Source organism: Mytilus galloprovincialis, chromosome 7, assembly GCF_965363235.1.
Source record: "Mytilus galloprovincialis chromosome 7, xbMytGall1.hap1.1, whole genome shotgun sequence".
Taxonomy (NCBI): Eukaryota; Metazoa; Mollusca; class Bivalvia; order Mytilida; family Mytilidae; genus Mytilus; species Mytilus galloprovincialis.
The window spans coordinates 60,551,177-60,612,124 of record NC_134844.1 but is presented as its reverse complement, the minus strand read 5'-3'; the positions used below and the strand labels follow the sequence as shown (position 1 = coordinate 60,612,124).

The 60,948-nt window shown below is 32.7% G+C and overlaps 3 protein-coding genes across 3 annotated transcripts; 2 read left to right on the top strand and 1 right to left on the bottom strand.

Annotated features, from left to right (window-relative positions):
* Window positions 1-308: 308 nt before the first annotated feature.
* LOC143083406 (uncharacterized) lies at window positions 309-18,817 on the top strand. The gene is made up of 4 exons (XM_076259658.1): window positions 309-392; window positions 8,698-9,328; window positions 11,238-11,456; window positions 12,757-18,817. Exons 2-4 carry the CDS (start codon window positions 9,103-9,105, stop codon window positions 18,573-18,575), a joined length of 6,264 nt encoding a protein of 2,087 aa, XP_076115773.1. The 5' UTR covers window positions 309-392; window positions 8,698-9,102; the 3' UTR covers window positions 18,576-18,817.
* Window positions 18,818-32,096: 13,279 nt separating this feature from the next.
* LOC143083405 (uncharacterized) lies at window positions 32,097-37,638 on the top strand. Its single transcript, XM_076259657.1, has one exon. The coding sequence runs from the start codon at window positions 32,585-32,587 to the stop codon at window positions 36,611-36,613; it is 4,029 nt and encodes a 1,342-aa protein (XP_076115772.1). The 5' UTR covers window positions 32,097-32,584; the 3' UTR covers window positions 36,614-37,638.
* Window positions 37,639-43,110: 5,472 nt separating this feature from the next.
* On the bottom strand, window positions 43,111-46,873 carry LOC143084234 (uncharacterized). Its single transcript, XM_076260641.1, has 2 exons — window positions 43,888-46,873; window positions 43,111-43,134 (listed from the first exon to the last, which is right to left on the bottom strand). Exons 1-2 carry the CDS (start codon window positions 46,612-46,614, stop codon window positions 43,111-43,113), a joined length of 2,751 nt encoding a protein of 916 aa, XP_076116756.1. The 5' UTR covers window positions 46,615-46,873.
* Window positions 46,874-60,948: the final 14,075 nt, after the last annotated feature.

Sequence of the window (60,948 nt, the reverse complement as noted above, 5' to 3'; positions counted from 1 at the left end):
TCGTGATATGCTGGTCGTATTTCATTTATTTTCAGTAGAAAAAATATTACAGATTGTGTTTATGTTAATAAAAGAAAAATATTTGTTCAGGGATGAAAATGTGTCAGTTATCAGTGCCAGTCCTAGAGTCAGAATTTGACCCGAAGCGATAGAAATCCCGGTCGATCAGAGCCTCTAACAAATTAATTCAATATTAAAAGATCATAAAATAAACTGAAAAATTACCAGGACATTACCGTCTTTGACTTTGTATTTATAATGTATTCTATATCAACCAATGAATTTTCTCGACATAAAATATCAAAAAGGCAAAAATTAGGACGTGGAAAGTGTACACGTCAATCATGAATTATGAAGATATCATGTTTCACAGGTTTTTAACTACAGCACTTGTAAGTTTATCGAATTTCCCAAATGAATTGGAAGTGCCACGCATGATACATGACACGACCATGAAACCACTTCGGTGCATGTGTACTAATTTTAGATATAGGTTCATATCATATTATTACAAATGGACAAAAAGGGCTGTATCTGTTATTGAACAAAACCAAAGAAACAAATGTCTGTATAGATGCATGTTTTAAAAAAAAAAACCGGACATGTGTTATTTTGACACAATTAATGGCTGGTGGAAATTATTCTCACTCTGTCAGAATTCCCACAATACATTACTCAGTATGTGTCGTAATTTCTGCTTCTTGCTAGGTTTTGATATAGTTACATGTATAAAGCCAGCAAATACGAATATCTCATAAAATTAGTAAATACACAGGGTAATAAATAAATACGGACGTCAAATCTGTTGTCTGTTCTCTCTCATCATTGGTAATCATACTTATCATGCTTATACAATTTAACAAGGGTACCCAAATAGCACATTCCTGAACTTAAAGTCTAATAGATTAGAGAACGGTAACAGGATTATGGGAAACATGCCAGAGAGAACAACCTGTCCAAAGAGCAGAAATAAGCCTAATGCCACTTATAGGTCTTCAATGCATTATTGAGAAAAGTTCACACATGACAGTAGGGTTCAGCTGGGTACTGCTATTTTGCATGTTGCATGTTGCATGTTGCCTGTTGAATGTTGACTTAAAGGATAAAGTTAATTCTTTATTTACTTTAAACAATACAGTTTATCAGTATAATATGCATAAACAGTGTTCCAGCTAGGATTTGAAAATAGAGGGGCGCGTTTTTAAAAAGGGCACTTTAGCGCGTTCTCACTGAAAAAAAAATCAAATACTTAATATTACCACATAAAGACATATTTCTTGATGCATGGTGGGTCTAAGATGAATTTGCAACGCGATGCGCTGCGTTGTTTTGTAGAATTATTTTTATTACACTTGTGAAATGAATTGTGCATGTCAGTTTAAAAACTTCACATAAATCTGCAATACAGTCAGGAACAATACTTAACATTTTCTCTGAAGGCCAGCCTGGATTCAAAAGTTTTTACAAGGGCCCTGTAGAATTTTTTTAGGCCTTACCAGGTTTGTTTTTACTGCAGGCAGTATAACCATGTATTTTCAGACTGGTGAACTTTATATATATTTGTAATATTATTGAGAAAAAAAAACAAAAAAAACAGCCCCCCTTTCCATACCCCTAGATGTAAATTATTTTAATAAAAAAAGTATTATCAGTTTCACCCCAAGAAATTATTATAATTTTTCATGAATAAATCTTAGAAGTTGTAATCAAAATGATTTCCAAAATGAAATTCCTACTGTCTATAAATAACAATGAAATGTAACTGTTTCCTGTTAATAAGGGGTTTCCCGAATTTTCCCGCCAAAAAGCACATGGCTTTGAACAATTGTAAACAAAGCATTCAATTTGTGATCATGGATTACAGTTTTAATTAATTTAATTTGGATATAGATATTCAACTTAAGGTACAGTCAAGCAATGTTTTTACTTTCTTCTGGATTAAAACTAGTTTGAAAGATCAGTTTCAAAAATAAAAACATCAAAACAAAAACGATCTGAATTGTTAATATTCAGTGACCCATAAATTTTTTGAACTCTGCTATGGAGGTCAAAGTTACATCATGTTTCATGCATTTTGCGTGTTGACCTATTGGAATGATTCTTTTTAAATGACATAATAAATAACAAATACAATAGAAATGAACACCGTTCACATTTATTTTATAAATTATATTTTGCATCGTCAGGTGTTAAAATAATCAATTTATTTAACTTCGATGTTTGGTGCTTCAGGGTAAAGGGATTAGACAGGGTCGTAAATTTCACCTGATCAAGTAATTGACTCTAATCAAATAGGTGATTATAATCAGGTAACAAGTGTCAACAATTTTAATCTGTTGCCTTAATGAAGTGTGTGTATAAAGAACTCAACAAAATGGCGACGATATGAGGAAAAAAGATCGTTTTTTAAACTTTTTTTCAAAAGGGCACAGAGGGGCGCAGGGGCGCAAAATTTCGGGGGCGGGGCGCGGCGCCCCTCCATTTCATGCTAGCTGGAACACTGATAAATATACAGTTTACAAGTTGTATAACGTTAACATACACATAAATAACAAACGTCAGAAATATCAGTCACATATTATACAGTTTGTGAGTTTCAATAAAATTGAGAAAGGAAATGGGGAATGTGTCAAAGCGACAACAGCCCGACCATAGAGCAGTCCACAGCCAAAGACCACCAATGGGCATGATGGGTCTTTAATGTAGCGAGAAACTCCCGCATCAAGAGGCGTCCTTCAGCTGGCCCCTTAAAATATACTAGTTCAGTGATAATGGACGTCATACTAAACTCCGCATTATACACAAGAAACTAAAATTTAGAATCATACAAAACTAACAAAGGCCAGAGGCTTGGGACAGGCGCAAAATTTTGGCGGGGTTAAACATGTTTGTGAGATCTCAACCCTCCCCCTCAAACTACATATAATAAACATAGGTCTAAAATATTATTCCTGCACTTAAATGCATAGAGTAAGTACTTTCCTAAATTACAGAGTTCCTTAGTGTTTTCAACAGAAAGCCATTGTACTAATTTATAAGTTGACGGTCCTTTAATATTTCTTGATAAACTTGTTACGTATATCATTATAATTTGTACATTGTAAAATAAAATGAAATTCACCCTCTACTACACAAGTACATTTTATCACACATTATACACATTCAATTATTTCTACTTATTCCATAAAAACGACCCGTTTCAATGCATAGATTATGTGAGGACAGGCGAATTCTCGTTATCCACTTACAAGCTATTACAGGAATACATTTTTGTAAATAAAATTGTAATTCTACATTTGACACAATATACTTATATATATTCTACTCTTGTTTAGCTTGATCATATATCCGTAGTTTGGTTGATAGTAAAAAAGGAACTATCCAAACAAAGTACCCATTGGTTGTCCCAATAATAATTCATACCAAGATCATAAAAAATTGTTTTAATACAAGTTGCCCAATTTTTGCATTTATTGCTATTTGCTACTAGTTCTTTGGAACATGACTTTATAATACAACTTTCACTACCGTGAATTTAAGTTCATAATTTGAGCATCCTAAAATTTCGCTCATATAACAATGGAAATCTTCCTAATTCATAATATACCATTACATTAGAAGTGGACTTCTTGACACCTAGTAATGTTTAACAATAGTCCAAATAAACTTTTTCTACATTTTGGTGCTCTATGAACACCCCAAACTTCACAACTATACATTAAAATACTACATACATAAGTGTCAAATAAACTTATAGAAGTTAATTACAGTGTTCAGGTATAAGGATGATGCCTTTTCATCATAACATAGCTTTCCTGCCTTGTTCAGCAGTGGTTTTGAGTAATATAAAATTTACAATTATAATGAAATAACACACCAGATAACAAAAAGGAACTACAATATCTAATGGTTTACCATTAAAAATCCATGTCTCAGTAAGACTAATTTTCCCACCTTTACGAAAAACTACCTTAAATGACATTTTTTTTGTACATTAAGGAAGTCTTTTCTGTCGTTTTTGTTTGTTGTTGTTTGATTGCTGTTTCAATGACATCATTCAAAATTATATAACAATACCTTCATTTTAAAGGGTGTTTAATTAATTTTTATGAGAACAAATTTAGGTATTTTAAGTTTTTACCAGTGTCTGTAAATTTAACTTTTTTTATGTTGAAGTACATGAAGTAACAGAATCTAAAAAATAAAGGCTAAACATTTTAAATATTCATTTGTTAAATGTACACGAGGTTCAATGTTTAGGTTTATATTATAACTAAATGTGTACGAGTCAAATTTATTCTGCACTATATTATGCTTGGTAACATAAAATGGACCATACATGAATCTATCTGTTGACATAGTGTATACTTCAATTCATTTGAAATTTATAATTAATCTATCAACAAAAGTCATCAAAACTTGGATTCTGGAGACTGATCTAAGTATTAATTAGATATATGGGATTATTTGATAGAATTTTATGACCTGTTAATTATTTTCAATGTCAGAGATTTTCTCTCAACATAGAGATTTTTATATTCGGCTAACATAAATAAACAACTTATCAAGCTAAAGGTGAAATGATCAATTGTTGTATGGGGTCATACAACAATTGATCATTTCACCTTTAGCTTGATAAGTTGTTTATTTATTTTATTTAATTAAGGAATGCCCATGTGAAATGGTTTATTTTAAAAAGAAGAAAAGCGAAAGGAAGACAAACTTAAGCTCAATGACAGTATTTTAAACTATAATTAAAAGACAGATATTGATAAAAGTGCAGACTCCATGATGTATGTCATAGATATAAGGGTGAAAATACGATGACTGATAAAACAAAATTGACTGATAAAACAAAATTACAAAAAGTATTTGTATATCTAAATTAAAAATTCATCCAATTTTACAAAAACTGTAAAAGAAATAATGGAACATCATGCAACACGCAACATGCAACAAGAACGGATTGGAAAAAGCGCAAAAAAACCTCCAAAACTTAAAAAGATGAAAAAGTATGCAAAAAGTGCACTACACATTTATGACGTAATTAATCTAATGACGTGATTCGTTAACGCATCCATCGGATTATGGCTAATCCTTATCCGTGGTTAATCCTCCAGTTTATTCGTTTGAGTGAGGGATCACAAATAATTTAACCAGAATGTAGGACATATAAAAGAATACTGCAAAGAAATTTCAAAACCATTGCCTTTTTCATGCTGATTTTCACAATTCATTCGACAAAGAAGTTTGTCTTGATATCATACAGGTATGCCAATGTTCCATTAAAACGACATCAGAGAATTTTAATGCATGGACAAAATTTCGATAATTTCTTTTCTTTGTTGCTGCGTTTAATTTTTCTAGGCTTTATACGGCATACTTTTATAGAAATTTCAAAGGCAAAACTGTGAGTTAGTTAAACATGAATAATAAATCAATCATTATGGCATGTATGGGTTGTATACATAAGATACAAGGAAAAATATTTAATACTGTATTTATCGTGTGCAAATGCAATGTCCTGTATAGCGTAAATAAATATTCTTGCCGGATTGTGCCGGCCAAATTAGCATTCCAGGTCAACATGACACTTTGAATTCATACATGTAACATGTTTCCTAGTAAAATACATGTTCTTTGGTCATCGGTGCATGTCTGTACTAATTTATTATTTGTCCCTTCTTCCAAAATAAAAGATAGCAAAACCGCAAACAACCTGAAAACTTTGTGAATTATAAATTCTAAATTACAATCACAGTGACTTATTATTGTACGTTTGTCAAGAATTAATGAACACATTATTTTTCATATTAAGATACGACAGAAATTTCCTATTAATTAAAAAAACTCTAACAATGTTAGATCAGGTCTTCATTTAATACAATTAATTAACTGATGGCATTTCCGAAGATCATATAAGAACAAAACAACATTTTAGAAAATTAGCAGGTCGAAAAGAAGAGATTGATCTGTATGTTCTGTACAAAATGTCCCTGGTGGCAGGAAAAGGCCGAAAATGTATATGCATGTTTGCTCTCTGTCGTAAAGTTGTTCATATATATCATGTAATAAATATAAGAAACGCAGCAGACGATGTAACACAGACGAATACAATATCTTCCTTGAGAAATGTTTAAGTTATATGAATCAAGCTCATATAATGAAGTTGTTCACAAAGAATAATCACAAACTTTCTTTAATTTATAAGTAGTGACAAAATAATTTTAATACATCTCTTTTCATATTACCGAATTTTGACCCGGGAGAATATGATTTAAAGACAGGTTTGCCTTCTCCGGGTAGGCCATTTCTTGTATCAGTTTAAGAGAGGGCAACTGAAAGAAGTAAAGTCAAACTTACAATCGGTGAAATTATTTTGCCATGTTTCATGGACACATAAAATAGTTACCCCTACTCTAGGCCCATAAAAAAAGATTTTATTTTACCTCATTAAGCTGCTCTTACTAGAACCGGGACCAGAATATCTTATAACACGTAACTTGTCTAAATATTATAACTTCGCGATCAAAAATCGGTAAAATATGTAAGAAAATGGCCTTTTATTAAAACAGGTTATCAATCTCGCCATTTTTAGTTAACATCTTTTTTGGCGCTATTATATGTACTTGTACTATGCGTTATCGAAAAGACAATAAAAAAAAAATTTATTTGGCAGCGAAAGGGTTAAGCAATAATGTTGGTTATTTTGTCAAAATGGATGCTCCACACTAAACCTTGAAACATGCTTATGAATCAAATTAAAAACATACAAGGCTAACAAAGGCTAAGTCTTCCATACTTGGGACAGGCACAAATATGGGATAGGGTTAAACATGTTTTGTGAGATCTCAACCCTCCCCCTTCATACCCGTAGCCAGGGGGGTTCAGGGGGTACGGACTAACTCCCCCCCTTGAAAACGAATATTGAAGCACTGTTAAAGTCAACGCTCTGGTCGAAATTGTGACTGTCAAAGTCATGTTTGTGAGTCCAAATACCCCCTCTTGGAAATTCCTGGCTACGGGCCTGCCCTTTACCTCTAGCAAATGCGGAAATAACAACCACACAGCAATATGAACAGAAAAATTCAGTTTAAAATAATTCAGTCTTATTTCAGTCAGGGATATAACTCTATAGGGCTATTACAGAAAAATAACATACATTTGTTACTGTTGACTAAAAAATCAAAGAACTGTGATAACATATGTACATGTATGTTACATGTTTCAAAGGGACAATATACATCATTAGTTTCTAGTAAAAATGTATACAATGTATCTTGATATCTATATCACTAACGGAAAGCTTCATACTAAAATTTATGATAAAAGAGATGATTTTTCATTTCATATTGTCATGATCGTTAATTATCCATTTTTAGATGGTGACGTTCCCTTGTCACCATCTTATGGTGTTTATATACATGTATCATGTATATCTCAACTTGTACGATTCTCTGGTGTATGTAACAATGTTTTAGATTTTAACGAGAGAAATTTATGTATTACTGAAAAATTATTACACCAGGGTTTTTAATATCACAAACTAGTCAAAACATTTACTAAATTTTATCATCGGTATAAGGACATCATTCGTAAATATACATGTAGCTCAACATGCAGACTTCTTATACGTTCAGGTATTTCACATCCAATTTTTTATGGAAATATTCTATATTCGCTGCATTTTTGGGCCTGTCCCAAGTCAGGAGCCTCTGGCCTTCCTTAGTCTTGTATTATTTTTAATTTTAGTTTCTTGTGTACAATTTGGAGTTTAGTATGGCGTTCATTATCACTGAACTAGTATATATTTGTTTAGGGGCCAGCTAAAGGACGCCTCCTGGTGTTGGAATTTCTCGCTACATTGAAGACCTGTTGGTGACCTTCTGCTGTTGTCTATTCTATGGTCGGGTTGTTGTCTCTTTGACACATTCCCCATTTCCATTCTCAATTTTAAGTTCAATTGATAAATACTATATTATCTTTATGTATACTTAACTACAGAAAGATAATAGTTCATAGTTTGTCAATTCTGCATAGTACATGTACACATATTGCAGAAAAAAATATGCCTGTATTAACTAAAGGGTGTTATCACAGCTACTCAAAAGCATTTGCTCGGACACAGATCATGCTTAATTACAATGTATTCTTATTTATTGTAAGAAATAATGAAATGAATGACAAGAGCATGTAATGATGTTCTGCGCAAGTTTCCCAGTAATTCCCAAGTGTCTCATATAATAAGTTACATTCCTTAAATAACTAAGCCTTGTTATTACAGCTAAATCTATCTCTTCAAAGCCTTGTCTCATTGATTTACCATGATTAATCAAAAATGTATTTATCTAATTAAAAAATTTGTTATCAAGGCTATGCATTTAGTTTCTGCGCAATGTCTCAAGGGTTCCATAGAGCCTACTATAGATTAAAATATTTTACAAATAACAAACATATGTTACTACTGATTTAGAAAATTTAATGAAAAAAGAGTAGACAACTCATGAAAGTATGTACAGTAATAACACATGCAAGTTATTTTCTGTAATAACCCTATAGAGTTATATCCCTGACTGTAGTTTGATGTTATAACAATAAATAAAACTAAGCAAAATGACAACATGGACAATGATCCACACAAATTCAAATAATAAACCAATAATATGAGTTACAATTACAAATGTACATGTATTTCAGATTAGAAAAGGAGAGAAGCTCTTGAGAAGAACTGAAAATCTAATCCAATATCCAGACTGATGTAAATCTAAACAGGAAAGCATAGTTATTTCAGTGCAATATATATATATATATATATATATCCAACAGTTTCTATGATTTATTGATGTCTTGACAATAAAGCTATCTGAACATGCTGAAGGAGATATCTGTGCCTTAGTAAATAATGAACATAAACAATTAAATTCTGTATCAGGAAAATGAAAAAAAACATATCCTGATCAAAAGCATTGACTAACGAAGTATGTTGACATTCACAGACAGGTTGTCATTATTTTTAAGCAAAAACCAAATAATCCAATTTCATATATATGAAAGTAAACATTTCCTAGTTGTATCCTAACCAGATGTTGAAAAATAAATCTTATGATGGAATTGAGTCTCCAAGAAGATGTTGTAGAGAACAACGACAATAGATCATTTGATGAGATTAAGGTTGAAGGTGAAATTTTGACATGGGACACCCTCTGGTTTGAAGTTTGTAGTTCTGGGGAGCAAAATGAAGATAACAAGGAGACTGTAAATACTTGCCATGAAACAGTCAGCTCTGAAACTACCAGCTCTGATCAAGTTGTGCATAGTACACAGATAAGTATGTTTACTTTTAGGGTAAAAGTTTAATGAACTGTCAATTCAGAAATTATTGTGAGGTTTTTATTGATGTGAATAATACAATTACTAGAGTATCCCAATTAATATGAAATCACATTCTGATAAAGATCTGGTAAACAATTGTCTGTACGTAGCTTTTTTTTTCTAAAATAACAATACATAAATTTAATTAATATAAAATAATCATGATAATTGAATGTCTGAATTTACATTATTATTTTAGCAAAATTATTTACAATATGTTTTTTAATGACATATCTTACACTGCAATATAACTTTACAAGAATAAGGTGACAACAGATTTCAATGCAACAAATGCATGCATGATGCAGACATTCAATGATATTAGCCTGAGGTTAACATGCTCTTTTCAACAATGAGAAAGTCTGCACCCATACTGGCCATAGCAAGGTTCAAATGTCTTGACATAAGATATATAAGTAACTTAATTCAATTAATAGTATTATACATGTATGTACCAAAAACCTTAAAATCAAACGTGACACACAGCAAACTAACAACAAACACTGAATTACGGTCTTCAACTTTGTACTTTATTTGGCCATTTTAACTTTTTTGGATTCGAGCATTACTGATGAGTCTTTTGTAGACGAAACGCGCGTCTGGCGTATATAGAAAATTTAGTCCTAATATCTATGATGAGTTTATTTACAGGAATTATGTTCATTTAGTGAATGAACGTAATTCCTGTAATTCAGTAAATGTTAACTATGGAGTTGAATGAAGGTGAATGTGAGTGTTTCACTTTGTAATATATATCATTGTATATCTCCTCAATCATATTTATAAGACATTTAACTGATAAATATCGTTGAATTGATTTTAGTTGAATTTATATTTGATGGAATCATACTATATTCACCTACATGTACTGGGATTATCTATAACCTCATCATGCTCATAACCAGGATGAAAGTGTTTAAAAAACCATACTTCGGTCTAGATGGACATACTTCGGTCTAGATGGACACACTGAGCAGGTTGTAAGTGCATTAGATACCCATGTTCATATGTGCAAAGTTTGAAATCTGAAGAAAGAAATATTTTCCTTCCTTGAAACATTAGTCTGACTCTGCCTGAGCCAAACATGTTTTGTTCTCATTACTAAATGCTAAGTGGAAGAAGTGAATAACAGTGGTCATGTCTTTAGTTTGACCTCTGGTTTCTCAACCAACCTTTATTTGAATTATTTCCAACATTAAAAGCTAGTACCCTGTTGTGTCAACTTGAACATTAGAATAACACGAATAGACCTTCTTAGTATAATTAACTTATCTATTACCAGCCCAGTAGTCAACACTTCGGTGTTGACATGAATATCAATAATGTGGTCATTTTTATAGATTTCCTGTTTACAAAACTTTGAATTTTTTCGAAAAACTGAGGATTTTCTTATCATGCTTATCCCAGGCATAGATTTATACCTTAGCCGTATTTGGCACAACTTTTTAAAATTTTGGATCCTCAGTGCTCTTCAACTTTGTACTTGTTTGGCTTTAGAAATATTTTGATATGAGCGTCACTGATGAGTCTTGTGTAGACGAAACGCGCGTATGGCGTACTTAATTTAAATCCTGGTACCTTTGATAACTATACACAAATTGCAGAAAAAATTACTTGCATCTTGTGTTCGAAATTTAAAGTCTGTTATCTATGGTGAGTTTATTTGTTATTGAAAACAGTCCATAAACAATCAATTAAAGTGTGAACAGAGAAGAGAGAATTAAGCAGCATACTCCAACTGCTATTTTACTGATTGAGTAGCATAATAAGTGTTTTTTTTTATCCTCAGAAATATGGAGATGAAAGAAGCTGAAGTAATCATTCAGTTTCTTTAACAACATTAAATATCCAATTCTCATTTTCAGAAAATGAAGATGCAAGTGACAGTGTCCTAAAAAATATATATGCGGATCACAACATTGGAATTAAAAGCAATGAAGTCTTTACAGTGCCAACCAAAAGTGTCATTTCTGAAATATCAGATGCTACTATAGAGGTCAAAAGAAGAACTTGTACTGTCAGAGATGAAGCAACAGAGTCACAACTTACAAACAAAGGCTGTGCTACTTCTAAAGACTTTTCAGGTAGAACCAGAAATGAATATGATAATGAATTTAACCAGTTAATTTCATATAAATAATTTCAATGTATCATTTATGAAAACATTAAGGGCTAGCAAAATATCATTTTACATGTAGCTATCCAAGGGTTACAATCCTGTCCCACACTCTCCACCCTTGCCATTTTAAGCCAATATGTAATTACAGTGCTGTTCCATCTAATCAATGGAAGACAAATGTCATGCCCTTGACGACTACATCATGCTTAACCAATGGAAGCACTTGAATTTAATTCAACGTGAAGGTGTACAAATGGATGTGTCTAGTGTTTACAACTCTTGTGAAACATGAACTAAAAATATACTTTGACATTCCAATATTTGCACAAGAAACATATCCAGGGACTTCAATTAGTTGATCAAGAACATTCAAATTGCCTTTACATATTGTCCTATTTTTGTAGGTAAAGAGTCTTTGCACATTCAGCATGTGACAATAAATTATTTGTATTTTCTATATATATATAAATGTGATCATCACTGACACAATGATACATATATAAATGTGATCATCACTGACACAATGATACATATCTAAATGTGATCATCACTGACACAATGATACATATCTAAATGTGATCATCACTGACACAATGATACATATATAAATGTGATCATCACTGACACAATGATACATATATAAATGTGATCATCACTGACACAATGATACATATATAAATGTGATCATCACTGACACAATGATACATATCTAAATGTGATCATCACTGACACAATGATACATATATAAATGTGATCATCACTGACACAATGATACATATATAAATGTGATCATCACTGACACAATTAATGATACAGTTTGGATCATAATCTTGTGTATCTAAAATTCTATCTTAATCGTTCAAAGTTGGAGAGGAGGATATTGGATTGTAGTACTTGGCTAGCAACAATGGCAAAATGCAACTGACCGTGCTATTAAAGTGATATGTACAATTGAACAGGGGCATGTAGAGAAAATGTTTGATAGTGAAGTATGGAACACAAGCACTATTAGTATAGAAAATAACTTAAATTATTCAAACATATGAAAAAAGTAAAGTACAATGTCACACCACAGAGCAGGACCCCAATAAGAAGCCAATTTGAAGTTGCTCAAAGCTATGAACTTAGGAGTGAGCAATAAGCAGCAATCACAAACTGTTATTTTACTGATTGAGTAGTAAAGTGAGAAATATAGGGTTAAGAAATTCAAAAGAACTAAGTAAGTCTCAAAATACTTACATGTAATGTTCTGTTTTTTTTTTCAGAAAGTGATGATACAACTGCCAGTGACCTGAACATATGTAACGATCAACACATTGATAGTAAAGGCAATGATGTTTGTGCACTCACCACCAAAAGTGCATCTTCTGAAAAACCAGAACAACCAAAAGATGATGATATTGCAGAGGTTCAAAGGAGAACTATAAGTGTCAGAGATGATGCAGCATGGTTACCGCATAGTATCAAAGGTTGTTCTACTAATCAAAACACATCAAGGAGAACATGTAAACAAACTGTTAATACAGAAAACCAGATAATTCCAAATAAAGAAAGTAAGAAAAACATTAAGGTCAGTGTATTAGATAAGGAAGCACAAAGTAAAACTTCTCAGGCAAGCATCAAGTACATACAAAATGTAAATAAACACAATATTAAATCATTACGTAAGAGTGAAAGGAGAAATGTAGAGAAAATGTTTGATAGTACAGAATGGGACACAAGTACTTTTCGTATGAAAAAAACAACTCAAACTATTGAAAAACCAACAGTTACAACTGAGATTCAACATCTTAAAGAAAGAAATAAAGAACAGCAAAAAGATACCAGTCAGAATGGGCCTTGTAATGAATTGCCTGACTCTCAATCCGGAATAACAGACAAAGATGTTCATGATTTATTAGGTGAGATTGAAATAAATATTCCATATCAGTTGACTGAAGATCAGTTCAATAAAATAAAGTCTACAACAAGTAATAGTGAACATTTAGAAGATGCTCAAATACAGAAAACATTCAGATTGAGTAATGATCAGTGCAATGATTTAAACTTTGTTACAACAAATAACAATGCAAGTGGCCAATCAGATGTCCATGTTGATTTGGAAAACTTTAGATCAAGCCTATTAAATAGTGGATCTAATAGTCAGCAAGTTGAGACATCATATGATTATAATGATCGAAGTTGTCAGTCTGCTAGATCTCTATATGGTAGAAATGATAGTGCAAATGTAACCCCACAAATCAAAGAGAGATATGTTGTTGATCTAAAATACACACAATATGGTAGGACAGCTAGTGCAACATGTGCAAAGACGATTGATATAAACCAACAAATCAAAAAATGTAATGATGTTCTAAAAGACACTCAATTTGGTAGAACAGATAGTGCAAAAACTATTAATGTTAACCCTCAAATCAAAGAATGCTATGTTGTTCTAGAAGACATTAGAAAGGGAAATGAATCAACAGAGAACACAGCAAACATTCAATCAACTGCATTAACAAAGACAATAGTAGTCAATGCTTGTAATGATTTTAATAGAGATGAGGAAAGTCATGAAAGTCTGAATAGCTTAAGAGCAAATGACAAAGAAGCGAAATATAACAAAGTTAGCAAAGTCATGAAATCTTTCAATTCCAGAACTGAAGTAAAAATCCAGAAGCAGAAAGGAAACATTTGCAAAGGACAACAATTAAATAAACTAGAAAATCAAAAGTTCCGTTTCCCATGGGAAAAAAAATTCAAACATACATGTAATGTATGTAACAAAAAGTTCAAGAAGTCACACTCTTTAAGAAATCACACCAAAAAATTTCACGAAATTCCAAAAACACAAAGACCGAAAACAACACATTGGTGCTTCCCATGTGGTAAAGAGTTTGACCTTAAGAGTAGGCTAAAAAGTCATCAGAAAATGCATTCAGATGTAAGACCTTATTCATGTAATGTTTGTTGCAAAAAGTTCAAGAAATCACAACATTTAAAAGAGCACATGCCAATCCACACTAGAGTCGGAACAAATTTACAAAAGCTGGAAAATACTCATTGGTGCTTCCCTTGTGGCAAAGAGTATAAACGTATGAGTAGGCTAAAAAATCATCAGAAAATGCATTCAGATGAAAGGCCTTATTCCTGCTGCATATGTTCTAAAAAATACAAGAGGATGTCTCATTTAAGAAGGCACAGACGAATTCACACAGGGGAAACACCATATACATGTGAATTCTGTGATAAAAAATTCAAATATCAAAGTTCTTTGTATCTTCATATGCCAATTCACAAAAATATCGCAGAGAGAAAACCTTTTCTTTGTTCTTTTTGTGGAAAATATTTTAGTGCAATGTCTAATTTTCAAATTCACAAGTTGTCACATCAAACAGAAAGAAGACAGACAAGAAAAGGTTGTCAAGAGTCTGGTAAAAATGTAGATGCAATCAGGATGAATGATCAGTCTATTGACAACCAGATTGAATTTAGTGACACAAATGTTTTAGACGAAAATTTTAAATGCTCAGAGTGTAATGCTATGTTTGAAGATAAGAACACTTTAAAACTTCATGAGGAGACACATGTGCCTGTAACATGTTTAAAGACTTTAAATTGTGTTTTTTGTGCTGAAGAATTTATTCTTGAAAGACATTTGATAAAGCATTTATATATCCATATAAGAGAGAACTATTATCACAACAATTCCAGAACTGAAGTCAAAATCCAGAAGCAGAAAGGAAACATTTGCAAAGGACAACAATTAATGAAACTAGAAAATCAAAAGTTCCGTTTCTCATTTGAAAAAGAATTCAAATATTCATGTGATGTATGTTACAAAAAGTTCACCAAGTCACAGGCTTTAAGAAATCACACCAAAAAATTTCACGAAATTCCAAAAACACAAAGACCGAAAACAACACATTGGTGCTTCCCATGTGGCAAAGAGTTTGAACTTAAAAGTAGTCTAAAAAAGCATCAGAGAAAACATACCGATGAAAGGCCTTATTCATGTAATATATGTTGCAAATCGTTCAAGTGTCCACAAAGTTTAGATTGGCACAACATAATACACAGTTCAAATACAACTTTAATAAAAAAGCAGAAAACTTCACATTGGTGCTTCCCTTGTGGCAAAGAGTTTAAACGTATGAGTAGGCTTAAAAGTCATCAGAAAATGCATTCAGATGTAAGACCTTATTCGTGTAATGTTTGTTGCAAAAAGTTCAAGAAATCACAACATTTACAACAGCACATGCCAATCCACACTAGAGTCAGAACAAAAGTACAAAAGCCGAAAAATACTCATTGGTGCTTCCCTTGTGGCAAAGAGTATAAACGTATGAGTAGGCTTAAAAATCACCAGAAAATGCATTCAGATGAAAGACCTTATTCCTGCTGCCTATGTTCTAAAAAATTCAAGAGGATATCACATTTAAGAATGCACAGACGAATTCACACAGGGGAAACACCATATACATGTGAATTATGTGATAAAAAATTCAAATATCAAAGCTCTTTGTATCTTCATATGCCAATTCACAAAAATATCACAGAGAGAGAACCTTTTCTTTGTTCTTTTTGTGGAAAATATTTTAGTGCAACGTCGAATTTTCAAATTCACGAGTTGTCACATCTAACAGAAAGAAGACAGACAAGAAAAGGTTGTCAAGAGTCTGGTAAAAATGTAGATGCAATCAGGATGAATGATCAGTCTATTGACAACAAGATTGAATTTAGTGACACAAATGTTTTAGACGAAAATTTTAAATGCTCAGAGTGTGATGCTATGTTTGAAGATAAGAACACTTTAAAACTTCATGGGGAGACACATGTGCGTGTAACATGTTTAAAGACTTTAAACTGTGTTTTTTGTGCTGAAGAATTTATTCTTGAAAAACATTTGATAAAGCATTTATATATCCATATAAGAGAGAACTATTATCACAACAATGCTTCAAAAAAAGACGAACAAAAGAGAAACATTTATAAGAAAAGAGATAGTGAACATAACAATGGTGGCATTAAAATGTTTGAGGTTAACAGTAATAAGGAATATTCACTGAATTCAAATGAGAAATATACCTGCTGCCAATGTGACGAACAATTCTGTTCTCCTGCCTTATTGAAAACACATGAGTTAACACATACCATGCCAGGACCTTCAAAATCTTATTCAAATAAATGGAAATTTAATTGTTCTGAATGTAATGCTGGCTTTAACCTCATGAGCAAATTGAAAATCCACGAGAGCAGTCATGCAGGAGTTAAAATTCATCATTGTGATCTTTGTGGACAAAATTTTCGAAATAAATCTACCCTAAAGCTCCATAATCAAATACACACTGGCGAGAATTATTTTAACTGTGACCAGTGTGACAGAATTTTTAAAAAAACAAGTAAACTGCAGGCCCATAGACAGAAAGATCATACAGGTGAAAAACCATTGAAGTGTTCTGTTTGTTTTAAAAGATTTTGTTTAAAAAGTTCACTCAATAGACACATGAAACATTCCTGTTCTCAGGCAAAAGTTTCAAATGGTATGCAGTGTAATAAAGATCTTAAGCTTGAAACTGAAAATAGTAAGAAACAGTCACCACTCAGTAGCAATGTTTGGATGAACAAAGAAACTGCGCCTAAAAAAATTGAAAGGTTTGTTTGTGAGCAATGTGGAACTGGATTTCATTACATGACTCAATATAAGCAACATAGTGTAATGCACTCTGATGTCAAACCCTTCTCTTGTGATATATGTGATAGATCATTCAGTCGAGCAAGACATTTGAAGATTCACAAGCGCATACACACTGGGGAGAAACCGTACAAATGTAAATCTTGTGATCAAACATTTTCTTCTTCAACTTTACTAATTTTCCATAGAAGGACACATACTGGGGAAAAGCCGTATTTATGTCATGTGTGTGGTTTGCAATTTGTTACAGGAAGTGGTTTGAGTGATCATCTATTGAGGCACCAGAATATCAAAGAACACAAGTGCCAAATATGTTGCAGAGAATATAAGAGTATGCGGGGTTGGAAAAAACACACAGAAACTCACAATAAACATTTTAAAGGACATGAAGGAGATAAAATTAAGTGTGAAACATGCAGAAAAGAATTTAAGAGTAAAAATGGTTTACAATCTCACAGACGTTATGTTCATTCTGGGAACAAGCCATTTTCGTGTTTGATATGTCAAAAAAGATTTGTGAAAAGTCAAAATTTAAAAAGTCACGTACGTATGCATACTGGTGAAAAGCCTTATGAATGTTCTGTATGCCAAAAAAAGTATGGTTCACAAAAGTCACAACGAGATCATCTACATGTGCACTCCGGAGAAACGCCTTACATTTGTGACACATGTGGAAAAGGATTTAGCCAATCAACAAGTTGTAAATTACACCAAAAAACACACACTTCATTTAAACAATATGTGTGTGAACAATGTGGAAAGGAATTTACTTTTAAATGTAATTACGAAAAACACATGATAACACATACAAATGAAAGGCCGTTTACCTGTAAAGTTTGTAATAAAGGGTTTACTCAAAGCAGCAGTTTGAATACACATTACAGATTACACGAGAAAGAGTTGAATTCTAAAAAGCATGAAGAGAAAGAACTTGATAAATCTCTCTCATCTGAATCCGAAAAAGGAAAGCTTGCTCATGGAAAAGTAAAAGAAATAAATCAAAGATCAACGAGTTCGATAAATTCATTGTCTTCTTCAGGAGTTGCTGCAAAAGCATCGAATTTTAAAACAGCACCAAAACAAACAACAAGATCTGAAGGACCTTATTTTCCGTGTTCTACGTGTGGAAAAGTGTTTACTCAAAAGTATAGTTTAAACTGGCATCAGCAGACACACTACGAAAAGAAACAATTTAAGTGTGATGTTTGTGGAAAGGAATTTAATTTTAAAGGCAATCTAAAAACACATATTCGTGTTCATACCAATGAAAAACCATACAAATGTCATGAGTGTGGTAAAGGTTTCAGCCAGAGTTCTAGTCTACATACACATAGTCGATCGATCGTTTACATGACAAATCAGAAACGTTACAATAAAACAATTGACAGTAGTGATTTTATTATGTAGGAACTATGCAATTAATGATTATGAATAAGAGATTGTTTTTAATAATCTTGAATACAATAGAATTCAATTCAATATTTTATTTAAGTATCAATGTAAAAATATATAGATACAAAAAGAGAGCCATTCTGTACAGAATTATAAGAAACTACATTGTATAACATTAAAAACATTATATAAAGAATTCATCTATTATATAAAACATATTGATAAGAAAAATATTTAAATTACAGTATAAAACATTTCTACGTCTATTTAAAATAAGATTACAGGTTTTGGCACAGAACAATCCATATGTAGCCTTAATAAAGTTTTGATATTTTTCACATTACATTATGGTATATAAAAATAAGTAACTAATCAAAATTAAACATTGGGAAGCATACACAGACATTATAATGATTATTGCCTTATGATAAACAGTTGTGACAGAGTGAGACTTCTGTAGTTCACCCAAAACATGTACACATTATCCATCTACAAAGGGGAATTTTTGTTTAGACTGGATTTAAAGCAAGGTAGGGCAGATTGGCATTTTCTAGTTATATTGGCTATAATCTATAGCATTATATGCATCAATAATTGCACTAGACTAAAAATTGGGATACCCAGTTTTCTGCTAAAGTGACAAAACTCGAACTCTATTGTATACTTATCTCCTGATCAACAACAAAAGGGACAGTTGATCTTTAAATTTATGTTAAAACTTACAATAGAAACGACACAACATTAAAACGTAACACACACACAGAAACGGACTAAGCATAAGACAAAATCCTATGAGAATAACAAATATAACATCAAAACCAAATACATGAATTTGGGATAGATAAATACCGTGACACGTCTTATAGTAATGTGACTTCACACTCAAAAATAAGAGAAAACAAACGACACAACGGAAACACAACGTTAAAATGTAACACACACAATAACGAAATATAATATAATAATGGCCATATTCCTGACTTGGTACAGGAGATTTTTAAAGGAAAAAATGGTGGGTTGAACCTGGTTTTGTGGCATGCCAAACCTCTCTCTTTTATGACCATCAGTGGCGAATCCAGAGGGGGGCGTACAGGGTGTACACCCCCCTTTACCCGGACTTTTTGTTTGTTTGTAAAATGATTAATCAGACTAGACTTCGTGAACTTTGCCATTTCCCGTGTACTACTATTTAATTTTTATGCGACAATTCTTGACTTATAAAGATATTTTTCGCTGGAATTTACTGATTATCAAAGTCATGTGATTCGCTATGGTGGAGTTGATCTGCAGTTCGTCGAATAAAACGTCTCTCGGTCATTTTGAAATTCAAATTACAGTAACACATTGCGTAGGCTGAGGATGACAATCATGACACCTTCAAAGCGACTCAGAATTTAGCAAGAACATATTGACTTCTATTTCATTATTCCACCAAACAGAAAGTAATGCTCTATAGACTATTACACTCTCATGAAAGAAAAGTTCCAGAGCGATATTATCTAACTACGGAAACATATTTTACTCCAAACGCCCCAGCCTTTTTTAAAATAATATAGCTGAATAATGATCCCCAGTCAGTATAAGCTCTATATAGATTTAAAGTCGTAAGTACGAACCATTTGATTTGAGGAGACAATCTTAAATATTTGAGAGAAAAAAAATTGACTCTTAAACAAAAATTCTGGACGCAAAACAAAAATCTTGTCCACTTTTTTGCTATTAGAAACGATAATTCCCAACAGAATTATTTAGCATTAAATGAACATGACACGGGAAATGGCAAAGTTCACGAAGTCTAGTCTGATTATTCATTTTACAAAAAAAAGAAGAAAAAGTCCGAGTAAAGGGGGGCGTACGCCCTCTACGCCCCCTCTGGATTCGCCACTGGTGGTCCATCTTAATAATGTCTAGTATATACCGTTGACAACACTATTTGATATATATTTTACCGAGTATTTTGTTCATTAAGATTTTGTTTTTGTGGAAAAAAATTATAATTTGGTTTTTGTCGAGCCTGCAAGTGATCCGGTGGCGGCGGCTACGACGGCGGCGGCTACGGTGGCGGCGGCGGCGTTAGCTCACTTCTTAAAAGACCTGGATGCTTCATACTTTGTATATAGATGCTTCATGTTACGAAGTTTCCGTCAGTCACATGTCCAATGTCCTTGACCTCATTTTCATGGTTCAGTGACCACTTGAAAAAAAAGTTCAGATTTTTTGTAATGTTGAATTCTCTCTTATTATAAGTAATAGGGTAACTATATTTGATATGTGCGTACCTTGCAAGGTCCTCATGTCTGTCAGACAGTTTTCACTTGACCTCAACCTCATTTCATGGATCAGTGAACAAGGTTAAGTTTTGGTGGTCAAGTCAATATCTCAGATACTATAAGCAATAGGGCTAGTATATTCGGTGTATGGAAGGACTGTAAGGTGTACATGTCCAACTGGCAGGTGTCATCTGACCTTTACCTCATTTTCATGGTTCAGTGGTTATAGTTAAATTTTTGTGTTTTGGTCTGTTTTTCTCATACTATATGCGATAGGTCTACTATATTTGTTGTATGGAATGATTGTAAGGTGTACATGTCTAGCGGGCAGATGTCATATGTGACCTTAACCTCATTTTCATGGTTCAGTGGTCAAAGTTAAGTTTTTGAGTTTTGGTCTTTTTATCTAATACTATATGCCATAGGTCAACTATATTTGGTGTATGGAAATATTTTATGATCTTTATGTCAGTCGCGCAGGTTTTATTTGACTGTGACCTCATTTTCACGGTTCATTGCACAGTGTTAAGTTTTTGTGTTTAGGTCTATTTTTCTTAAACTATAAGTAATAGGTCAACTATATATGTTGTATAGAAGCATTGTTAGCTGTACATGTCTGCAAGGCATGGTTCATCTGACCTTGACCTCATTTTCAAGGTTCATTGGTCTTTGTTTAGTTATCTTGGTTAATGTAAAGTTTATGTGACAGTTGTAAGAAAGCTTAGCTTTATACTTGGGACTATCAACATAATATCAATGATTAGTATAGAAGGCGAGACATTTCAGCGTGTGCACTCTTGTTGACGTATATCAAAAGAGGTCAATTTCAATTATTCACAAGCTTAAAAGCACTTCCTCTGAAAATATGAACAGTAATGGTATCACAAAAATGTACCTTCACTTTTATAAAGAACGAATGCTTAATCATAAAAAAAAATAGTTCACCGTACGGTTTTCAACAATGAGCAAAAAAAATAACGTATTGTCAGCAATAAAAAGTCTAGAAAATTAATGACAAATGTGAAACAATTCAAACTAGAAAACTAACAGCCTAATTTATGTACAAAAATGAACGAAAAATAATACCGTAACACAGCAACAAATGATAGCCACAGAATTACAGGCTCCTGACTTGAGAGGCACAGATGACATTGCATACAGAGGCGGGGTTAAACATGTTAGCGGGATCCCAACCCTCACCTAGCCTGGGATAGTCGTGTCACAGTACAACATATTTAGATAAGAACAAACTATAAAATCAGTTGAAAAAGACTCAACTCATCAGATATGGATACAAATAGAAATACACCAAACAAAAAGTCAGTGGACATTAAGTATCGATCTGAGAGTATTCGCGGTTACTGGTAGTTAGTTCAATGTCACTAACAACAACTAATAAAAAATAAAACTTGAATCTAAAAGTTAATTATCATAGGCGGATCCAGGGGGCCCGGGCCCCCTTTCGTGGGAAAAATTTGGTTGATTATATAGGGAATCGCTGAAGCATGACTGGAACGACCCTTTTTTTAGGTCAGTCCAAACCCCACCCACCCCGTTATGAAAAGTTCTTGATCCGCCACTGGTTATCAATCAGTTCACATCCAATTAAAATCCAATAGATATAGTGCAAACACGTCATAAACAGACAGCGAAAACATACATATAACATTATGCAAAGCCAAGATACAGGACAGATTGTAGATCATATGTATATATATATAATAACAATTATATTTAGTTTGCTTTTAATTCACTGATAATCAAAATCAATATTAATAATATCTTTATTTGCAAAACAGACAAAAAACAATTTTGGTTATGGCAAATACATTGACAAAACAAAACATGATCAAACATAATGAAAACTCGACAATATTATAAGAGATATGATAAAAACAGTTATTGTTCTCCTTTCCTCAGTTCTAATGACTCTTTAATAAAGAAACAACTGCTTTTACATCATTTGGTGTTGATAGATTTAGTAAAATCACGAGTTTATCAGTAAAATTAAGTGTATTAAAATTTACATATTTTTGTATATAATATTTTAGAAAGATTTCTCTTTTATTTTTATTTATTTTACAGTTAAAGAAAAAATGGAATTCATCGTCCAAGACATTACATATTTTACATTTTCTTTCATTTCGTGGTATTTAGGTACATGTATATCGTTTAAGAGACAATGATCGCTTATTCTAAATTTGGTTAACATTTTTCTTGTTTCTTTACTTGGGTGCGATAGGTAGTATTTCATTTGGTTATTTATATTAGATTTAAGAAATTTATATAGATATATTTTATTATTTTCGTTTAAGTTATTTATTTGATCACCAATAAGAGTTTGATAATATTTAATATAACTCTTTTTTAATTGGGGTTTTAACATTTTAGTCTGTTTTAAAGTTTTAGTTTCCTCAATAAGTTTGATGTCAATATTTATATCTTGTGACACATTTTTTGCAAAAGTATACCAAGAGTATGTTTCCTTAGTATCTAAACTTTTAGTTAATTTAAATGCTTCATTAAGAAGTGGGTTTAGATTTTCACTATTTAATCTAGATAGGTACATCATAGTTTGGGTTTTTATGAATGTTTCTAATGGTAGAAGTCCTAGTTCATTTCTAACAGCTAGATTTGTTGAGCTTCTTTTTGTCCCAAGTACTTGTTTAATAAAATGTAGCTGGTTTTTTTCTAAAATAGTTTTATCAATAAAATGAATAGCATCTGGTGTTGAGCTATTTTTGTTACCTCGGAGTTGAGCTCTATAAAATTGAATATAAGTGTCCATATAACATATTTCACTATTATATGTTAGAATAGGTTTGACCAAAGTTTCAAAAAGGTTGCAAGACACTCTCACAGGAAGTTGTCCAAAGCCTGATGAGTAAGAGTTAATAGCAAATAAAACTTTTCTTGCCTTTTTTCCAAGATCTGCCAATAAAAACATATTCAAACGCCTAATAACAGTGTTATTAAATTGGTAACCTTTTGAATTTTATTTAAAGGATCGATATTATCGTTTACATTTAATTTATTTTAAGTTTTTTTTTTTTTTTTTACTTTGGGTACTTGAAATATCGGCAGTATATTTAGTAACTTCTTGATTACTTAACGAAAACATATAATCATAGTGGCGGATCCAGGGGAAGGGTGTCGGGGATTAGAAACCCCTCTTTTTTGGCCGATCAATGCATTTAAATGGGGACTTATAATTGGAACCCCCTTTTATTCTGGATTGGGACCCCCCCCCCCCCCTTTTTAAATGGCTGGATCCGCCCCTGTACCTACAACCGGTCTATAAACTTTGTTCGATTTTATCATGAAAGTACGTCAGTTAACTGTGTATGTAGAATTTTGACCAGTGTGAGAAAGTGTGAAAATTCTAAAAAGGTTGTGGGCCAGGAAATTAAATACTACGCGGATTGACGGAAGAAAACGAGGGTATCACCGTTTTAGTTTTTATATTTAGAATCCCTTCTAAATCAACCAATGATTTTTCTCGACTCATAATATCAATGTCAAAAATTAGGACGCAGAAAGTGTGCCAATTTTAAAGTTCTCATGTTTCACAGAATTTAAAACATATCCAGGTGTAAGTTTTATAACAAGTTTTGACACAGAATTTGAAGTGTAGATCAGACTATATATAGCTATATCCCATCTTTACTATTTTAGATAATATTGGACAGAACGCCTCCTTTTCAGTAAAGCTGAGACTACTATAACAGTTAGTCCGAGATTACGGCCCCAGCATGTCTGGCAAAACAGCCGTTGGACGTCAGAGTAATCTCGGACTATATAACAGTATACTCAGAGTAAAGCTAGTGGAACTATTCCGAAATCTGATGATATCCTTTTTGTTTTCGAATTCTTTGTCAGGATAGATATTTTTTGGATTTAGCCCACATCACAAAAAAAATTATTATTTTAGGTAAAATACTGACTGGGTTTAATTTATTTTTAGCTCACCTTTCCAAAAGGAAATGTGAGCTTTTGCCATCACTTGGCGTCCGTCGTCGTCGTAAACTATTTCAAAGATCTTCTCCTCTGAAACTACTGAACCAATTCAAACCAAACTTCATCTGATTGATTCCTAGGGTATCTAGAATAAAGTTTGTGTTTTAATTCCCATTTCATCAAAAAACATGGCCGCCATGGCTAAAAATAGAACATAGGGGTAAAATGCAGTTTTTAGCTTATAACTCAAAAACCAAAGCATTTAGAGCAAATCTGACGTAGGTTAAATGGTTTATCAGGTCAAGATCTATCTGCCCTGAAAATTTTTAGATGAATCAGACAACCGATTGTTAGGTTGCTGCCTCTGAATTGGTTATTTTAAGGAAATTTTTGCTGTTTTTGGTTATTATCATGAATATTATTATAGATAGAGATAAACTGTAAACAGCAAAAATGTTCAGCAAAGTAAGATTTACAAATAAGTCAACATGACCGAAATGGTCAGTTGACCCCTTTAGGAGTTATGGCCCTTTATAGTCAATTGTTAACCATTTTCCGTAAATCTTAGTTATCTTTTACAAAAATCTTCTCCTCTGAAACTACTGGGCCAAATTTAACCAAACATGGCCAAAATCATTATTAGGGTATCTAGTTTAAAAATTGTGTCCGGTGACCCGGCTAACCAACCAAGATGGCCGCCATGGCTAAAAATAGAACATAGGGGTAAAATGCAGTTTTTAGCTTATAACTCAAAAACCAAAGCATTTAGAGCAAATCTGACACGGGGTAAAATTGTTTATCAGGTCAAGATCTATCTGCCCTGAAATTTTCAGATGAATCGGACAACCCGTTGTTGGGTTGCCGCCCCTGAATTGGTAATTTTAAGGAAATTTTGCTGTTTTTGGTTATTATCTTGAATATTATTATAGATGTAGATAAACTGTAAACAGCAATAATGTAATGCTTGGGGTATACAATGTTTTTTTATACTTTCATCATAAATTATATTATGAACACGAGACAAACGAGACATTTCAGTGTGTCCACTCTTGTTTTTGCTTTTGAAGAAGATATGACAGAATCGAAGAACCATTTATATAAATTGAAACCCAAAATAATCATTCATGGAAGATATAAGCAAAAAATTTAAGGTGAGCGATTCAGGCTCTTGAGAGCCTCTTGTTTGTTTTATTATTCATGAACATTTTAGGGAGCTACCATTTGATTTTTATGGGGGCTAGAATGAAATTTGAAAAAAAAAGCAGGACAAGAGTTTTGAGTAAAAAAAAGGCAAAAAAAAAGTCAGGACGACAATTTAGGTAAAAAAAAGTCAGGATAAACTAAAAACAAAAAGGCAGGGCCGAACAGAGTGAAAAATAAAAAGGCAAGACAGAGATTACAGCTAAAAAAAATGCAGGACAAAATTTTTTATCCTAGCACCCCCTATAAAAAGGAAATGGTAGCTCCCTTATTTTAATTCAAAACTATTCAATAGAAATTAAGCCTTAAACAGGTTGGGAAGAATCTGCCAAATGTGGAACTTTTCCGCCAATAGAGTAACAGTCACAAAACTCTCTTAAAAATGGGTCTATTTAGGGAACAACCAATTGATATTCTGGAGGGGGGCGGGGGGGGGGGGGGGGGGGGAGGAGGATTTGTTTTGGATCCGTTATTTATTTTTATGAACTAAAAGGACAGATTATTTATTTTCTGCATTGTCAAAGCTTGATTTTTCATTTTTATTAAAAGAAGGACATGAAGGGACTGATTGTTTATTTTCATAATTATATAAATAATAATATTGAAAACACAAAATTCCGGCAAAGGCTTTGGGGGCAGCTGCAGGGCCCAAGAAGCTATAGAAAAATTATGCAAAATTGTGCATTCTGCACATTTCCCAGACCCTTTCTCAGTCAGGGGACTTACTCAAATAAGTGATTTTTAAATCACTTATTTGAGTAGCAAATTTAAGGTTTTGTCACAAATTGGGATTTTGTAGTTTTTTTCAAAATTTTAAACACATATAGGTTTAAATAATACCTTTTATTTAGTAAAATTAAAAAAAATGAACTTTTTGCTTCTTTTAAGTAGCAAGGTTTATGCCTTTGATGCTATCATTTAGCTGAAAATTCTATTTTAGTTGAAAAAATGCTATAATATTGGCTTAACATAATGAACTGATACTTTCTTAAAAGATTTTTCCCAGCAGTGGGAGTATTTTTCCTGTGAAGTTCAAGGTTTCATCTTTCAGATTATGTAATAAAATTCTACTGTTCGCGATAAATATTTCACTGTTTGGGGGTGTTGAAATTAGTGGGGGTTATTAAAAGAATGATACTTAAAGAAGTGATTTTTGGGAAGGAAATTGAGGTCTGATACTTAAACAAGTGATTTTTATGTCATTATCCTAGATTCAGTACAAGGTCATCACCTGAAATGACGTGGTCATCCTAGACAACACAGATGTTGGTTCTGATAAGTTTAGAAACATAATTAGTCCCTGGATCATTAGTATTCTATATTTAAAGCTACAATAAAATTAAACCACTTCTTCTAGTGATTAATTTGTACTACTTAAATAGGTGATTATTAAAGAAAGACAACTCTAACTTCCAACCTTTATGAAATTAATGTTACTTGAATCAGTGATTTAGAAAATCACTTATTTAAGTAAGTCCCCTGACTGTTTCTTATGCCTCGTTCACACGTACCTTTAATTCGAATCGAATTTGAATCGAATGCGAATCCAATTCCCTAATCATGTTCACACACTCTTCTTTTTTAATTCGAATTGATTCGAATTGGCTAATTCGAATTAACTAATTCGCATTAGAAATACGTTTTTGTTAATCCGAATTAAAAGTTAACGTCGTTAGGACAGTAAAGCAAATTTGACGCGCATTCCAATTCGAATTAGAATTGACGTTAGGACGTTAATTAAACGTTCAAATGCGAATTAAACTAATTTGAATTAGTTAATGCGAATTGAATTTGAATTACGTGTGAACTCAACATTAATCTGAAACACAACATGAAACATGCGTTGTATTTTAATAATTTTTTTCAATGACAATATTTTGGTCTCAAAGCAAAATATATAGATTCAGTGTAAGACTTTTAGTGTTTTGGGACAACATCAAAAGATTAATATATAGGATAATTGTAATTCATATGGCTTCTGTTTGGTTTTTTTTTGTGTGTTTCGGCTTGCAGAAAATCATTTATACCAGTCCTGTCAAGTATTTTTTTTTTCAAATTAAGTAAGAAGGGGGCTTATAATCATTGATAATACCAGGCAGGCTTTAACTGCGAAAATGGACGCAGTCCGTATCAATTACATTTATTTAATTCTAGCATATTTTAATGTTCAAAAAGAAATGGAAATACTGAAATGTTTCGGCATTGATCCTTTGGGGATCCAGGAATTTCTTTTTTTTTTAATTTTGGGATTCCGGGATTTAAATTTGACCTCAACAATATTTGAAGGTCAAGTGTGTGAAAAATATGCATAAAATACAAGTCTACCATGTCTACTTTAAATTAAGAAGTTATTGCATTTTTTTGTAATGCAAATATTGCCATTGGGCGAGTTTCCCAGTAATAAGAAATTAGTTTCTAATATTTGATTCATCTATATCTGTACGCAGCTTTTCCTGAAATCACAATATTTATTCTTGAATTTAGGTCTATTTATAAAAAAATCACAATAATAAATGCACACAATAATTTCTGAATTTACATCATTACACACCTTATTACATATACATGTACATGGTATGTACATTTGTCAAACCATTATTTCTTAATATTTCTTATATTGGTTTGTAATTTTATCAAAAAGATCCTAAATATGCTTAAAAGTTTTTATACATGTCCATTTTGGCTTTTGGTACATGTGGTATCTACAATCAAAACATGCATACATATGTACATGTACATTACTGAAGTGTGGAGTCATATTCAACTGATAATTAGAATTATGGGAAATGATATAAAATAATATTGTCCAAGAAATTCAATGAAATTATTAAAAAAACATTCTTATTTTTCCTGTGTAGCCATAAAAAAAATCTGGTACAATATAGGTATTCTTCTTTAAAAATTATCACAAAACAAAAAATTACAAGAATCTTACATTTAACTGTTTAAGGATGTTGGCTACATGTTTGTAACTTGTTTTCAACTTTCAAGATATTTTAAACAACTCGACCAAAGAGCAGAAAACAGCCTAAGGCCAGCAATTGTTCTTCAACACATAGTGAAAATCCTGTACCTGACGATGTGTTGGGAAATGGATGTCACACTTAACTCAGAAACGTACAAATGAATCAAAATTTAAAAACAAACAAAGGCTAATGGTTCCGGACTTATGACGGGCACAAACATTCTACTAAGTTTAACATGTTGTGTGAGATCTAAACCGTCCCCTTGTACCTCCAGCCAATGTGGAATAAACAAACACACAGCAATACACACAGCAATAGTTTGAAAACTGTTTGAGTCCAATATGTAAAAATAGATGACAGAAGAATCTCTTTAGCAAAATGCCAATCATTGACATTGATCAACATAAATTAAATAAGTAATAATAAACCAATTAATATATGTGTTTCAATTATTTCAGATCAGAAGACAAGCAAATCTCTTGAAAAGAACTAAAAATCATTTCCAGTATTCACCATAGCATGGTGGGAATCCAAGCAGAAATGAATTGATTTCCATGCAATATATATCCAATACTCTCTGTGTCTCAGATTTAATGACGTCATTGGCAATTAAGCTACCTGAATATGCTGGAAAGATATCTGTGTCTCAGCGAATAATGAACACAAATATTTAAGGTGCTTTACCATGTTTTCCTGAAAATCAGAAATATATCACGAATGAAGGCATGCATTGACTAACAAAGTTAGAAGGACAGAGACAGACAGTGTGTCATAATTTTAAAAAGCCAAAAATTCATAATCCAATTTCATATATATATATATATATTTCATATATATATATATATATATATATATATATATATATATATATATATATATATATATATATATAAGAAAGTAGGAAATGCAGACAAACAATATTGTTAATAATTTTGCTACTTGCATCCTTGCCAGTTGTTAAAGATGGAATTGAGTCTCCAAGAAGATATTGTAGAGAACAATGATGAGATTAAAGTTGAAGGTGAAATTTTAACATGGGACACCCTCTGGTTTGAAGTTTGTAGTTCTGGGGAGCAAAATGAAGATAACAAGGAAACTGTGAAAACTTGCTCTGAAACAGCCATCTCTAATCAAGTTATCTGTAGTACAGAAATAAGTATGTTTTATCATGTTTATAGTGAATTGTAAATTAGGAAATCATTGTGAGGTTTTCATCGTTGTCAATAATGCAACTCCTTGAGTGTCGCAATAAATAGAACTTTTGAAAACATTCTGATATCTGGTAAAAATGTAGCTTTATTCTAAAATTGCAGTTATAAATACAGAAATAATAAAAGCAGTAATTTCTGAATTTACATTATTATTTAACAAAAAGTATTTAAGATATAATTTGTTTCATATTTTTATTGATTTTATATCTTACAATACAATACATCTACCGTACACATGCTAAGCAAGAATAATTTGAGGTTTGATTTCAATGAAACAATTATGAGGGGCCTGATGGGTTATTTTTGTTCTTCGTGATCGACGCATTTTAGTTATCGTGATACGTTTTTCTACAGATTTTTTTTTATATATTTTTATTGATCCGTGATCATGGAAATTTATTTTCTGTGAATCGAGATTGACAAAAAAATCAACTCGTGAATCATGATGGGACACAAATCGTCGCAAATATGTAAAACTTGGATCTTTCCTTATCAAATTGCATCAAGTAAATTAAAAAAAAAACGGGAAATTAAATAGCCAGGAAGTGGACAAGAAAGGGTAAAACGCCAAATAAAGTATCCGCGAAAATAAGTTGGTATCACACATCTAATATAATCTCCTCATATAAACACATCTACCTTACAATTATTTATCAATAAATTGACTGTAGCTTGAGTAATTTAACTGTGATTACTTAGTAACTATAACCTCATTAGAGTCAATCCCCTCACAAAATACAACACTACACTTTCCCCAATCCCTCCAAGACACCAAATCCTATCTCCATTGTTTCAAAACTCTTGATCCATAAATGGTGAAGGATAAATGGATTGTTGTTTTAACTTCCTCTTTTAAAAAAAGAGACGGAAAATACCAGAGGGACATTCAAACTAATGTGGAAAATAAAGTAAAAAAGCCACAGCTAAAAAGAAACGGACAAATGGACAAGCAAAAGTTCAAAAACACTATGTTCTATGGTCGGGTTGTTGTCTCTTTGACACATTCCCCATTTCCATTCTCAATTTTACAATGTAGAAACCTAAATCTAAGCAACACGAACCCACACAAAACTGTATATATTAGCCTTATCCGATGTGGAATATGTTAATTCCATACATATTTATTACTGATTGAGTAGTATAATGTGCAGAATTTCTTCAGAAATATGGAGACGAAAGGATCCAAAATTATTTAAATACATGTTATATCTTATTCATTTTTAGAAAATGATGAGGCAAGTGACAGCACCCTTAACATTGGAAGTAAAGGCAATGATGTCAGTGCAGTGACCACTAAAAGTGCATCTTCTCAAAAACCAGAACATGCAAATATTGATACTGTTGCAGAGGTCAAAGGAAGAACTAGTACTATTAGGGATAGATCAACAGGGTCATCACTAATAACGAAAGCTCTTGCTACTAAGCAAGACACATCAAGTAGAACAAGTAAAGAAAATTATTATACAGAAAACCAGACAAATTCAAGAAAAAAAAGTAAGGATAATATAAACATGATAAAGGTCAATGTATTAGATTAAAAAAAAAACAATCCTAGGGCAACTATCAAGCACAAGCCAAAGTTCTATGAATTAGCATGCTATCAAAGTGATATATATGATTGAACAAGAACATCTAGAGAAAATGTTTGATAGTGTTTTTCATGTGACACAAACAATTTTTGTAAAAAGAAAAAGAATCAACTTGTTCAAAAATAGTAGAGTTCAATACCATATGAGAGAAAGGATGGTCAAATTAGGGGAATGGGGAATGGTCACTAAAAGCTTTGAACTGAGAAGAGAGCAATAAGCAGCTAACGCCAAGTGTTATTTTACTGATTGAGTAGTAAGATGAGAATTTATAGGGAAAAAGAAGCCATATTAATTATTAAGTTTCTTGCATCTAATACCATGTTCTATTTCAGAAAATGATGATACATGTGCCAGTGTCCTAAATAAATATGAAGATCAAAACATTGGAAGTAAAAACAATGTCGGTGCAGTGATCACCAAAAGTGCATCCTCTGAAAAACCAGAACATGCAAATAATGAGACTACTGCAGAGGTTAAAAGAAGAACAAATAGTGTCAGGGATAAAGCAAAAGGATCACAACTTCTAAACAAAAGTTGTGCTACTTATCAAGACGCATTAGGTAGAACAAGTAAAGAAAATGATGAAACAGAAAACCAGATAATTTCAAGTAAAAAAGGAAAGGGGAATAAAAGGGTCAATATATTAAATAAGAAAGCACAATTTAAAACATCTGGGGTAAGAATCAAGTACAAGCAAAATGTAAATAAAAACGATATTAAATTGACACGTAAGAGTGAAAGGGGCAATGTAGAGAAAATGTTTAATAGTACAGAATGGGACACAAGCACTTCTCGTGTTAAGAAAAAACTCAAACTAGTGAAAAACTAACAATGATAACTGAGAGTAAAGATCTTGAAGAAAGAACTAAAGAAAACGAGAAAGACACAACTCAAAATTTGCCTTGTAATGAATTATCTGACTCTCAAACCGGAATAACAGAAAACACTGTTTATGATTTATTAGGTGAAATTGAAATAATTATACCATATCAGTTGAATGAAGATCAGTTCAATAATTTCAACTCTATTACAATAAACAACAATGAAAGTGGCCAATCAGATGATAATGTTGATTCTGAAAACTGTACATCGAGCGTTATAGATACCGAATCTAATTGTCAGCAGAGGGAGACATCCTGTGACATTAATGATGGGAGGTGTCAATCTAGTACTTCTGAATACGTTAGGAAAGATAATGCAAAAACCATTAGTTTAAACCCACAAATCAAAAAATGTAATGTTGTTCTAAAAGACATACAAAACGGTAGAACAGATAGTGAAAAAATCATTATTGAAAACCCACAAATTAAAGAATATAATGTTATTCTAAAAGATACTCAGTATGGTAGGACAGATACAGCAAAAACTATTAATTTAAACCCACACATCAAAGAATGTTATGTTGTTCTAAAAGACATTGGAAAGGAAAATGAATTAACAGAGAACACTGCAAACAATCTATTAACTGTATCAACAAATAGAAGCGAAGTTACTGCTTGTAATGATTTTAATGGAGATGAGGAAAGTCTGAACAAGTTAAGAGCAAATGACAAAGAAGCAAAATATAACAAAGTTAGCAAAGTCATGAAATCTTTCCATTCCAGAACTGAAGTTAATAACCAGAAACAGAAAGGAAACATTTGCAAAGGGCAACAATTAAACAAACTAGGAAATCAAAAGTTTCATTTCCCATGTAGAAAAGAATTGAAATATTCATGTGATGTATGTTACAAAAAGTTCACCAAGTCACAACATTTAAGAAAGCACACCAAAACTCACGAAATTCCAAAAACACAAAGGCCTAAAACAAGACATTGGTGCTTCCCATGTGGCAAAGAGTTTGAATCTAAGAGTAGTCTAAAAAAGCATCAGATAAAACATACAGATGAAAGGCCTTATACATGTAATGTATGTTGCAAATCGTTCAAGTGTTCAAGAAGTTTAAAACGGCACGCCCTAATACACAGTTCAAAAAGAACAAAAGTACAAAAGCAGAAAACTACACATTGGTGCTTCCCTTGTGGCAAAGAGTATAAACGTATGAGTAGGCTAAAAGAACATCAGAAAATACATACAGAGGAAATGCCATATTCATGTAATGTATGTTGCAAAACGTTTAAGAAATTAGATTATTTAAAATCGCACACCCGAATTCACACAAGTGTCAGATCAAATTTACAAAAGCAGAAAACTACTCATTGGTGTTTCCCATGTGGCAAAGAGTTTAAACGTATGTGTAGGCTCAGAGAGCATCAGAAAAGTCATTCAGATGAAAGACCTTTCTCCTGTTGTCTTTGTTCTAGAAAATTTAAGAAGTTGTACTATTTAAAATTGCACAGACGAATTCACACAGGCGAAACACCATATAAATGTGAATTCTGTGATAAAAAATTTAGATATGGAAGCTCTTTGTGGCTTCATAAAGAGATACATAAAGATATCACAGAGAGAAAAACTTTTCTTTGTACCTTTTGTGGAAAATCATGTTTTCAAAAGTCTAATTTTGAAATTCACCTGCTATCACATCAAACAGAGAGAAGGCAGTCAGGAAAAGAATGTCAAGATTCTGGTACAAATGTAGATGCGATCAGGATGAATGATCAGTCCATTGACAGCCAATCAGAATTTAGTGATAAAAATGTTTTAAACGAAAATTTTAAATGCTTAGAGTGTGATGCTATGTTTGAAGATAAGGACACCTTAAAACTTCATGAAGAGACCCACGTGAATTTTAAGACTTTTAATTGTGATGAATGTGCTGAAGAATTCAATTTTGAGAAACATTTGATAAAGCATTTGTATATCCATATGAGAGAGAATAATCACAACCAGGCATTTAAAAGAGATAACCAGAAGAAAAACATCAGGAACAGAGAAAAAGAACTAAGCCAAAGCGGCATTGGTATGTTAAAGACAACAGTAACCAGTGACAAGGAATATCCTTCAAAATCCCATTCACATAGGTGGAAATTTAAATGCTATCAATGTACTGCTGGCTTTAATCGCATGAGCAAATTAAAAATCCACGAGAGCAGTCATGCAGGACTTAAGATTCAACATTGTGATCTCTGTGGTCAAGGATTTCGGAATAAATCTAGTTTAAAGCACCATAATCAGATACACACTGGTGAGAATTATTTTAACTGTGACCAGTGTGATAGTAGTTTTAAGGAGAGAAGTAAACTAGAGGCCCATAAGCAGAAAGACCATACTGGTGAAAAACCATTTAGGTGTTCTGTTTGTTTTAAAAGATTTCGTGAAAAGAGTTCGCTCAATAAACACATCAAACATGTATGTTCTCAAACAAAAGTTTCAAATAGTATGAGATGTAATGAAGAAATCCAGTATGAATCCAAAAACAGTAGAGAACAGTTACCAGTCAGTACCAGTTTATGGCTCAACAAAGAAGCAATGCCTAAGAAAAAAGAACGGTTTGTTTGTTTACATTGTGGAAAGGGATTTCATTACATGGCTAGATATAAGATACATCTTTTAACACACTCAGATGTCAAGCCTTTCTCTTGTGATGTTTGCGGTAAATCATTTCGTCGAGGACATTCTTTGAAGACTCACAGGCGAATACACACTGGGGAGAAACCGTATGTGTGTTCATTTTGTGAGAAAGCATTTAATTCTTTAACTTCACTAATTTTCCATAGAAGGACACATACTGGAGAAAAACCGTATTTATGTCATGTATGTGGTTTGCAATTTTCCACAGGATCTTGCTTGAATATTCATCTGTCGCTGCATCAGGATATCAAATTACACAAGTGCCAAATATGTCACAAAGCATATCAGAGACTGCGACATTTGAAAAAACACATAGAAACTCACCAAGAAAGAGATAAACTGAAGTGTGAAACATGCAGTAAAGAGTTCTTCAAAGATACTTTGAAATCTCACATGAAAATTCATACAGGAATAAAGCCATTTTCTTGTTTGATATGTAAGAAAACATTTGTGTCAAATCAAGATTTAAATCAGCATAAACGTTCCCATACTGGTGAAAAGCCCTTTAAATGTGATTTATGCAACAAAAAATTTAGTGTACAAAAATCACTAATAGATCATTTACGTGTGCACTCTGGAGAAAAGCCATATGCTTGTGATATATGTGGAAAATGTTTCAGCCAGACAGGAAGTCGACGCACACATCTAAAGACACACGCTTTATCTAAAGAATATGTTTGTGAACAGTGTGGGAAGGAATTTACTTTTAAATGTAATTACGAAAAGCACATGATAACACACACAAGTGAGAGGCCGTTTACTTGTAAATTGTGTAGTAAAGGGTTTACTCAAAGCAGTAGTTTGAATACACATTACAGATTACACAAGAAAGAGTTCAACTCAAGGAAACATAAAGAGAAAGATCTGATTCTGAATGAATCCCGCTCAGCTGAATCGGATAAAGCAATTTCCGTTCACGGAAATGAAAAAGTTAAAGTAGTTAATCAGACTTCAATGAATTTAAAGAATACAGGAACTCCTTCAATGATGGATGGAAGGATGATGTCAACACAAAAAGATGTCACAGATGAGGAAGCGGCTCCAAAAACTTCGAAAATTAAAAAAACACAAAAACAAATAACTAAATTTAAAGCACCTAAGTATACTTGTTTTAACTGTGGAAAAATGTTTAATCAAAAGTGTAGTTTAAACGTGCATCAACAGATGCACTATGAGAAGAAACAATTTAAGTGTGATGTTTGTGGAAAGGAATTCAATTTTAAAGGCAATCTAAAAACACATCTTCGTGTCCATACCAATGAAAAACCATACAAATGTCATGAGTGTGGTAAAGGGTTCAGCCAGAGCTCTAGTCTACATACACATAGTCGGTTACATGACAAATGAGAAGTATTAACTTAAAAAAAAATAATATGAAATTCGGCTTTTATTGATATCTAGAAACTATGTAAATAGATGGATGAAAATATTTTTTTTTTATTTTTTTCATATTCAGAAACATTATTTCAAGATACAAAATAGGGAAGGACATAACGAGATTTTTATAATTGAGGGGGTCGGAGGTGTCCTGATCCCGAAATCCGGGGCTTAAAAACATAAAATCCCGAGTTCCCTAATTTAAAAAAAAAAATCCTGACATCCCGAACATCGAAAAAAGAAATCCCGGAATCCGAAAGGGTCAATCCCGAAACCCCGAGCTTAAAACACCTGATCCCGACGTCCCGAAAAAGGTTCTCCCCTCCCCCACCCCACCCCCCTCCCTTCATAATTTTTTCACATTACATTCTATAAATTAAGAAAGAGTTAACATCGAACACAGAAGTACACATACAAAAAGTTTGATATTCTATAATTATAACTCTGTGGTTATTTCTTATACCTTATAAGTTTGTGGAAAAAACTACTGAAAGATAATGTAGGATTTAGATATTTGCATTTCTTCCCTTTAATATTCATTAAAGTTATTATTGATTAGTTAAATTAAGTTTTTTTTTATTAAAAGAAATCAAAAGTGACCTTGTGAAGTCACTTAAAATAAGTCAACTCATTGTAATAACAAAACTAGTTTTGACAGCATTTCTTCTTAAGAAGATTAAAATATGAACAATAATTGTACCACACAATGTTTTATTTTCAGTAAATTTACACAGCCGGCTACGACAAAAAGATAAACTTATTGTTTCTTAAGAAAGAATTTAAAATTCTTAGGTTCAGTTTAGACGGGCTTCTATTATATACCTAGTTTGATATGGACATGTTTTACTGCAATTATATTGATTGTGTAGTTAGCAGCTGACAATTCACCCTTTAATGATAGCATGTTTTTTTTCTACAGAGAACATTTTTGTATTTATATATACTAGTATAACAATTTATATTCAGTTCAATAAAATCAGGAAGAATAAGCATTGTTTTATTGTGTTACATTGACTGTCACCTTCAAGAACAGCAAAATCTGGGATTTAGGGATTATTATTATTTGTGGGCGGCATAAATTATTTGTATTTTAAAATTTAATGTACTTTTCAGAAGGTAGAAACCTTTTACACAGATACGTTATGTTACAAAGATTCCGTCTCACATAGGTTCATTGTTCATGACCTTTTTTGTCGAGCCTTCGACTTTAGTCGAAAAAGCGAGACTAAGCGATCCTACATTCCGTCGTCGTCGGCGTCCACAAATATCCACTCTGTGGTTAAAGTTTTTGAAATTTTAATAACTTTCTTAAACTATACTGAATTTCTACCAAACTTGGACAGAAGCTTGTTTATGATCATAAGAAAGTATCCAGAAGTAAATTTTGTAAAAATAAAATTCCATTTTTTCCGTATTTTACTTATAAATGGACTTAGTTTTTCTGCGAGGAAACATTACATTCACTCTGTGGTTAGGAGTTTTTAAAATTTTAATAACTTTCATAAACTATCCTTGATTTGTACCAAACTTGGACATAAACTTGTTTATGATCATTAGATAGTATCAAGAAGAAAATTTTGTAAAAATAAATTTCCACTTTTCCGTATTTTACTTATAAATGGACTTATTTTTTTGCCAGAAACAAAACATTCACTCTGGTTTAAGTTTTTAAAATTTTTATAATATTCTTAAACTATCCTGGATTTCTACCAAACTTAGACAAAATTTTGTTTCTGATCATAAGATATTATTCAGAAGTAAATCTTGTGAAAAAATTCACTTTTTCCGTATTTTTGTCGAGCCTTCGACTTTAGTCGAAAAAGCGAGACATAGCGATCCTACATTCCGTCGTCGTCGGCGGCGTCCACAAATATTCACTATGTGGTTAAAGTTTTTGAAATTTTAATAACTTTCTTAAACTATCCTTGAATTGTACGAAACTTTGACAGAAGCTTGTTTATGATCGGGAGATAGTATCCAGAAGTAAATTTTGTAAAAATAAAATTCCATTTTTTCCGTATTTTACTTATAAATGGACTTGGTTTTTTCTGCCAGGAAACATTACATTCACTCTGTGGTTAAAGTTTTTAAAATTTTAATAACTTTCTTAAACTATCCTGGAAATGTACAAAACCTGGCTAGAAGCTTGTTTATGATCAGGAGATAGTATCCAGAAGTAAATTTTGTAAAAATAAAATTCCATTTTTTCCTTATTTTACTTATAAATGGACTTAGTTTTTCTGCCAGGAAACATTACATTCACTCTGTGGTTAAAGTTTTTTAAATTTTAATAACTTTTTTTAAACTATCCTGGAATTGTAAGAAACTTGGCCAGAAGCTTGTTTATGATCAGAAGATAGTATTCAGATGAAAATTTTGTAAAAATAAAATTCCATTTTTCACGTATTTTACTTATAAATGGACTTAGTTTTTCTTCCAGTTAACATTACATACAGTCTGCAGTTAAAGTATTTAAAACATTTTTAAGATTCTTAAACTAGCCTGGATTTTTACCAAACTTGGACAGAAGCTTCTGACAATCAAAAGATAGTATCGAGAGGAATAATTTTATTGATTTTTTTCATCATTTTTGATGAGTGTGTGATTAACAGCAAAAGTAGGCGAGACACTGGGTTCCGCGGAACCCTTACAAATTTTTTCATTGTTCAGCAACAACATTGACAACTGTTTAGTTTGTTTATGTCGTATGAAAATTTCATTGATTATGAGTAATAGTATAATTCATTTTGGTATATATATGGGATCCTCGCATTTAATTTAATTCTTTATTTATTTAAAGAGGATTGCCAACAGCTAGAGGCTACGTGTGGGTCTCCTCAATGGTCTGTACCGCAAAGCAGCATTCATTTAAATTAACCTTGCGAAAAAACAAGATGAAAACAAATATTCTGAATTACAAAGTGCATGAAATAATCGCCTACAAGAACGGCTAAATTGAAATAACAACACCATGGCAAAACAATGAAAAAAAAAAAATGTTTTCACGCAACTTCTTCAGGAAATGTGCTATCACATTAAAATGTTAAAAATATATACTTTATGTTTTAGTAATTATAAATAACTTTGAAAAATAAAGTAATATGTTATGACGAACCTTGATAAATTAAAAAAAAACACACATTTACGGAAATTTTAAACACGATTGGTTGATTGATTCTTATTTACTTTAAAGAGATGTTGCATATATATCATACATATTAAGGACAAAATAATGCAACAGTAAAACGAGTTTGCTGAATGTGCAATAGCCTAAGGGTACATGACAAATCGGACCTTTGTCTACTCGTATCCTATTTTTATACGCCCGTTTACGGGACGTATTATGGTATACCGTTGACCGTCCGGCCGTCGTCAAAATGTCGGACATTATCTCAAAAATGCTTAAACCAATATACATGAAACTTTGGTGAATTGATTATATCTATTGAAGTGGCCTCACTTTCGTTTTTGTCGAGCCTGTGACTTTTTTTCGCAGGAAGCTCGACATAATGATAGAGATCCGGCGGCGGCGCCGTTAGCTAACTTCTTAAAAGCTTTATATTTTAGAAGGTGGAATAACTGGATGCCTTATACTTTGTAAATGGATACCTCATGTTACGAAGTTTCCGTCAGTCACATGTCCAATGTCCTTGACCTCATTTTCATGGTTCAGTGACTACTTGAAAAAAAGTTAAAATTTTTTGTAATGTTAATTTTTTCTTATCACAAATAATAAGATAACAATATTTGGTATGCATGTGCATACCTTGCAAGGTCCTCATGCCCGTCAGACAGTTTTCACTTGACCTCGACCTCATTTCATGGATCAGTGAACAAGGTTAAATTCTGGTGGTCAAGTCCGTATCTCAGATACTATAAGCAATAGGTCTAGTATATTATGTGTATGGAAGGACTGTAGGATGTACATGTCCTACTTGCAGGTGTCACCTGACCTTGACCTCATTTTCATGGTTCAGTGGTTATATAGTTAAGTTTTTGTGTTTTGGTCTTTTTTTGTAATACTATATGCAACAGGTCAACTATTTTTGGAGTATGGAAATATTTTATGATCAATATGTCAGTCGCACAGGTTATACTTGACCTTGACCTCATTTTCACAGTTCAATGCTCTGTTAAGTTTTTGTGTTTGTGTCTGTTTTTCTTAAACTATAAGCAATAGGTCAACTATATTTGTTATAAGGAAGAATTGTTAGCTGTACATGCCTGCCTTGCATGGTTCATCTGACCTTGACCTCATGTTCATGGTTCATTGGTCAGTGTTTAGTTTTCTTAGTTAATGTTAAGTTTGACATGAGCTCCCTTTCGATTTTTATAAATTAAGATTTTACGTTTCCGAGTTGCAGGGTTTTATTCATAAAAAAGGGGAATTTTCCAGTTTTAGGACAATTAACTAAAAAATGCTTTCAGCAGTTCTCATGAAACTTATGCGAATTGTTTATATCTGTTGATGTAAGCTCCCTTTAGAATTTTATAAATTTTATATTTTACATTTCTGAGTTATGGGGTTTTATTCATTAAAAAGGGGATAAAAAATGCTTTCAGCAGTTCGCATGAAACTTTGGTGAATTATTTATAGCTATTGATGTAATTTCCCTATTGATTTTCATAAATTTCAAATATGACATTGAGAAGAAATTGAACTCTATTTGTTTATAGTCTGACAACAGATTAACTAGGTATTGCGCGACAGCACAGTGTATTGCATAACAGCAATACATCTTTAATTGAATATTAATTTCAATTCATATAGCCAATTTCTAGTTCTTTTGACTACATTTATTCAGAAACCTATAATATGTCTAATATTTAACTACAATCCAAATTCAGACCTGTATCAAGCCTGAATATTGTGTCCATTTTTGCGCCAACTGTTCAGGGTTGGACCTCTGTGGGCGTATCCTGCTGCGCTCAGCGAAGAAGTTCATTACACACAACTCGCACACACAATATGTAAGCATTTTAAAATGTGTGTCATTTATTAAGTTCGATAAGGATGAAGGGAAGAAAATTTCGTGTTCAACAATCTCAGTCCACAATAAAAAAGAGGATATGGTTGATTTCCCTGCAACAGCATATGAACTCAGCAAAGATACCATGATTGGAATTTTATGTTTGCGCTAATAACGCGATTCGTTTTACAAAGGCTCATCAGTGACGCTCGAATAAAAAATGTTAAAAAGGCCAAATATATAAAGTACAAGCAATCGACGAACCCCTCACCTTGAGTTATGGTATAGTACTCGAATGTACAGAGCTTAAACAGTATCATTCAAGAGCTAGCAGGGTTCGACTATTTGATTTCCATGGACGAGGGAGGAGGATTTTTTTTTGTGGATTGACTATGTATATAAACATATTCGTCTGCTGATGTTTGCAATTTTGGTATTCAGTCTTAAGTTTACTATGACAAATTGTTGTAACGTTGGTAGCCTATATATATTAACTAAGAGACAAGCCGTGTGTACTGATTAACATACTTTAATATAATGCTCAAGCTAACTAATCAACACAAATACATAAAGCAATACGACGCGACCTTATCTGCTATGTCCATCAACACAACACGTGCGTGAACTCTGAACTGTATAGATATTTATGAATGAATGAAAGTTACAATATTACATCTCTTCTTTTCTCAGATTAAAGTTCTACTTTAATTAGTTATATTACTGTCTGTGTAGTCATAAAATATTTAACTGTCTGTGTAAACAAATTAAGTGATAAGATGCGTAAAATTGTATCAATAGAAAATTAGAACTTTATAGTCTGTGATAAATGTAAATTATTCGGTACGCGTACTGTAATGTCAATATAATTAGTGGATCGTCTGATCAATCTGATAAGGCTATCATTACGAGTGTGAATAGTAAATTCCACAAAATTGCTTTGTATCATAAATTCACAAACATATAAATCAACATCAAACCTAACTGATACATCAGAAAGAGCACAGGATTATTATGCCTGTATTAAACACAGCTCTTTAACGCACATAATCATCGAGATGTTTCGGTGTTTGTTTTTCTCGTGATGATCTTCTCAATGGTGTGTTTGGTATAATGTCATCCTTAATGATTTCTTCTATTTCCTCATCAGTCATTAGCTTAGATTTCCCAACCTTTTTGAAGTGTGACGAATTTCGAGTTATATCTTTTTGTTCTTCGTTCGTTGCCGTAATCATACTACCCTTTTTATTCTTGATTGTTAATGGTTGAGGATTGTACGGGGTAGATAGTTTATCTTTCTTTTCCTGTTTAACTAGTACTGTATCTCCAACTGTAAAATTAGGTACTTTTACTGAATGTTTTTTCTCGAAGTATAATTTCATTTTACTTTTGTTCTTGTGGTCTTCTTTGCGAACTTCACTGTCGGCATGGTCATTTGTTGAAATGTTCGGCATTTTTGTATTGATTTTCCTTCCAAATAAAAGTTCTGCCGGGGACACGTTAGTTGTTGAGTGTGGTGTTGCTCTATAATTGCGAAGAAATGTGTGTATTTCTTGTCTCCAACTACGATGTTCCGTTTGAGCTGCACGAATTGCTTTTCCTATAGTTCTCATAAATCTTTCACTTTCCGCGTTAGCGCGAGGCCATAACGGAGTTATTTTGCGGTGCTTAAAACCCATGTTATCTGCAAAATTTCGGAAATCTTGTGAATTAAACGACCGAATTAAACGGCGGTCCGTTGTCTGTTTTCAGTTCTTTCGGTATTCCAAAAATTGAGAAAGTTTTGTCTAATAGCGGTATGACGGATTTTGCGGTTAAACTGGTTAAGGTTTCTATTACAGGATACCTTGAGTATTCATCTATTATTACCATAACGTAATATCCATTCGGAAATGGTCCACAAAAGTCCATGCTGAGATTCTCCCATACATTATTCGGTATCTCAGACATTTGTAACGGTTCGAAAACATTTTTCGGGGTTGACGCTAAACATGGTATACATGATTTACACGTTTGTTCTACAAGTTTGTCTATTCCAGGGAAGTATACCTTTTCACGTAACAACTGTTTTGTACGTACTATGCCCTGGTGCCCTTCATGTGCAAGGTCAATTACACGCATCTGTAAATCTTTCGGAATGACAATTCTATTATCATGAAGTATGATCTCCTTATCATTAACGGGAACGACTGTTAATTCGTATCGTAATCTTGAGAATGTATCTAGCGTATTACTCTCATACTTGTCCCACCTGTTTGATTTTAATGCAGTAATTACGGTTTGCAGGTCACTGTCCTTTTGTGTACTATCAGCTATCTCATTAAGGGTCATTGCCTTCGGCACAGCGTTGTCAGTTAAGTATCGAACATACTCTTCAGCTAATTGAGAATGTTTACATGCAATAGATGTAGTCGGGGTCGTATGTCTTGATAAATAATCAGCTGCGTTCACCTTTCCTGGTTTGTACTGTACTTTGAAATTGTATCCCTGTAATCTTAATCTCCATCGTTCAATGCGTCCTGGTGTTTTTGCCTTTGGACTGTTGAATATAGTTTCAAGCGGTTGGTGATCGGATACCAATGTAAATGATTGTCCGTACAAATAAAGGTGAAAATGTTCAATTGCCCATACAATTGCTAATGCTTCCTTTTCTGTTTGGGAATAGCGTGTTTCAACGTCTGTCAATGATCGGCTTGCATATGCGATTATTTTCCCATTTTGTGTTAATAATCCAGCTAATCCAACGGGACTTGCATCTACTATCAACATTGTCTCTTTGTTAGGGTCAAAGTATGACATCACACGGTCAGCAACAAGTTCATTCTTTAGCTTGTCAAATGATTCCTGTTGTTCAGATGACCATTCCCACTTGGAATCCTGCTTTGTTAATCTGCGGAGCGGTTCAGTTATAGTTGAGTAATTTGGAATAAAACGTCCAACATAATTAGTCATTGCTAAGAAACTACGAATTTCACCTACGTCTTTCGGTATTGTCGTGTTCTTGATAGCGCTTATTTTTCTTGGATCGGCTGATATGCCATCTGCACTGAAAATGTGACCATAGAATTCAAGTTTGTTCTTATTAAATTCAAATTTTGACTTATTTAATGTCAAGTTCTTCTCTTTAAGACGTGCAAATAATTTTTCCAATCGTTTATCATGTTCGGCCTGGTTCCTTCCAAATACGATTATATCGTCGGATATATTTCGGACTCCATCTAATCCTTCCAGTGCATTACTCAGTGTGTTTTGAAATAACTCTGCGGCTGAAGAAACACCAAAACTGAGTCGTTTGTATCTACGTAATCCTACGTGTGTCGTGAAGGTTGTGATGTTCCGGGATTCTTCGTTTAACTCCAATTGATGATATCCACTTCGAAGGTCCATTTTCGAGAATACTTTAGATCCGTTTAAATCTAAGATCATGTCATCGAGTGTTGGTGTAATATGACGTGAACGCAAAATAGCTTTGTTCGGTTCCCTCATATCCACGCATAATCGAATTTCGTTCTTGTTTTTCGGTTTAGGGGCCACAACTATCGGGGACACCCAAGGTGTTGGTCCATCCACCTTTTCAATTATATCCTGTTTTTCGAGTTTCTCGAGTTCTGCTTCTACTTGCTTTCGAATGTGAAACGGAATACGCCTATGTGGTTGTATTACTGGTTTTACACTTCCATCAATATGAATTTTCACTTTTTCATCTTTTAATTTTCCAATTCCATTGAACACATCGCTATATTTATTGCATAATATTTCATGTTTATCTGCTACTGAAGAAATGACTGGCACTATGCTTAAGTCAACAGATGTCTCGTAGCACAATAAATTCCCGTATCTTCCTTTCATCACATACACCGGTGCGGTTGTTATTTTATGGTCAGTCTCTATTGTAGCGTGAAATTTTCCCATTAATTTCAAGTTTTTATCTGAACCATATGCGAAGACTTTAGTGTCGGCGTGAGAAAGTTTGGGTTTACACTTGATGTTCTCGAATGTGCTTTCATCAATAACATTAATACTTGATCCTGTGTCAATTAAAATATCCACATTAGAATTATTGATTTTCACGTTGATTTTCGGTTGTCCTTTCTGTACTTTATTCACAGTATTTTCTCGTAATCCAAAAACGTAACCATCGTCAGAACTGCTATCACGATCATCATCATGTTCGTAATTGTCAACTTTGTTTACTTTTCGTTTGAAAGTGTTGGTTCCATCCATACGTTTGGATCTACATACAGAAGCGAAATGATTCAACTTTTTACATGAGTTGCAACTTTTTCCAAATGCAGGACACTTGTTTGCATGTGGAAAGTCACCTCCGCAGTTTCTGCAAGTAGTCTTTTTCTTTACGTTTTGGTCCGTTTGTGTCTGTAGAAATCGTGGTCCGTTGCGACGTCTTCCAACTCCTTTTCTCACAGCATTTGCGGATTGTTTGTCTGATTGTTCAATTTCCGTTGCCTGTTTTTCGGAAAGTTCTAACGCTCTAGCTGATGAAATTAATCCTTCAAGGGTCGTGTCTTCCCGAAGAGCCTTTCGTCTTAGTCTAGTTGAATGACAACCTTGGATAATTTGCGATTTTACTTCTTTAGATGTTTCAGTAAATTCACAGTTTACAGCTAGCTGGCGTAATCTCGTGTGAAAACTGTCGATAGTTTCATCAGATGTTTGTTTGGCTTGCCTAAATTTGTAGATTTCATATTCCGTATTCTTTTTCGGAGCAAAGTAAGCGGTTAACTTGTGTTTAGCGGCAGCAAAGTCTTCTCCTGTATTGTCAAGGGTATCAAAGACTTCGTTGACATCTTCTCCAGCGTAATGCAACAAGAGTGCTCTTTGTCGTTTGCTGTCTTTTATGTTTAAACCGATGAATAAATTTTCAAGTCTACTTATCCATTTACGCCACCTTATTTCAGCATTATTCTCATGTACCGGAAAACTCGGAAAAATTGGTAAAGATGCAGCCATGGTTTGATTATCAGTGTCACTAATTATTAAATCCATTGAAATACATTTTTAACATTTCCAACTTTTGTTTTTATCCTCGTCGCCAATGTAACGTTGGTAGCCTATATATATTAACTAAGAGACAAGCCATGTGTACTGATTAACATACTTTAATATAATGCTCAAGCTAACTAATCAACACAAATACATAAAGCAATACGACGCGACCTTATCTGCTATGTCCATCAACACAACACGTGCGTGAACTCTGAACTGTATAGATATTTATGAATGAATGAAAGTTACAATATTACAATTGTGTGATTTGTTTTGTATTCTATTGTTTGTTTTATGTTTGTTTTCTTTTTTGTTTTGTCATGGCGTTGTTCGTTTACGTAAGCTTCTCTTGTATGGAAAGAAGACCGGGATATTCCTTTTTTAAATGTTCAACTGCTCCAAAAAAAAAATTGTTCGCTTGTGTCGCCGGCGGCGGCTACAAACATTCACTGTGTGCTTAAAGTTTTTGAAATTTTAATAACGTTCTTGCGATGATCCTGGATTTGAACTTGAACAGAAGCTTGTTAATGATCATTATCGACAGTATCTAGAAGGACGTTTTGTAAAATATATTTCCTGTTTTTCTGTATACATGTATTACTTATAAATAGACTTAGTTTTTCTTTCTGTTAACTTTACAAACAGTCTGCATTGAAAGTATTTAAATCATTATAAAATTCATAAACCATCCTGGATTTGTATTTCAGTAACTGTCAATCTATTTTGTGCATTCCCGTATCACACTGAAAACATAAACACCAGCTAAAGTAGAAAAAACACTGGGTTCCGTGGAACCCTTACGAATCTTTAGGAATTAATTGTTATATAGATTAACACGAGGTACACAATTGGTTCCTACTCCTTTCTCCAACCATACAAGTAACCTCTTCCATTTCATTGAGTAATCAGATAACTGATCGTATACGTTTGATTTGGCATTGATTTCAGTATTAATTTTGAAAGTATGAATATCAGCTCCCACACCTGTTATTCGGATGAGTATTTCCCTGAATAGAGGAGAGTTGAAGACACCAGAAGGACATCCAAACTCATAAGTCAAAAAGAAACAGAGAGCAACATGGCTATGGAGAAACAGACCAACAGAAGATCGTACGGTGTTCCGAATAGTTTTGTTAGAAATAAAGATAATGTACTTGTTGATCAACTTGTATTTTTGTCCATCTGATGAGTTAAACCTTTTTCAACTGATTTTTATAGTTCGTTCATATGTTGTACTGTTATACCACTGTCCCAGGTTAGGGGAGGGTTGGGATCCCGCTAACATGTTTAACGCCGTCACATTATTTATGTATGTGCCTGTCCCAAGTCAGGAACCTGTAAATTCAGTGGTTGTTGTTTGTTTATGTGTTACATATTTGTTTTTCGTTCATTTTTTTACATAAATAAAGCCGTTAGTTTTCTCGTTTGAATTGTTTTACATTGTCTTATCGGGGCCTTTTATAGCTGACTTTGCGGTGTGGGCTTTGCTTATTGTTGAAGGCCGTACGGTGACCTATAGTTGTTAATGTCTGTGTCATTTTGGTCTTTTGTGGATAGTTGTCTCATTGGCAATCATACCACATCTTCTTTTTTATATAAAACTTATCGCTAGTTTCCGTGTTTATAGACATCATTTGCTTTTTAATATTCAGCATTAGGTGGCACGGTAGTATTTCCTGGCCATAAGGGATAATGATAGCCTTTTAAAAAATTTCACCACTTTCTAAAACTGCAAAAAAGTCTACAAAAACAGTTTACTGAACATGCTGAAGTAGTTTAATTTTTCATTATACTATTCAGAAATGAATTTAGATATGTATCATTACTTTTTTTTATAACTTTGAAAACCTAAGGCCACTAGTGCTTTTAGGTCTTTAATCATGCAGTGAATATACAAAATTAAAAAAAAATCTCAAAAATTTATTTTCTTATATATGTAAAATTATTTCGTATTTTTTAACACCTCATTCATCCCTCTGTTTAGGAAAGTATTTTCAGTTAATACTGTATTTTAGTCCAATCGTACGGTTCAGATAGTATTACATTGACTTAAGTGGGGTACACAAAAGGGCAACCTAAATGCTGGACTGCAAATATACTACCGTGCTACCTTTAATAGTTTACTATAGAGTTAAATCCAGTAAAGCGCTTCGGAAGCACAGAGAACCTGAAGTGTTATTTTCATTATTTTTTAAAGGAGAAAATGTATTTTTTATGTTTGAGTGGTTATTTTCTTTAAATTTTGAAGAGTCAAATTACATTATAAACTATGTTTTCTAATTCGTGATTGATTGAGGGGAGCGACTCCATTATTTTTCATTCACAGCGTCCGTTAAAAAGTGACGAGAGATACCAGAGGGACAGTCAAACTCATAAATCGAAAATAAACTGACAACACCATGGCTAAAAATGAAAAAAAAAAAAAACCAGACAAACAATAGTACACATGACACAACATAGAAAACTAAAAAATAAACAACACGAACCCCACCAAAAACTAGGGGTGATCTCAGGTGCCCCGGAAGGGTAAGCAGAACCTGCTCCACATTTTGCACCCGTCGTGTTGCTTATGTGATAACAAATCCGGTAAATAGCTAGTCTAATTCGATAGGTCAAAAGTGTGTAGAATGAAAATACACAGACTTTACTTGCTGAAAGTTTACGGATGTGCTCTCCCTATCTGTGATCATCTGAATGTATGTGCGTTTCCGTTCAGATCGTTATCCCTCACTCGCCGTCGACTGGTATATAACGTTGGTGGTTTTAGTTTTTCAGTATTTCCTTGTCTATTAAAAAAACCTTATAATTTCGAAGCAATTGGTATAAATAAAGGATCTAAAACAGTCAGGAAAAGTGTACCGTAAACCGTTTTGGTTCTTTGAAGTTCCAGTTGGTAATACAAAATCACAATTATCATTCTTTTTTTTTTAATATGGTCGTTCCTAGTAGCAAATGGGTCCGCTTTGAACGCTACTCGTTCTTTATTGTTTGTTGCTTAATTAGTGTTTTTTTATGGGATGAAAAGCACGTTTTTATGCCCCACCTACGATAGTAGAGGGGCATTATGTTTTCTGGTCCGTGCGTCCGTTCGTTCGTCCGTCCGTCTGTCCGTCCGATCGTTCGTCCGTCTGTTCGTTCGTCCGACTGTCCCGCTTCAGGTTAAAGTTTTTGGTAAAGGTAGTTTTTGATGAAGCTGAAGTCTAATCAACTTGAAACTTAGTACATATGTTCCTTATGATATGATCTTTCTAATTTTAAAGACAAATTAAACTTTTGACCCCAATTTCACGGTCCACTGAACATAGAAAATGAAAGTGCGAGTTTCAGGTGAAAGTGTTTGGTCAAGGTAGTTTTTGATGAAGTTGAAGTCCAATCAACTTGAAACTTAGTACAAATGTTCCCTATGATATGATCTTTCTAATTTTAATGCCTAATTATATTTTTTTACCCATTTTCACGGTCCATTGAACATGGAAAATGATAGTGCGAGTGGGGCATCTGTGTACTTTGGACACATTCTTGTTAGTTTTGTTAGGAAGACAAAGTATTTAAGATAACATGGTAGGAGTAGGTCAAGAAGGTGGTAAATAACTTTCTTTCCATTTGAACTCAGTAACTTTCATCAATATTTGACAAAGAATTAACAGGATGAACTTAGTTAGAATATTTGACAAAAACATAATCAACAATATCTGACCCATCCCAAATTAATGTAATCATAACGCCATAGTTGTTACTTTTTTTCTCTCGTATATGATTTTTTCGCTACATGCACCAAACATAGTTTCTGTTCTGTTATATATATCACGCGTAATCATCAATTGACATCAAACTCATTTTATATGAAGGTTATCATCAATGATTCAAATAAGGAAACAGACAATATATATTTATGTTTTCTTTTTAATGTCTTATATATATAAAATTCATTTGTCTTGACACGAATATGTTGGTATGTAGCCTATCACCAGTCCAGTTGTCAACACTTCGGTGTTGACATGAATATCAATAATGTGGTCATTTTTTCCTGTTTACAAATTTTTTTCGAAAAACTAAGGATTTTCTTATCCCAGGCATAGATTACCTTAGCCGTATTTGGAACAACTTTTGAGAATTTTGAATCCTCAATGCTCTTCAACTTTGTACTTGTTTGGCTTTGTAATCATTTTTGATATGAGCGTCACTGATGAGTCTTACGTAGGCAAACGCGCGTCTGGCGTTCTAAATTATAATCCTGGTACCTTTGATAATTATTTACTTTTAAAAACATGTTAAACAAAATGAATATGTCCTGAAGTAAAGTACTAGATTGTGTAAAAACAATACTACTGGAAAGGTTTATATAATTACAAAACTTGACCTGGTATAAAATGTTTTACTTCATTAAAATTGATTTGTTTAATTTTTTTTATTATGATTACAATTATAACATGGTGCTACTTCCGTACCTTCTACTATTAACTTTAACCTGTTGTGTCTGCTTGTTTAGTTTAAACATTGTCAATATTATGTAATTTTTATGCAACTATCTTACAACTGAGAAGTTAAACTTGCTTTAAAATCCGGTTTATTCCACCAATTTATATACATAAAAGTATTGTTGAGTTGCCATTTGATGAAACTTTCCGTTTTAAATTTTCCTTGTAGTTCGAAATGTTTGTTATTTTTACTTTTTACAACTAATCATAATTTAAAATCAAATTATAATTGGAGCAATTTATTGACATACTTAAATAAGCTACGTTCAAAGCATATACAAGAAAAAACTAACTTGTTGTGAATACTGATATTTTGGTTCCAAATCCATTAGCAATGTAAAGTTTGGACAAGTCCTTACTGAAACAAAACACAAGAGGTCCGGACAAACGATCATTGAAAATTTTGTCAACTAAAGTTCCGGTAGAAGAAAGCTTATGTATGTTACGTGAATAGTAATCCAAGACGTATATATTACCAACATCATCTGTTATCGTATTTCTTGCGTAACGAATATCAGATGAAGCATATGAAAACATTGGGCACCCATCTGATGTAATGCAATGAACTGCGTTTTCATTAGAATAACAAATGTTCCCATTTGGGCAAACAGATATATACCAATTTATATTCTGTTCTTGGTTAAGACTTATTATTCTTTTCAGTTTTCCATTTAAGTCTAGGACCTGTATCTTATGTTTTATTGTTATGTATATGCTATCTTTTGTTACCGCAATACCGCCACTTCCGCTCTGGTCCGATTTTACCTTCTTGGTTATCATACGTTTTTCAATATCTAGGAACTGTATGTAAGGATTTTTTCTACCAGATATAACCGCCATATTTGTTTCTGGTATTGCAGCTACATCCCATGGTTCATACGGAGACTTGATAGACGATTGATAAATATCGTATTCGTCACAAAAATAAATCTTTCTTGTATTCAAATCACAGAAAATCAATGTGTTATTATCTGATATCGTGATACCGGTGACTCCGTCCAACTTTTCTTTTTTCATGTCAATGTCATAGAGATGGGTGAAAGATGAAATCTGACGTCTCCCAGTGACTGGTACCTGTGCCTGCCGCTGCTTATATGGGATGAATGAAAAAGAAAGGGGTGTTTCCTTCATTTCGATTGATCCGATATCTGTATTTTTTCCCTTCGATATGTTTTCGACGAAAACTAGACAAACGTCTTCAAATGATTCGATTAGCTGCTCAACTTTGTATTCGATCTCACCAAGGACTGGTTTGGATGAATGAATTGAAACAAACGCTTGTTGGTCAGAACCGTGATCTTTAACAAATGCCAATTCCTCCTTCACACCTTTTGTAGATGTTACCAAATCACCTAGATCTTTCTCTTGTCGTTTTATACCTGCTTCGTATTTTCCTTTCAGTTCGGACAATTGCTTTAGAAGTGTGTCTTTTGAAGATTCAAAACGACTGTTAGCGTTTTGTTTAATTGTTGCTATTTCTTTCAGAATATTCTTTTCTTCTTCTTCTAATCGACTACAGTTTTCTTTGCGGTTGTTTATTAGTTTTTCTAAAGCTTCTAAGATAGAGCGCGACTGTTCTTGTGAATCCATGAACGACTGCGATTGTTTAGAATTCTTTGACGCAATATCAATTGATGTGATGTTCTTGCATGCTGAATGATTTTTTGGCAAACATCCTTTACAACATATTACATCATGATAGACACAAAAATAGTCAAAAGGCAAATGTTGATGCTTTGAACAATTATTGGAAAGATTAACTGTTTTTGTTATTTTATCCATCTCTACTAAATGTCGAGACATGGCTTGATCTTTGGGAGAATCTGTACATTCTGAACACAGGACATCCCTACATTTCGTAATGTTTAGCTGCCATATTTCTACAAAAAACAATTCTAAACTGGAAAGATCTTGTTCTATGTTTATAATATTTTATTTATTCAAGTAGCAATTGGCAAGTTATTGATATAAAATATACGACGCTGAGTTTATTTTAAGTGGAACGGACAACAAGATTTTGATGGCTAATACAAGGAATGTAATGTATGAATAATACATAGATGAGATAGTGGTACAGCAGACTGTTACCAGGAGGAAACATTTGTAAGCTGAGGCGAAACCAAGGTTGACAGTGTTCTTTGGAGAGGTACCAATCTGCTCTATCACTCTCTTGGCTATATGTTATTTAATTATTATACTGAATGTTCTATTATTACAGTCTTCTACTATGAAGTAGTTCAGAGGCCAAAACGAAAATCTTGAGCATTGTCATTATTTCATCGATGTGCTTTAAATTAATCTTGAGCATTGTCATTATTTCATCGATGTGCTTTAATTTTATTTTTGATTGTACGAGATTGTGAGATTCAAAACATTGTCTCCCGCTGAGTCATAGGATAGACATGATATAGCAATATATTTCCCTCGTATACGTCAATCAAAATCTTGCAGTTTAACGTAACGTATAATAATTTACTCTGTCCCTTGGCTCAGCGAGAGACCAGTGTTTAGATATTACCCTCTCGTGCATACATCTCGTAAACATTCATTGTTGAAAAACACTGATTGAATGTCATTAATTATTTTAAAGACAATGCTAAACAAATGCAAATCAAGTTCTACGTTTTGGTCTCAAATTTTTTCATTGAGTCAGACTCAAAATAAAAATAAAATTATCTTGCTCCACTTTTCGTTCTCTTAAAACTTTTACGTTGCTATATACATAGTAAAGTACTTTCGATTTAACTAATTTGTTTGGTAGAAATTAAAAACAGAACATTCATGATAATAAACTGAATAACACATAGCTGAGCAGGTGATACTAAAAATTGTTCCCCCTTGAAAATCTGGAGAAAACAGTTACTTAGACATCTCTCTGTTTAGGTCAAGCGGAACCAAACAAAGGTACTCAGTAATGAGCCGAGGGGAGGAAATCTTGGAAGGCGAATATTTTCATATTTTAATAGTTTAAGAAGCAAAGTTTAAACAAAGTCAAATTAAAGTTATTGAAATGCTTTGTTTGTTGTGATCACTATGGTTAAAACATGTCTTTATGAAAAGTTTTAGGCAAAATACATTGTTTGGGCAAGGCCTCAAATAGTTTTAACTGGTATGACTTTAACTAGACAATTTTAAAACTTAAATGTATCTTGATAGGAGTTAATAGCTATAAGATGTATTTATAATCACATTCGTTGTCTTTGTTCTGAGCTAGTTATTCACATAATTTTGAAACACACTTATTTAATCTATTAACTTAATTCTGTGGTATTGTTCTCTATTTTTATTTTTGAAACATTTTCTTTATTATTGTACTTTTTTATATCCATTACTTGTTGATTGACTAGATCTAGGTTGCATGTAAAAAATAGTCAATCGTATATTACAATGATTACTTTCATTAGTTAAGAATACAACGAGATGAAAATATTCTGCTTTAGAAAAGTATGTACTATGTAAAATCTTAAAATTAAATTGTTAAATTATAGATACGTGTATCTTGATTTAATTGTGTATAGAATGGTACTTTTTAGAAATAGTTTTATAATAAATCACCTACTTTATATGCGTGTACCAGTTACAGTCCAATGGATTAATTCAGAAAATAATTAAAAATCAATAAAATTACAACTGAAACTGCTTGAGTTTGTTTTTGTCCGGAATGTCATCATATTTGATTTACAAAAAGATAAAACCCTTTAGGCCACACCAATTTAATTTCTTGTTCTACGGATTTTTGGACTCCAAAATTTGGGGCGAGCGAGCGATTTGAAAATTTTAATAAAATTATATTTAATTTGCAAATTTTTTAGGCGAAGCTTGAAAAGTAAAGGCGAGCGATTATATTTTTTTTTTGTAAACATAAAATAGTAGGTTTTGACAATATTAAAACTTGATTTATCACTTGTACTTTGACATTTCTTTAACATGTTTAATTTCTGAAGTATTTTTTCCCTGTTCACAAAGAAAAATTAAATCTGGTCTATGTATGTGTGACTGACAATGAGACAATTCTCCCTCCAAGTCATAATCAGTTTTAGGGCAACCCCTTAATGTTATAAATATCCCTTTTACATGTTTTATGAGGGATCAATATAAGTTATATTATATTTGTTTGTACAAAAGGGCTCCTCATATTTTCTCAAAGAACTATATATCTATCTGGTATTAAATGGTCAAAACATGTCCAAGAATTTTGTAATATTCCTGGACTTTAACCATGTTAAATTAACACATTTACTTTAACAGTTTAATATTATTCAAAATAAGTGGACCCCTCTTTTAGAAAAAAGTTGTTTAAAATATGATGTAACTCTCCTCTTTTTGAGTACAAAATTCTAAGTTTTCAAAGGTTTTGTATAGAAGAACTATACAAATCATTGGTATATCTATTTTCTTTTCTACATCAGTAAAATGACCCCTTGTCTGAGGGAGGGTTGTTCTCAACCTGATAATAACAAACACAGGTCAAAGTACGGCCTTTTAAACAGGGCATTGATACAGACCAAACAGCAAGCTATAAAGGACCCCAAAATTATTAGCGTCCACAATTCGAACAGGACAACCAACGATCTAATTTATCCAAACGGGCAAATACCAATGAACAACATCAAAAAACGATAACTGCTGAACGACAGGCCCCTGACTCAATCAGGACAGGTGCATAAACATGCAGCGGCTATGGATAGTTTTGTTTCGCCAGCATACAATATAATTGCAGTTGAAGGCAAATCCTTCAGAAGTTCTTTGTACTTTATTCTAACAACGAACATTTTTTGATAGGGAATATAAGTAAGGGGGAAAGAAACCAATTTTTTGTTCTTTACAGGAATTCTCGCTGCTATAAATTTATATGGGAGCACTCCCACTCTGGATAAATAGGTTTCATGCTGAAACAAATATTCTCACAGATATTTACACAGTGTGGTGGGGTGCTTTTATGTTTAAAATCGTTATATACAGGTTAGACTGTGATTTTAAAAACAACTGTTGATATCTTTTTATAATATTTACAAAAAAAAAAAACGGTACGGGAAATGGACATGATTACATTTCCGGATGCGGGAAGCGGGAATAAAAAAAGAAAATTTAAAAAAGTCTGTTTTGAAAAAAATAGGTGCGGGCGGGTCGTCGAACAAGAAATCAAATTGGTGTGGCCTTAGATTATGGATAAAGATCTTGACTAGGTTTTGTAGAGACTTGTAGTTGTAGTTTAAAGTCATATTATGTGACATCACTTACTTTTACAAGCATGAACCTGTAAGTTCAGCCAATCCATTAATAAAATGCTTAAAAATTAATAAAACTTAATATTTGAGTGTGTTTGGGTACGGAATGTCATCATATTTGGTCCAAATAATCGTCTTTTCTTTTTTAAATTATCTATTTTAATATTGAAATAACTAAGAGAGTAAGATCTTCTATTGCAATGTATCCTTTTTTGAATCGCCACAATCCTGATATTGCAAGTAAACTGAAAAAACATTATTAATAAATCGTTACAAAAAGTAAGATTTTATCCTAAATCTCCGAAAAAAGGAAATCGAATTGTTGATAATTGTTAATCTATTTGAAAGATCACAAATATAGCGTATATACTGAAACTAACATTTCTAAACAAAACTCAGCACTTTGATCATAATATCTCCAAAAGTTTAACAGGAAACGGTAATTTTCCAGATAATTTGCAGTTAACTAAATTATTTCATATCAATATTATTCAAAATGTATACTGAATAATGAAATATTATAATATCTAAGTCAGACGATCTTTTTTTAAACTTTAACAAAGTGTATCCAGTTGAAAATATTGCCGCCGAACTCATGAATTATAGGATTTATCTTTATTTGCAAATAGATTAAACATAGTCCTACGGCATGTTCAAAGCTTAATAATCATTAATGATTAAAAAGAACTATTTTGGATGTAAAACTTATAACGTACTGTGCATTGGACAAACTGTGAGACATGGACACCATCCGAAATTCTTCCTTTTTAACTAGTACCCCGTCAATAAATCACGCAATTTTTAAAGATGGCATATCAATAAATGGAATGTTTAAAAAAGAGTGCTTTAAATTAGGGGTATACATGGGGTTAATGTCTCAAACATTCCTTCCCTCAAAACTCCTAATTTGTTACCACGTACTCCCCCATGACCGCCCTTATTAAAGACTTTTTTCGCAGCATATTCCTATTTTGACTTTCCCTCTTCCTATGGTTCCTGCACCCTGACTCCTGCTTCACTCCACTCTCCTGATTCCTGCTATCGACCTCTCTTTTCCTTGTTTCCGTAACCCGTCCTAAGTCTGTTTATTTGTCCTTATTACATTACCCACAACATACATTTTAATGATCGACATTAAAATATATAGACAAGTAATAATTATATTATGGGATTTACTTATTTCTTTTTTTTTAACAGACTTATTCCTGTATTGTAAAAAAAATTAGTTCGTTTCTTCTTAAACTCGGAAAAGGTCCCTCTACATTCGATCTTTAATAAAGAAAGAAAACAAATAATAGTACTTCACCTGAATGAGTTTAAATATAACATTAAATCAAGATGATCAGGCTTACAGGAGCTTAATTCTTAAAAAAAAAAGATATCTTGTTATTCATAATGGTAATGCATTTGCAAATGAGTGAATCGAGAGCTGGGACTTATCTGCAAATACATTGAATATAAAGAGCAATTCCGGTTTCACTCTGTTTTGAGATAATAAGATGCCATAGCGTTGTTTGGTTGAGATCCAATAAAAAGACCCTGATTTCTTTTTAACTGATTTCGATTATGCGTATTGCTGTGTGTGGTTGTTTATTCCACATTGGTAAGATGTATTTGGATGGGTGGGGTTTAGATATCACCAAACATGATATGTTTAACCCCGGTGTATTTTTGCGACTGTCATAAGTTAGGAACATGTTGAGTCAGTTTATCAAATTAACTAACGACTCAGATTTATCGAAAGTAAACTGAATTGTTCATGACTTTATCGTCAGTTTTTTTTTTGTGAAACCGACTCCTGGCCTTTATTATTAGTCTTGTATGGTTTTAATTTGAGTTATTTATAGGTTTCTGAGTTTAGTTTGACGTCCATTTTCGCTGAACTTGTATACATTATTGTCAAGAAGACGCCTGTATCCCGCCTATGAATAAGGAGTTTTATGGCTCTGTTGAAGACCTATTAGTGGGACTGGGCTGCTTTCTGTTCCATGGTCGGGTTGTTGCGTCTTTGACTTATTCTCTGTTTTCATTCTCAATTTTATCTTAAAAAGAGTGCTTTTAATTTAGAGGGATAGTAGAGATTCATGTAAGACAAGGAAGCAGCAGTAGTAGCAACAACTGTCCAAATCAAAATGATGTGTCATTATATAGTAATTCTACGACTGTAATTTATTTTTCGTCTTGATCGTATATAGTTTTGCTCTCATTTGCCTACATGGCCGCCATTAGTCATTGTGGGGCATTGCAACTTTTCAATACAATGAGTTAAAACCAGGATATATTTCAAAATGTACCCCTAAAAAATATCGACACAGTTCTTCTTATAAGTGATACATGTTTAAGTGCATCTGTGCATGCACAATATTGACATCAAATGAAACATTCTTAACTAGTAATATCGATATAACGGATGTATAGCCATACAATAATTGCTTAAGAACACCACGGACTAATCTACAAATTGATAGTAACAGAAGACCAAATGACATTAAACCATCATAGCCTAAAAGATTAACAAAATATGAGACAGAAGAAGACATTGGTGCTCGGTCTTTTGCTATACCAAATACTCTTTTTTTCGTAAAATTATAAAATGCAATGCAAAAATAGCGATCTCTAAAAAGTGGTTTTGATTTTTAACGATCAAATATCAAATCTACATTAGCGTGCAAACAGTGAAAACAATTTAACGACGTACTGGCCATAACGTGTTGAAATTGACAACTTAAACGGAGTTTTCTCTGTAAATAAGTTGAAGTTGTCTCTCTTTTTGCAGACAATAGAAGAAATGAAATAGATCATTGACCGAATACGTCATCAGAAGTTTAGAATTGTATGCTTTGTTTACATTTCGTATAGTTTTAATTTGATAATGACCCAAAAATCGTAATGAATTGTCATTGTCAGAGAAAAATGCCATTGCAGTATTGTATAACGCTGCTATAAAAAGACCTTATACACATGACAAACAAGGCATCCACTCTTATTTACTAGTATCTATGGGGTTTTATTGTTTAAAGGTCGAGGGAGAAAACAAAGAGAGAATGGAAAGACCATACTTGCTAACAACGCAGAATACTCGTAAACTTTGCATCTCTGTCAAGTCAGATGTTACACGTTCACTGCTGAAATAACGTTGTTATATATGAATCTTGGGGGGAATCAGTGTCTTAGCGTACTGTTTATCGAAAATTTAATAAAGAAGGATTTATAAAGCGTGTTGGAAAACATTCATCCTGCAAATGTAAAAACAGGTTAGCATGGTGTAAATTGTAAAGACATAAAACTGTGGAAGATTATTGTAAAAGGTACATCTGTGTGTAAGAAGAAAGTGAAATGGGTTATCGTGTTTAAGTCTTAAGAAAACCCAGTGAGGAGTGGATTCCTTCTACCTGTTCTTGCTTAAATCCTGGCAATGACGTCACAATGTATTCTGATTAGAACGAAAATTCATGAGACGAGGATTATTGAGGTTGTTGACAATTTTATGTGGCCTGTTATTGCTCGATGTTTTGCCAATGACAAAAAATATACCAAGATGACAGTACTCCGTTCAAAGAGGCAAAGTTGTAAAAGAATACATAGAACAAAATCATTCCATGATATGGAATGGCCAGCACGAAGGCCAGAATTTAATCATATTGAGAATGATTGACGTAGAATTAAAATTGAACGACAAAAACAGGCACTTATCATCACTACAATATTCAAATGGAGACAGCAATTCCAAAAATATGAACAAATATATCCTAAGAATTCATACGAAATCTTTATGATTCAATTCTAAGATGTTTGAGGCAATTGATAGGGGCAAAAGGTAACTTCACAAAGTATAATGTGAATGCAGATATTTTTGTTAATGTAATTACAAAGATTAAAAAGTGACAGATAGTGACACAACTGTATGTGGCAGCCATCTTTGACTTATCTTCAAGTTTGAAGTCTGTATATGAATATCTAATTTTGATCCAATACAGTTTATCTTTTAATTTAAGGTGGTACCCAACACCTTCAATAAATTGAATTTGGCTCGTTTAATTTTCTTAAAATTTAAACAAAGTATTTACTTTGTCCTTTTTACAAAAATATAAAAATTTCAAAAAATTGGAACTTATCATTCTATCAGAAAAATTACACCGGTTGTATAGCATTTTGACCAACACTAGTTGTGATCATTGAGAAGCTTAATATTCCCTTCAGAACACAACGTAATTAAAACGTTTAGCTGATTTTACAGAGTTATCTCCCTGTAGTGTTAGGTACCACCTTAATATATTTACTCCTATATTAATAATTGTATAAAATAAGTCTTGTACAGATACGTATATTCATAAAAACAGATAAGTAGATTTTTTTTTGTTAATAACATTGTTCTAACGTTTTCATCCTTATCAATCTATGTAACTAAGTAACGTTTCCACAGGGTAGTGTGACAGTACATAATTGTTGTGCATAAAATGAGTACTTCCTTTACGCAGTTCGCTTTGCTTTGAATGTCTTAATAAAGCGCTTCTCTAGAACTTTTCTATATTCCTCATCATCGCGACGACATTTGTAGAACGGGAAAATATTTAATTTTCCATTGGCACACATATCTTAGTGTTCACTGAGTGGAATTTGACATCTGT

Bases quoted from the DNA above. Each gene is read 5' to 3' on its own strand.
- LOC143083406 (XM_076259658.1), top strand. From the start codon at position 9,103: ATGATGGAATTGAGTCTCCAAGAAGATGTTGTAGAGAACAACGACAAT. The intron at 9,329-11,237 runs GTATGTTTACTT...TCTCATTTTCAG, and splicing joins TGTGCATAGTACACAGATAA to AAAATGAAGATGCAAGTGAC. The intron at 11,457-12,756 runs GTAGAACCAGAA...TTTTTTTTTCAG, and splicing joins TACTTCTAAAGACTTTTCAG to AAAGTGATGATACAACTGCC.
- LOC143084234 (XM_076260641.1), bottom strand. From the start codon at position 46,614: ATGGATTTAATAATTAGTGACACTGATAATCAAACCATGGCTGCATCT. The intron at 43,135-43,887 runs GTAATTACTGCA...TCGCAATTATAG, and splicing joins AGGACAGTGACCTGCAAACC to AGCAACACCACACTCAACAA.
- LOC143083405 (XM_076259657.1), top strand. From the start codon at position 32,585: ATGATAACTGAGAGTAAAGATCTTGAAGAAAGAACTAAAGAAAACGAG.